We start from the raw sequence: 60,948 nt of genomic DNA, 5'->3' as shown, positions 1-60,948 counted from the left end.
ACCTTTGCTTTAGCTAACTCTAGAGTAAATACCTTCGCCTTAATAGACACTTAGTATACCGTAAAGCTGGCTAACTTTCTAAATGTACCTATTAAAGAACTGCCCAAACCAATTCCTATCCACGGGTATAATAGGTAGATAGAACCACCTATCACAACTATCTTACGGATTTACCTCCGTGTTAATAGACAAAGGTAGTATAACACCCCCTTCCTTATTACGGACCTAGGTAGCTATAATATAATCTTAAGGCGAAAATAGCTAGCCTATTTAGGCTTACAGCTTAACATATAAAGTAGACGGCTTACCTAGCCTAAAACTCTACCCCTAACCCCTTCCTTTATAAAAGAAATCAGCATTATAATAGAAAACCTTATACGGCCCTAAATTAATACTATTTACCGGGCCGATGCTGTGCGTAGGGACTAGGCCTTTAAGAAAGATATATAGCTTAATTCATAATAGATCCGTATACTACGTCGCCCCCAGACTACCTATATCACGCCACCCGCATTAAAGACCTAGGAAGTTAGTAGTGACCTAGAAAAGCCCCCTATAGAGAGCTTAGGCCCTATATAGCTATAAAGAATAGTAAGGGATATTAAACGTTACACTAAACTAATAAATCGGAGGGATAACCTACGGAAGATAAAATAGGAGCTAAGAAAGATTATAAACCCTAAACCGCAAAATATAGTCCGGAAAACGGCTATAAGGAAACCAGCGGACCTCCCACCAGTTAATATCTGCTATATTAATGCCGTAGGATTTTACCAGAACTTAGTTCAGCCTAATACCGTCACCTTTATGACGAGCTTATACAAAATTAATTAAATAATTAAGGAAAAGGGAAATAAGCTTAACGGACAAGAAAGCGAGCTTATAGATAAGAAACTAGTAGAACAAAAGCTACCCTATTAATACCAGAAATTTAAGGACGTATTCTCTAAAGCAGCGTCCAATATACTTCCACCTTACTAACTATATAACTATAAGATTAAGATTAAGCAGGGCAAAAAAAAAACCCTTAGCTTTAGCCCCCTCTATAAGCAGTCTATTACCGAATTACAGGCCATAAAATAGTATCTTATTAATAACCTAAATAAGGGCTTTATTAAGCCTAGCCAAGCCCCTTTTACCTTACCTATTCTCTTTATTAAAAAGCTAAATAGAGGACTCCGCTTCTGTATTAACTACTATAAGCTAAATAATATAACCCGCAAGGATTGCTATCCGCTACCCCTACTTAATAAGACTCTGGCCTAAATAAGTAGAGCTAAGGTCTTTATAAAGCTTAATATCCGCTAGGCCTTCTACCGAATTAGGATAAACCCTAGGTCTAAAGATCTTACTATATTTTAGACCCGTTATAGAACGTATAAATATAAAGTGCTCCCTTTTAGACTAACTAACGGACTAGCTACGTACTAGCGGTACATAAATAATATACTCTTTAACTACCTTAACAATTTCTATACGGCCTATTTAGATAATATTATAATCTACTCTAAGAACGAGCTAGAATATAAAAAGCACGTCTATAAAGTCCTATAACGGCTCCGCAAGGCTAGCCTCTAGGTTAATATTAAGAAGTTAGAGTTTAGTGTTAAGTATATAAAGTACCTAAGTTTTATTATTAGTACGGACGGAATTAAAACTAACTCAGAGAAAATAGCCGTAATTAACTAGTGGGCACCCCCACGGACTATAAAGGGGGTATAATCCTTTTTAGGGTTTTATAACTTCTACTAATGCTTTATTAAGAACTATAGTAGGATTACCTGGCCTCTTAACCGTCTTACTAGAAAAGACTAGCCCTTCTACTTTAACGCTATATATAGGCAGGCCTTTAATAAGCTTAAGAAACGGCTAGTATTGGCTCCCCTACTTACCTATTTTAACCCAGAACGGCCCTTAATACTAAAAACTAATGCCTTAAACGGCGTAATAGCTAGTGTTTTTTCCCAGAAGCAACCGGACGGAGAGTAGCACCCTATTATATACTATTTAAAGACTATAATAGATGCCGAGCTAAATTACCATATCCATGACAAAGAAATGCTAGCTATTATCTCTAGCTTTTAGCACTAGCGTATATAGCTAGAGGGGACCCCTAAGCCAATTAAGGTAGTTTTAGATTATAAGGCCCTAGAATACTTTATAACAACTAAGGCCCTTACGGCCCGGTAAGCACGCTAGGCGGATACCCTATCTTAGTTCAACTTCTTAATTATATATAGACTAGGCGCTACGAACCGTGCGGACGCTCTTATAAGGCGTAAGCAAGACCTAGATAACCAGACGGCTATAAAGATCTTACTACGGACCTAGATGCTACTACAACTAGAATACCTTAACCCCTAAATATAGGCAGAACTAAGTACGGACTCCTTAGGCGCCGAGATATGTCCTATTAACTCCTCCGAACTTAACCTTATTAATAAACTACTATAGGCCAACTAAACAACCCCCTCTCTATAGGAATACCGTAAAAAGGCAAAGAACGTTACTAGCCTATAGTCCCTTAAAAACGGACTACTTAAGCACTAGGAACGGCTAGTAGTAGCTAAGAAATAGAACTTATAGACCTAGCTTATTACCAAAGCTTATGCCTAGGTCTCTACAGCCTACCCTAGAAAAAATAAGACCCGTAAGATTATTGGTAACCGCTACTACTGGCCCAGAATAATTATAGATATTAACCGTTATATACGGAACTGCGACAGCTGCCGTAGATCTACAATTCCATAAGATAAAACCCTAAGACTATTAAAACCTCTCCCGATACCCGACCGCCCCTAGTAGTATATCTCTATAGACTTCTATAAGCTACTAACAGACCGCAACGGATATAATATAGTTATAATTCTAGTTAACCGCTTTAGTAAGCGCCCGTTCTTAATTCCCTATTATAAGAATATTAATACCAAGGAGGCGGCCTAACTGTATATCCACTATATCTACCACATTTATAGACTACCAGATACTATTATATCCGATTACGGCCCGCAATTTATATTAGCCTTTTGGAACAAGTTTACCTAGATCCTAGGTATTAAGCTAAAGCTCTCTATAGTATACTACCCCTAAACAGATAGCTAGACGGAGATTATAAATTAATATTTAGATTAGAGACTTCAGCCTTTTATTAACTACTTCTAAAATAACTAGGGCGAACTACTACCCCTAATAGACTATACCCAGGCGACCCTACCCCATAACTCTACGGGATTTGCACCTATCTAACTAGAAATAGGGTATTTACCCTAAATAAGCTTTAACTGGGATAGACTAGAAGGACTACGGACTATACGCAAGAAACTATCTTATAAGGAAGCCTAATAGTACACCAAGCGCTTAGAGGAAGCCTAGACGGTAGCCTATACAAATTTAGAAAAGGCCCAGAAATCAATAGAATAGTAGGCAAATAAGTATAGGCGCGAACCCGACTTTACCGTAGGCGATATGGTCTAGGTTATAACAAAGAACTAGAAGACAGAACGGCCTAGCTATAAGCTAGACTATTAAATAGCGGGACCGTATAAGGTCCTTAAGAAGATAGGTAACTCGTACAAAGTAAAGCTCCCGGATTTAATTAAGGTTTACCCCGTTTTCTCGCCGGATAAGCTATAGAAAGCTATAAATAACCCATTACCTGGACAAAAGAACGAACCTCCCCTACCGATTTAAGTTAATGGCGACAACGAATGGGAAATTGAAGAAGTACTGGCCTATAAACTAGTAAGGAAAACGCTAAAGTACCACGTTAGTTAGAAAGGCTATAACCTAGATCCTACCTAGTACCCTACATGGAACTTTATTAGCAGTCCCTATAAGCTTTAAGAATTCTATAACCGCTACCCTAATAAACTAGGACCCCTAAAGTACCTAGACGAGTAAATAGAGTGCTAGTATAGCGAAGATAATAAGCTATCGGAAGAATATAAAGATAAGAACGCCCTATAAGTATAATACGGACTATAAAGCCTAAGGGCAGGCTTTTGCGGAGGGGGGGGGGTAATGTTACGGCACTGGTAGAACCTGGCAGAACCTGGTAGAACTTAGCAGAACTTAGTTAGCAGAACTTGGCAGAACTTCGCGGTTACGTGACTAAAAGACCGTATAAAAAGAACCCTACTTCAACTAGCGCTGCTCTTCTTCTCCTTTCCTTTCTCTAGCTTTAGATCCTCGTTTATAAACTACCAATCGTATAGGCTTGCGCGTCCCTCTTGTTACGGCACTGGCAGAACTTGGCAGAACTACGCACCGGCAAGTTGCCACAGATTGCCGCATATTGCGGTCACGTGACGCGAAGATCGTATATAGCTTCGAGCGGCGCTCCCCTTCTTCTCCTTTCCTTTCTTTAGCTTTAGATTCTCGTTTATAGACAATCTAATTATATAGGCTTGCACGTCCCTTATACCGTACTTATACCTTAATTAACTAAGTCGCTAACATTATTTAAAGCTCACTCTACTCTTTTTTCCTAAGAAGGAACTTAAATATATCTACGAGAACATAGAATAGGACCCTAAGGACATTACTAGGACTATAAGGACAGGACCTAAAAGAAAAGAATAGAACCCTAAGGAAAGGACCTACAAGACACGCACAGACTAGAACCCCTAAAGAAATTACCCGAAATTACCTAACACCCCTACTACTATACCACGAACTACAGCTGTAGGTAAAGTAGCTGTAGGACCCTTAAATACTTTAGATAAAGAAATAATTAACGTTTTAACCCCCTAGGCGGAGCTTACGGCTGCTAATACCGAAATTAAATGATTGCGAGAGCTGCTTAAAGCTAGAGATACCCCTATATCTAATAATAAGTCATTATTAGACAACTAAAGACTTACTATAGTCCTTTAGGCCCTATCCTAGCGCCTTAGTGGATCTACTAAGGCCTATACAGCACCGAAGCGGTTAGTAAAGGTTATAGACCCTCTACTACTTACAGACGGAACTGATCCTATATTTAATAATTGGAAGCTCTAATTATAGGATAAGCTTAAAGTTAATGCAGACTACTTCCCTAACGCCTGAGCCAGAATGGCCTATGTCTTCGGCCGTACTGGCGGAGACGCCTAAACGTATTTACGCCCGCGATACACTAAAGACTTAATAGACCCCTTTATCTCTAAAGAAGAAATGATTAAATACTTGTCTTTTATTTATAAGGACCCTTTTAAAGTATAAAACGCCCGCCTTAACTATAAAAGCCTAAATATGAAAATAACGGAGACCTTTTCGGCCTTCTAAACCCGCTTTCTACACCTAGCCGGATAGGCCTAGATCCCCCAGGAAGACCTACTACCAGACCTCTTTAATAAGCTTACCCTAGACCTATAGCGGGCCGTATTACTAGCTTATACTACGGTATAGACGTTAAAGGAACTTACGGACTATTGCCTAGCTATTAACTAAGGCCTCTATTAAATTAAGGCACGCGCTAACTNGCTAAAAACTAGAAACNTTNTAAACNAGGCNNTAAGTACTNTAAGTACGGCCNNTAGTGCCCTGGCANAATTAGTAACTCCTATAGCTAACCTAGCAGCTAGCCGCGCAGCTACCCTTACTGCGGGCCCGGTATACACCTAGCCTATATATAGCAACCCCTATATATAGGCCCTTAGCGATTAAGGAGCTTACTTCTTATATAGTTAAATAGGCTACCCTATAAGGAACTGCCTAATAAAGGTAAGAATAAATAAGGTCCTGTTAATTTAGGAGGATAGTACGGAGCTAGAAAAAGAGGAATTTTAGAGGAAGACTCCTCTCTAGGGTTAAAAGGGATCGATATATTACATATTAATCTAAATTAGCTAGTTAGTAAAAGAAGCTGTACTATCCCTTATACTTTATTTCGCAATAGATATTAAGTTTTAACCTCTACTTTAGCTAACTTAGGAGTAAATACCTTTACCTTAATTAACACAAAGTACGCTGCAAAACTGGCTGACTTTTTAAATATACCCCTTAAAGAACTGCCTAAACTAATCCCTATTCGCGGTTATAACGGACAGATAGGGCCACCTATTATAACTATCTTGCGGATTTACCTCCGCGTTAACGGACGAAGGTAGTATAACGTCCCTTTTCTTATTACGGACTTAGGAAGCTACAATATAATCTTAAAAAGAAAATAGCTAGCCTATTTAGGCTTATAGCTTAAAGTACGGAGTAGACAGCTTATCTAGCCCGAAACTTTACCCCTAACCCCTTCCTTTATAAAAGAAATTAGCATTATAATAGAAAACCTTATACGGCCCTAGATTAATACTATTTACTAGGCCGATGCTATGCGTAGAAACTAGGCCTTTAAGAAGGACGTACAGCTTAACCTATAACGGATCCGTATACTACGCCGCCCCTAGACTACCTATATTACGCCACCCGCACTAAAGACCTAGGAAGTTAGTAGTAACCTAGCTAAGTTCCCTATAGAGAACCCTATAAAGCTATAAAGGAAAGCTAGGGATATTAGACGCTATACTAAACTAATAGATAGGAAGGATAACTTATGGAAAATGGAATGTGAGCTAAGGAAGACTATAAACCCTATACCGTAAACTACGGCCTAACAGACGCTAAAGAAACCCACGGACCTCCCACTAGTTAATGTCTGCTATATTAGCGCTGTAGGATTCTACTAGAACCTGGTTTAGCCTAATACTATTGCCTTTATAACTAGCCTATACAAAATTAACTAAATAATTAAGAAAAAGGAAAGTAAGTATAGCGGATAGGAAAGCGGGCTTATGGATAAAGAACTAGTGGAGCAAAAACTGCCTAATTAACACCGGAAATTTAAGGACGTATTCTCTAAGGCAGCGTCTAATATGCTTTTACCCTACTGACTATATGACTATAAGATTGAGATTAAGCAAGATAAGGGAAGCACCCTTAGCTTTAGCCCTCTCTACCTATAGTCTATTGCCGAATTATAGGCTATAAAGTAGTACTTTATCGACAACTTAAATAAGGGCTTTATTGAGCCTAGCTAAGCCCCTTTTAACTTACCTATTCTCTTTATTAAAAAGCTAAATGGAGGACTGCGCTTCTGTATTAACTACCGTAAGCTAAATAATATAACCTATAAGGACCGCTACCCGCTGCCCTTACTTAATAAAACTTTTACCCAAATAAGTAGAGCTAAGGTTTTTATAAAGCTTAATATCCGCTAGGCCTTTTACTAAATTAGGATAAACCCTAGGTCTAAAAATCTTATTATATTCCGGACCTATTACGGGATGTATAAATATAAGGTACTTCCTTTTAGACTAACTAACGGACTAGCTACGTACCAGCGGTATATAAATAATGTACTTTTTAACTACCTTAATGACTTCTATACAGCCTATCTAGATAATATTATAATCTATTTAGAGAATAAACTGGAACACAAGGAGCACGTCTATAAAGTCCTACAACGGCTTCACGAAGCTGGCCTCTAGGCCGATATTAAGAAGTTAGAATTTAGTGTTAAGCGTATAAAGTACCTAGGTTTTATTATTAGCACAAACGGAATTAAGGCCGACCCAGAAAAAACGACCGTAATTAATTAGTAGACGCCCCCTTAGACCATAAAGGGGGTATAATCGTTTTTAGGTTTCTATAACTTCTACTAACGCTTTATTAAGAACTACAGCAGGATCGCCTAGCCTCTTAACCGCCTTACTAGGAAAGACTAGCCCTTTTACTTTAACGCCATGTGTATATAGGCCTTTAATAAGCTTAAAAAACGGCTAGTGTCGGCCCCCCTACTTACCCACTTTAACCCGGAACGGCCCTTAATGCTAGAAACTAATGCCTTAGATGGCGCGATAGCCGGTGTTTTTTCCTAAAAGCAACCGGACGGAGAATAGTACCCTATCGCATACTATTTAAAGACTATAATAGATGCTAAACTAAACTACCATATCTATAATAAAGAAATGCTGGCTATTATCTCTAGCTTTTAGCACTGGTGTGTATAGCTAGAGGGGACCCCTAAACCTATTAAAGTAGTATTAGATTATAAGGCCCTAGAATACTTTATAANAACTAAGGCCNTTANNGCCNGGNAGGCANNCTAGGCGGANNTCCTATCTTANTTTAACTTCTTAATTATATATAGACTAGGCGCTGCGAACCGTGCGGATGCTTTTACTAGGCGCGAATAAAACCTAGGTAATTATACGGCTGCGAAGATCTTATTATAGACCTAGACGCTACTACGACTAGAGCACCTTAACCCCTAAATATAGGTAGAACTAAGTATAGACCCCTTAGGCGCCGAGATGTATCCTATTAACCCTTTAGGACTTAACTTAATTAACGAATTGCTATAGATAAACCGTACGGCCCCTTCTTTATAGGAGTACCGTGAAAAGGCAAAGAACGTTACCAGCCTATAGTCCCTCGAAAATGGATTACTTAAGTATTAGGAACGGCTAGTAGTGGTAAAGAAACAGAACTTACAGACTTAGCTTATTGCTAAAGCATATACCTAGGTCTCTACGGCCTACCCTAGAAAGAATAAGACCTATAGGATTATTGGCGACTGCTACTACTAGCCTGGAATGGTTATAGATATCGACCGCTATATACAAAACTGCAACGACTGCTATAGGTCTATAATCCCACGAGATAAGACCCTAGGACTATTAAAACCCCTCCTAATACCCGACCGCCCCTAGTAATATATCTCTATAGACTTTTATAAGCTACCTCTAGACCGTAATAGATATAATATGGTTATAATCCTAGTTAACCGCTTTAGTAAGCGCCTATTTTTAATTCCCTGTTATAAGAATATTAATACTAAAGAGGCAGCCTAACTGTATATCTATTACGTTTACTAAATTTATGGACTACTAGACACTATTATATCTAACCGCAGGCCGTAGTTTATATCAGCCTTTTAGAATAAGTTTACCCGGATTCTAGGCATTAAGCTAAAGCTTTCTACGGCATATTACCCCTAGATAGACGGTTAAACGGAGATTATAAATTAATACTTAGATTAGAGACTCTGGCCTTTTATTAACTACTTCTAGGATAACTAAGCTAAACTATTACCCTTAATAAACTACGCCCAAGCAACCCTACCCCACGACTCTACCGGATTTGCCCCTATTTAACTAAAAATGGGTTACCTACTCCGCATAAGCTTTAACTGGGAAAGACTAGAAGGGCCCTAAACTATACGCGAAAAACTATCTTATAAGGAAGCCTAGCAGTACGCTAAGCGCTTAAAAGAAGCCTAGAAAGTAGCCCGTATAAACCTAGAAAAGGCTTAGAAATTAATAGAATAGCAGGCAAATAAGTATAGGCGCGAGCCTAACTTTACTGTAGGCGATATAGTCTAGGTTATAATAAAGAACTAAAAGACAGAACGGCCTAGCCGTAAGCTAGACTATAAAATAATAGGACTGTATAAGATTCTTAATAAAGTAGGTAACTCGTATAAGGTTAAGCTCCTAGACTTAATTAAAGTCTACCCTATTTTCTTACTAGATAAGCTATAGAAAGCTATAAATAACCTACTACCTAGATAAAAGAATAAACCTCCCCTACTAATTTAAGTTAACGACGATAATAAATAGGAAATTAAAGAAATACTGGCCTATAAACTTGTAAAGGGAACGTTAAAGTATTATATTAGTTGGAAAGGATATAACCTGGACCCCACTTAGTACCCTATATAGAACTTTATAGGTAGCCCCTATAAGCTTTAGAAGTTCTATAGCTATTACCCTAATAAACCTAGACCGCTAAAGTACCTAGATAAGTAGATAGAATGCTAGTATAATAAAGACGATAAGCTACTAGAAGAATATAAGGATAAGAACGCCCTAGAAATTTCTTAGTTACGTAAGGTGTTAAGATATTTAGAAACTTTAACCGGCGGTTAAAGTTGTCTAATTAGTTAGATTCTCTTACTAAGACTTTTAGCGGCAAAGCCTAAGGGCAGGCTTTTTTAGAGGGGGGGGTAATGTTACGGCACTAGCAGAACTTGGCAGAACTACGCACCGGTAAGTTGCCACAGATTGCCGCATATTGCGGTCACGTAACGCGAAGATCGTATATAGCTTCGAGCGGCGCTCCCCTTCTTCTCCTTTTCTTTCTTTAGCTTTAGATTCTTGTTTATAGATAATCTAATTATATAGGCTTGCACGTCCCTTATACCGTGCTTATGCCTCGATTAACTAAGTCGCTAACACCTCTTACCGTGCTTGTGCCTTAATTAACTAAGTCACTAACATGGCTAATCCCTTACATTAAGCTTACCTCTATAGATAGAGAACTGCCGTTTATTATTAGTAGAAGGCAGTTTCCAATTTGGTTATACTTTACTATAACTATAAATAAGTCGTAGGGTTAGTCCTTTAACTTTATTAGCGTTAACTTACGTATACCGGTCTTTACCTATAGGCAGCTCTATATTGCCCTATCTTAGGTTACTACCGTAAATAGTATTTTAGTACTACTTCCCCTAAATTAAACTACTATAGACAATATTATATATCCAGAAGTTTTACTTACGTAATAAGGTATATTATTTTTTTAAACAACTACTTCTATAACTGCCCTATAGGGTTAGTAAACTATCTATAAATGCCCCGCAGGGCCTAGTAAACCCTTCTTCCCCTTACCCCCTACCTCCTCCCCTACCCCTTATACTCCTTAACTATATCCGCTAAATAGTGGAGTAGCCCTGTAAACTACTGGCGCTGCTTAAAATAGGGATAGGCGCGGGTAAGCAGGGCCTCCTCTTCCTTATTATCGTTATCGTCATTATTATCGTTATTATCGTTGTTATTATCAGCGGCGGCGGTAGCAGGAGGCGCTAAGGTGCGGGAGGAAGCGCGGCCGTGGCGGACCGGCATAGTAGTAGTGGTAGCGGCAGTGGCTGCGGTGGGGGCAGACGCTATTATCTTTATTAGTTATGCTTTTTACTATTTATATTACTAACTTATAGGCCCAGAAGAAGCACCGCGCCCCTTTGCTGCTATAATAGCAGTTAGTATAGCTACCGCGTAGCTAGCCCGCGACTAATACATACTTTATAAATAGGCCACTACCCTGCGCGTACGACGTATAAGCCTACGGGGCTACTATACCCCGGCTTTACGCTAGGGCTACCTCCGTATTTAGGGCCCTGGCCTTAAGGCGGACCCCCTAATAAACCTTAGGAGCTCTACCTAGGCTAGAAGCCTACTGTAGAGACACGCCCCAGACGCGCGGTAGGGGATGTAGCGCCCGTATTGTGGCCGTATTGGCGGTAGTAGCTTTAGCGGCAGCAGCGAGCGCGGTAGGCAATGGATTCTAGGGTGGGAGGGCGGTAGGTAGCGGGAGGGCGGCGGGCTAATTAATAGCCGTAAAGCCGGCCACGGGGGGAGCGACGGGAGCGGTAGCGGTAGTAGTAGCGGTAGTAGTGGGGGCAGGGAGGGCCCTGGCGGCAGCTATAGCTATAGCAGCTATTTATATATTAGTATCTTCTTAAATTCTTAAATTTTTTTATAGTACTAATACTTACTAGTACGCTTATCTGCTAGGACCGAAGTCCTGCGCGTAGGCACCCTAGCCTATAACGGCAGCGGCACGGACGGCGGCACTAAGAGGCGGCGGCCGGGCGCGGACATAGCGGCGGCAGCGGCGGTAGTGGTAATGGTGGTGGTGGTGGTGGTGGTGGCGGCAGCGGTAGTAGTAGTAGCAGCAGGAGTAAGAGCAGAAGACGCAGCAGTAGCAGCAGCGGCAGTAATGGTGGTGGTAATAGTGCTGTTGCTTAAGGAAGAAGACAATAATAACGACAACGACGACGTAAATAGCTATTGTTAATATACGTCATGTGATTAATTGTATAAATCTATATTACGCGATTATCACGTAAAGGCAGCCTTACGTCACCACTATAATAGTAGGCCAGTAGTAGGGCAGCAGTAGGGCAGTAGTAGGGTAGTAGTAGGGCAGCAGTAGGGCAGTAGGGCAGTAGTAGGGCAGTAGTAGGGCAGTAGTAGGGTAGTAGTAGGGTAGTAGTAGGGCAGTAGCAGGGCAGTAGTAGGGCAGTAGCAGGGTAGTAGCAGGGTAGTAATAGGACTTCGTCCTAAAAGGACTTCGTCCTAAAGGACAAAAGCCCGCCGTAGGCGCGAGAAATAAGTAAACTTTTCCAAGGAACTGAAATTGCCGGCTATAAGTTAGCAATTTCAGAAATTTTCCTTAGAAAATTTGCTTATTTCTCGTCTTATATATACTGAATTACTTTCTAACCTGAGTTTCTAATTGGTCTAGAAAAAAACTGGTCACCTGATGAGGGACGTGCTACCCTATTAATTCGCGACCGAGCGACCTTAATACTTGCACTTGCGATGCACTCCCCAGTATTACCTAGATAAAATTTCTATTGCGATAGGTTTATAGAGCTTGTAAAGCGCTTTAAAATGGTATCACTTTCATTTAAATATACCAAGATTAAGTAATACTATACCGATGTAAAGCTTTAAAGCTCTGCGGAAGAAATTTCACGGGGGGTGCACGGAGCTCTACACGGAGCTTTGTACGAAGCTCTACACAAAGCTCCGTAAAAACTCTGCACGATACTCTGTAAAAGCTCTGTATAAAGCTCTACGTAAAGCCTATCTAGAGCTCTAAAGCTCTACTAACACGCAGCACTAATATACTAGAAAGTCTCTACGGACGCCCCTACGGACGTCTCTACGAACAGCTCTGTATCATCTCTATGACGGCTCTACATCGTCTCTACGTCGGCTCTACTACTGCCTATACAATNGTCNATACAATCGTCCGTACCAACGACTCTGCATCGGCTCTACGAACGGCTCTGCATCGTCTCTACGAACGGCCCTACGAATAGCTCTGCATCGTCTCTACGAACGGCTCTACGACNGCTCCGCAACGGCTCTATGANGGCTCTACGAACGATCCTACGAACGGCTCTACAGCTGCTCCACNAACGGCTCTACGACGGCTCTATAACGGCTCTACGAACAGCTATACGAACAGCTCTACGAACAACTCTACGAACGGCTGTACNATCGCCTATACAAACAGCTCCACGAAACGGCTCTACTATCGCCCATACAATCGTCCGTACGAACGGCTCTCTAACGGCTTAGGGAGAGCCGTGCACGGAGCTCTGTCTAGAAACTGTTACGTGCGTATACTACGCGTATATAACCAACGCGTACACAACCAACGCGTACATAACCACCGCGTATACAACCCTTGCGTATACAACCACTACTCTATGGATCTCCCCCTTAACCGCTTATTTTGTGACCGTTGTCATTGCGCTAGGTCTATTTCTGAATACCCCTTTAATTCTAACGGTCTCTACCTTACTGTATGTATTTACTGCCAGTATAGGCAGAAGGAGAGGAAGGAGAAGAAGTAGGCCCAACAGCCTCCGCAACAGCCTCCGCAGCAGTCTCCGCAACAGCCTCCACAGCAGTCTCCGCAACAGCCTCTACAGCAGTCTCCGCAGCAGTCTCCGCAGCAGTCTCCGCAGCAGCCTCCGCAGCAGTCTCCACAACAGCCTTCGCAACAGCCTCCGTAGCAGTCTCCACGCCACTGCTCTAGTTGTAACCAGCGGCGCCAACCGTTCCAATTTGGTCGGTTTAAAACTTGCGAGATCTGCCGTATAAATAAGAAAGCTCTATACTAAAGGTCTAAGTAGACGCTATAGAATCAGCACCGGCCTCCGTTACGGGATTTAGCATAAACACATTTATAACAATGGGTACAGTAGGCTGGTGAAGAGGAGGTTTATACTACCGTACGGAGATCTAAGGGCTGGGAACCGCTCCTTAAGCGGCAGGCATTAACTATAGATAATTACCTTTAGGAGATTAAGCCACAGGAGCAGTTACGATAAGAGGAGCAGTATAAACAGCGCAAGCAACGTCAGAAGCAGCTCTACTAGCTTCGTCAATAGGGGATATATGAGCACCAGTGGGTATAGGCTATACATTAGGTGCAGAGGTAGGAGCAGCAGCAATAAGAGCAAGAGCGGCGGCAGCAGCGGGAGGAGGAGAAGGAGCTGTAGCAGTAGTAGCAGCAGCAGGATAGCAGCAGGACAGTAGTAGGGTAGTAGTAGGGCAGTAGCAGGACAGTAGCATAGCAGTAGGGCAGCTACTTAGTTTTTTAAAAGGACTTCGTCCCTAAAGCCTAAAAGCCCGCCGCAGGCGCGAGAAATCCGTTAAATTTACCCAAGGAACCAAATTGCTGGCTGTAAGTCAGCAATTTGGAAATTTTCCTTGGAAAATTTAACGGATTTCTCGTCTTATATATACTGAATTACTTTCTAACCTAAGTTTCCAATTGGTCTAAAAAAAAACTGGTCACCTGATGAGGGACGTGCTACCCCATTAATTCGCGACCGAGCGACCTTGATACTTGCACTTGCGATGTACCCCCTAGTATTACCTATATAAAGTTTCTATTGTAATAGATTTATAGAGCTTATAAAACGCTTTAAAATAATACCACTTTCATTTAAATATACTAAGGTTAAGTAATATTATACTAATGTAAAGGTTTGGAGCTCTAGGGTGCACAAAGCTCTGCAAAAGCTCTAACGAAGCTCCGTAAAAACTCTGCACGATACTCCGTAAAAGCTCTACACGAAGCTCTACTTAAAGCCTATCTAGAGCTCTAAAGCTCTACTAACATGCAGCACTAATACTAGGAAATCTTATCTCTACGAATAGCTCTATAACGGCTCTACGACGGCTCTACGACGGCTTTACGACGGCTCTACCATTGCCCATACAGTCGCACGTACAATCGTCCGTACGGACGGCTCTGCATTGTCTCTACGACGGCTCTGCATCTCTACGACGGCTCTGCATCTCTACGACGGCTCTGCATCTCTACGACGGCTCTGCATCTCTACGACGGCTCTGCATCTCTACGACGGCTCTGCATCTCTACGACGGCTCTGCATCTCTACGACGGCTCTGCATCTCTACGACGGCTCTGCATCTCTACGACGGCTCTGCATCTCTACGACGGCTCTGCATCGTCTCTACGACCGGCCCTACGAACGGCTCCGCATCGTCTCTACAAACGACCCTACGAACGGCTCTACGACGACTCTGCATCGTCTCTACGAACGGCCCTGCATCGTCTCTACGAACGACTACGAACAGCTCTACGACGGCCCTATAGCGGCTCTGCAACAGCTCTACGAACGGCTCTACTATGGCCCATACAGTCGCCCATACAATTGTCTGTACGAATGGCTCTGTATCATCTAACGAACGGCTCTACATCGTTTGACGAACGGCTCTACGAACGACCCTATAAACGGCTCTATAACGGCTCTATATTGTCTCTATAACGGCTCTACCATTGCCTATATAGTCGCCCGTACAATCGTCCGTATAAACGACTCTATATTATCTCTACGAACGGCCCTACGAACGGCTCTGTATCGTCTCTACGAACACCCTACAAACGGCTCTACCATCGCCAATATAATCGCCTATGTAATTGTCCGTATAAACGGCTCTCCAACGGCCCAGGGGGAGCCGTGCATGGAGCTCTGTCTAGAAACTATCACGTACGTATATAACTACGCGTACACAACTACCGCGTACACAACCACCGCGTAACCACCGTGTATGCAACCCTTATTACTACCACTACTCTATAGATCTCCCCCTTAACCGCTTATTTTATGACTGTTATCGTTACGCTAGGTCTATTTCTAAATACCCCTTTAATTCTAACGGTCTCCGCCTTACTGCATATATTTACTACCAGTATAGGCAAAAGGAGAGGAAGGAGAAGAAGCAGGCCTAACAGCCTCCGCAACAGCCTCTACAGCAGTCTCCGCAGCAGCCTCCATAACAGCCTCCGCAGCAGTCTCCGCAACAGCCTCCGCAGCAGTCTCCGTAGCAGTCTCCGTAAGAGCCTCTATAAGAGCCTCCGCAGCAGCCTCTGCAGCAGTCTCCGCAATAGTCTTTACGCTACTGCTCTAGTTGTAACCAGCTGCGCCAACCGTTCCAATTTGGTCAGTTTAAAACTTGTAAGATCTGCCTTATAAATAAGAAAGCTCTACGCTAAAGGTCTAAGCAGATACTACTAAATTAGCACCGGCCTCCGCTACGGGAGTTAGCGCATATATATCTATAGCAATGGGTACAGTAGGCTGGCGAAGAGGAGGTTTATACTACTACACGGTTATCTAAGGGCTAGGGACCGCTCGATTGGTTTAAGCGGCGGCCATTAACTATAGATAATTACCTTTAGGAGATTAAGCCACAGGAGCAGCTATAACAAGAGGAGCAGTATAAACAGCGTAAGTAATAACGGGTGCAACGATAGGTGCAGCGGCGGCAGCTTTATAAGCAGTGGGTATATAAGTACCAGCGGGTACAGGCTATTGGCGGGGGCGGGGAACGGGGCAGTAAGAGCAGTACTAGAATTGGCAGTAGTGGTAGCAGTAGCAGCAGTGGCAGTGGCAGTAGTGGCAGTGGTGGCGGTAGTGGTGGTAGTGGTAGCAGTAGCAGTACTGGCAGCGGTAGGGCAGTAGCAGGGCAGCAATAGGGCAGACTGAGTTTACAAAGCCAAAAGCCCGCCGTAGGCGTGAGAATTCCGTTAAATTTACCCAAGGAACCAAATTGCTGGCTGTAAGTCAGCAATTTGGAAATTTTCCTTGGAAAATTTAACGGAATTCTCGTGTATATGTACTAAAAGTGGTAGTTACATTAAGATAAGCTTTTCTATCCTTAATAGATTTCTTTTACTAACTTTAAGCTTTAATAGCCTAGCGACAATCCTTTAATATCTTTAACTACTATATTACCCAGGCTCTCTCCTATTTAAGCGCTAATGCTAAATATCTAGGTTAAATTTAAGATTATATTATAGCCATCTATACCACCTATAACTCTTAGTAAGCTAGCTAGTAACGCTTAATATAAAAATAAGGTTAGTATACTAAGGATAGGGTAAGGGATAGAAGTAATAAGAAGAAGGTTGCCGTTTACTATAGGAAGGAGTTCGCGTATACGCGTTAGGTTTTAAAAAAGCATAATATAATACGTTATTAGTGTTATAGGAGTCACCCGCGTACGTTCGTCCGGTAACACCTACGCACGTACTATCGCAACCCCTATATCTTTAACAACGTTTCCTAACCTGTTCCTGTTCTGTATCGAACGTCTTAAACCATTACGCGTTAATATACTTAGCACGGTCAATAGCTAGCAATTAAGCTTATTTGTAAACTGCTTTATTGACTCTATAAGGGCGTAGAGAGACTTTAGGGAAGATTTAAAGGAATGATATAAATTCTATTTAAATCTAAGGGTATATAGTTCTCGTTAAGAACAAGACGTTGCGTAAAGAAGAGAAGGAAATAATAAGAGAATTATATAATTAAATAGTTAGGGGCTTAGTGGTTAATGCGTGCGTATATATATACGCGGTCTTTAACGGACTTTAGTAAAATTTAATTAATCTAGTAGAATTTGGTTAAAGCGTTAGAATTTATTTGTTAAGTATTTTACTAAGACATTCCTACTATAACTAAGCTAGTCCCGTTATAGTACCCCCCCTTTTAGCCAAAGGTCTAAATAATTTATTTTTAGTTAATACTTATAACTTATTACGTGTTGTATTTTCGCGTTAAGTGGTGGTATAGGATTTTACTAGTTCTAATTGTTAAGTGGGCTAATTAGGATTTCTATACCTAGTATAGAAAATCGCTATTAGCTTAGTTAAGGCGGTGAGCTAAACTAATATCTTCGTAGTAGGTTTTAGTAAGGTAAATCTAACTAATTAAATAACTTTAACCGCTAGTTAAAGTTCCTTAATATCTTATATATTACGTAATTATATTACAAACGTTATAATATATTTTAAGTTCTTTTCAATTTTAAGCTTCCTGCTATTATTTATATTAGGTAGCAGTTGTTTGCCTTTATATTATATCTATCTAGCTAAAGTAGGCCGCAAAGGATAGTCTTCGTGGAATTCTTTTACTAGGGAAGGCGCGTTGGTCTTAATCTGGTTATAGGTTTCCTAAGTATATATTTTATATTCTTCCTACTTAATGTTACAGATGCTTTAAGCACAATGTTACGACTACTTGGAGAGGAGTTGGAAGAAGCTAGTTAGTTAATATAAGCACGGTCTAGGATGGAACCCGTAGAACCATATGACGAGGAATAGTAAGCAGAGTTACGTGATGTGATCTGTATGATCTGTATAATCTGTAAGATCTATTATAGAGTGAATAGAGCAGACAGAGCAGATAGAGTAACAACTTTCTTAGGAGTACGGTTGTGTATTTAAGGACCCTTAGTCCCTACCTAGATAGTTCCTTCCTTGTAGTGATTCTTAGAATATAATTAGAGTTAATCTGTTAGGCAACTACTCCACCAGTTGTTATTACGTTAACCGACTTTTATACTTACATTTCCTACACACCTAGCCCATTAACGAGCCCATCGTAGTTCCTGCTATAAGGTTCCGTTATACAATTACTACCTAGTTACGGTATTAATATAAGAAGTTAAATAACATGCCACCAAAAGCAGCCACTATGATGCCATTGACGGCAGCAACTACTTTAAGGATAGAAGGTGACACTAGTATGGCAGATACTAACTTATAGCAACCTGTGACGATCGGACAGCTATAGGAAATAGTCGACCAGTTAACAGCTAATAATATAGTATTGGAAGAAAGACTTAACGGGATAGGAGCGGTAAAGATCAAGCTACTATTAATTAAGAGATTTATAGGAAAGAGGTTAAAGCTTAAAGGATTCCTTACGCAAATGCACTTTAAGGTCTTATAGGAGGGAGTAAAGTTACCTACACCTGTAGATCGGATAGCCTATACAGGACTATTCTTATTAGGAAAAGCACTTAAGTAGTTTAAACCCTACCTTACGGAAATACAGGTAAACGAAATGACGACCACTAACTAAGACGTGCGATTTATGTTCTTAAGTTAGGAAGGATTCGTAGAACGACTTACGTAGATATTTAGAGACCCGGAAGAAACAACTATAGCGGAAAGAAAACTCCAGAATCTCGTATAACGAACTTTAGTAATTAAGTATACGATATAGTTCCAGACACTAGCAATATAAGTAGAGTGGAATAATAAGGCGCTTATGGCATAGTATAAATAGGGACTTAAGGCTAAAGTCTAGGACGCGATTATCCTAATAGAAGATGCGGACACCCTAAGGGAACTAATAGATTAGGCGATTAAGATTAATAATTAGATCTACTAAAGGGAACAGGCTAAAAAGGGTTAGGATAGAGTTCTATAGTTATATAAGGCGTAGAGTACGCAACGATAAAAGCTAAGTTAGAAACTATAGTATGGCGTAGAGCTAATAGACCTAAGTGGTACCAAAGAAGCCTATAAGAGATAGAGTAAACTATAGAAACCCAGAGGATAAGGATTAGGTAATTAAAGGTCTAAGGAGCAAAGGCTAAATTAGGGATCTTAATAGCAGAAGACATTTAGGCGGACTCTATAACAAGAGAAATGGTTTAAAGAAGGAGCTTGCATAAATTGCGGAAAATAGGGTCATTATATTAGAGACTATAGAAGTGGGCAGAGTTACTATATAGTAAAAGGCATGAAACTAGTAGACGACATACACGTATAAAGGGACGATAATATACTGCAAGGAACAAAAGAATGTTTAATTAAAAGTTTTGCGTTTTATTATAATAACGTATGCCAAATTTATAAAGACGCTAAGTACGGCGTAAGCTATTGGCTATAGGAGCCAGCACCTATAGGATACAGAGGAACTAACGAACCAGTTTACAGATCGGACATTAAGGACAATGAATTCGACTTAGGTAAAATATTCCGTGATAATAAGGCAATAAGGGCCGCTTACTAGGAGCGAGTAGACCTCGGAGATATTATACTAGAGGTAGAGGATAATTCTACTATAGAATAGGGAACATTAGTAGGGATTAAAACCCCACTAGATACGATGTCTATCGCTTTATAAGATGTAAAAGAAGTAGGATAGTAAACTACTTTGGCACTCGATAAAGGTAAAGGGCTAAAGGCTTAAGATTCTTAAAATGAGATAAGAGATAACTAAGATTTTTAAGATAAGATAAGGTAAGCTTAAGGACCTATAATAGACAGAAACTAATAGAGTAGAGTAGTAGCTTAGTTTAAAGATATATAAATAAGCTTAGGATAAGAATTCCTAACGATATAAGATTCTTAAGACGAGATAAGTAAGATCTAGGACTTTTAAGATGAGACGAGGACACTAGTTAAGCCTAATTGGACTAAGGTAGGGGCTAAACTTAAGTTAGAAGCAAGCTCGGGATTAAAGAACCCAAAGGGTTAAGGATTTGGGGTATGAATTAAGATACCTATAGGCAAGAGGCCAGGAGCTTCTTTATAGATTAGAGAATCTACAGTATAAATAGTAACTAGACTAGGAGACGAATATATAGACCTAAAGGATTTACTAGTTAAACAAAGTGTTCGGACTAAAGATTAAAAAATTAATACTAGGATTAAGAAGTAAGACGACTTTAAGGATTAGAGCGTAAGGCGCAAACCAAAAGAAACCATGGAAGAATTTAGGTAAAGAATTATTGCGTGGTAAGAATAGAAACTAAACAGAAGATTTAGTATATTAGGACGTATAAAGGACAGAGCACTAGTACGAAGAATTACTAATAGGCCGAAAGTAGGTATATTAAGGGCTAAGTGGCTTATTAAACTGGAATAAGAAGAGGATTTAGGGATTCCTACTAGGTTTAAAGAACGATATACTAAAGGCTGTTACGATATAGCAATAAAGAGATATTTCCTTATAGACAGACTATATATACTCTAGTAGCTATACTAAAAGTGGTATAGACAAAGGCATAATAATAAGTGGGAAGATTTCTATATGTGGTTAGATAAAAAAGTTATTTAGGACCACCTAATTATAGAGAAGGCCATAACGTATATTAAAGGAGCCTTAATTATAATGTTAAAGGATCTAGAGGAACGTTTAGAGGACTAAAGAAGTAAAAGACGTATTTTAGTACCCGCGAATAAAGTTATAACGTTTAGATCAGCACGATAAAGGTTTAAACTTAGAAATAAAGATAAGCTAAGAGTTAACCTAAAGCACCTAGCACACTATACGTTATTATGGATTGCGTGTGTAGACAATATATATAAAATGCATAAGAATCCGAAAGAAAAGAATTGGAAATACCCTATAAGGATATACTAGATAACGGACGAGCAATAATATAGGAATGCTAAATATATATATAGATGGCATCCAATAGAGACCTAAGAGGAAGGAAGTTTAGTACTTTAACCAGGAAGATTCCTTACGGAAGAATGCTTAGACGGACAATAGTGGTGGGAATGCTTAGAAAATACGTGTCTATAGTATATTAAAGATAAAAAACGAACTAGGCATTGGCTAAAGAGCAAGTTAAGTGCACTAGAATTAAGCAGCTAATAGTTGGGAAAAGTAGAGGCCTATAAGACTAGAGGGAGCCAGTGGTAGAGCCTTAGACCCTTAAAGGAATTTAAGGACAATACTTGAATTTACGGATTAATTAGTAAGATTAGCAGTTTAAAGCGCTAATAGATAGTAGAGCAACGCGAAACCATATCTTACTAGTAGTAGTTAAGAAAATGGGACTACCTTATAGATAAAAGGAGTAACCTTACCTATTAGTTATAATTTTAGGAGATCTAATAACCTATAGAGGAGGGATTATTAATCTTAAAACAGGACCTATTTAGATAACTATTAAAGGAAGACAAATTAAGATATCTTTTGATATCCTACTATTAGGACGGGATGAGGTAGTATTAGGTATACCTTAGTTACAGGAATACAATCTAAAGATTAATTGGATTACAGGTTAGGTCAATATTAGAGATACTTAACGCCGCAAGATATAACAATAAGCTAAGTTAGTATGGTACTAAGTAGGAGCAACCTATAAAGAAATAGAAAAAGAACTAAGCTATGTACTAAAAAGATACTATAAGTACGGTAAGAAACTATAGTTACTAGAAAGTGAAAAGCTGTTAGAATATATAGTATAGGATTATAAAATAGAATTGGAACTAGGAATAAGTTTAAGGTTCTTTCTAATCTATAAGCTTACCGAAAAAGAAGGTAGAGCGTTAAAAGAGTTTGTTTAGGAAAATCTATAAAAGGGATACATTAAACCATCGCAGTTATTAGCGGGTTATCCAGTACTATTTGTACTAAAGAAAAATAGCAAACTAAGGCTGTGTATTAACTATAGATAGTTAAATAGTATTACTAGGAAGGATAGGTATTCTTTATCCTTAATTAGCGAAATCTAAGATAGGATAGGTAATGCGCAAATCTTCATAAAGATAGATCTGAGATGGGCGTACCATTAGATTAGGATTAAGGAAGGTAACGAATAGAAGGCAGCCTTTAGGTTAAAGGAAGGACTATACAAACTATTAGTTATGTAATTCGGGCTTATAAACGCACTAGTAACGTTCTAGAAGCGTATTAACAATATATTAGGAGAACACTTAGATGAATTTGTTATAGTATACCTTAACAATATTATTATCTACTTAATGACTAAGGAAGAACATGGGGAATACGTTAAATGGGTCTTAAAGAGACTATAAGAGGAACAGATACTAGTAGCAATTAAGAAATGCGAGTTCTTTACTAGGAAGACCAATTTTGTTGGATTTATTATTAAACTAGGCCAACTTAGTATAGATCTAAAGAAGATCGAGGCTATAGTAAATTAGCAGGAACTAGAGAACGTTATATAGTTAAGATCGTTTCTAGGATTTTGCAATTACTGTAGAAGGTTTATAGTATAGTGGTTAAAGGATATTAAACCATTTACACGATTAATAAAGAAAGAAGAACTATAGGCATGGGGGGAAGAGTAAAGAGAACTCTTTAAGAAAGTTAAAGAGTTATTTACCTAGGAGCCAGTTCTTAAGATCTATTAACTAGGACTAGAGACGGTTATAGAAATAGATATATTAGACTATATACTAGGGGCGTGCTTTATATAAAGGTATTAAGATGGATAACACCTAGTGGCATACTATAGTCGGAAAATAACACTACTAGAGTTAAACTATAACATCTATAATAAGGAGTTGTTAGGTATAGTTATAGTATTAAAAAAATAGAGAGTATTCTTATAAGGCATAGAGAAACCATTTATAGTTAAAACGGATTATAAAAACCTAATAGGATTCCTAACGATGAAGGAACTTAACTAAAGACAGGTTAGATGGGTAGAGATACTTACGGAATACCATTTTAAGATTTAGTATACTAAAGGCACAGACAATATACGGGCAGATGCTCTAAGCCGTAAAGCTAAACTATAAAATAAGGAAAAGCTATTAGGGGCTTTATTATGAAAAGATATAGACAGATTAATTAGGTACAATTACCTAAAAATTATAGCAACTTAAGAAGATAATAAACTAGAGAAGGTCTATAAGACACCAAAAAGCTTTTAGGCGTAAAGAATTCTAGAAGTATAGCTAGAAGATTTATAAACGGATATATACGAAAATCGAGAAGTAAGGTATATCCTAAGAAGTATAGCAAAGTAGTTTGTGGAGGACTTCTATAAGGGACTAACTTAAGGATATAATGGAGCTACGGGCTTAGTGTCGAGACTCTAGAAGGAGTACATTATTAATAGAATCTAGAGGATAGCTAGAAGGGTTATAAAGGAATATCCGGATTGCTAAAGAAATAAACTAACGAGGTATAAGCCGTATAGAGGGCTATAACCTATTAAAACACCAGAAAGACTATAGGAGGTTATATTATAGGACTTTATTATTAAGTTGCCAAAATTAAAAGATCCTATTACTGGATAAGATTACGATATAATCTTAGTAATAGTAGATAAGCTTACAAAGTGGGGATACTTCATAGCATATACAGAAGAAATCTTAGTAGAAGATGTCGCTAGAATCTACGTTAAAGAAGTATTTATAAGATATGGAGTATTAAGCAAAATTATATCGGATAGAGATCTAAGATTCGTAGTAGCATTTTAAGAAGTGTTCTTAGCGGAGCAAGGAGTTTAAGCAGTAACTTCTACCGCATATTATCTACAGACAGATAGTTAAATAGAAAGATTAAATTAGACGCTAAAGCAGTATCTAAGGCATTATATCAATTATGCATAAAATAATTAGGTATCGCTATTACTAGTTATATAGTTTATATATAATATAACACCTTAAAAAGGAATAGGCATATTACTATTTAAGGCAAATTATAGATATAAGCTAAGAATATCGTTGTTACTACGGCAAGTAAAGAAAATAAGTAGTACAGCTAAAGAAAGAATAAAGACATTAATAAATCTTTATGTAGACCTTATGGAATTAGTAAAGAAAGTATAAGAGAGAATAAAAAAGTACTATAATGCTAAGAGATCTAAGGGACTAGATCTTAAGGAGGGAGATAAAGTATAGCTACTATATAAAAATTTTAAGAGTTAACAACTAAGTAAGAAATTGGACTACGTTAGACTAGGACCTTTTAAAATTACGTAGAGGATTTCACTAGTTACGTTTAAGTTAAACCTACTAGCTAAAATAAAGATCTACCCTATATAGTATATTATAATGCTAGAACTAGTATACGGGAATATTAAGCTACTAGTTTATAAAGCAGACACGTATAGAGGACAGGAAGAAGATAAATAGTAAGTTTTAAAGATTATTAGCTATAAGGACGTTAACAATGAAATATAGTATAAAGTTAAGTGGATAAGCTATACTAAGACTACCTAGGAGCTATTAGAGAATTTAAAGAACGTTATAGGAAAGGTACGGGAGTATTAGAAGAGATTAGGTTAGGCAGCATTAATAAAAAAGGATCGCTAAAGAACGAGTTACCTAAGGGGGACCCAAGAAAAACAGTTGCTGAACTACTTAGATCTATTTCCTTCTCTATTAGAGGAGAATTTATTCTTTTATTACCCAGTTCCTAAAGACCTTATTTTATAAGTTTTCACTCCTTAGAGCGAACCTTCTTACGAACGCGTTAAAGACGCTAAACTTTTATAAAGGTAGACTGCTAAGCCTTAAGGGCATAAGCAGACTCTTTGAATTAACGATAGGCTTCCGCCAACACTACGGCAAGATTACCCTTAAGTTTTTCTGCCTTAAACTAAATATAAAACCCTAAGATAAATTAATTAGGGAACTAAATAACTATTAAAAGTAATAGGTCGCGCATATTTAATATTAAAGATGGAGCGAACGTTATAGGATAACCAAATGTTTGCTTTAGTGCACTCTAAATAAAAGGAAGGTTGCTAGGATAAAGGACTTACCAATATAACGTAAACTAGCCCCTCTTTCGCGCAATAAGAATACGGAGATAGTATTATCTTACTAAGAGATAATATTACAGCAATGGTATAAGACCGACGGGCTATAGAGGAAAAAGAAGGTGCTTTAGGTATTATAAGTAACAATATTAACCAAATTAATTAGATGGATATTATACCTCTAGTAAACAACTTAAAGATGCTAGGAATCTTTAAGGACAAAGATGGAGAGGAGGGAGATAGTGTTATAGACGCTTTAAGCATAATATTACAACTACTTAGAGAGGAGTTAGAAGAAGCTAGTTAGTTAATATAAGTATAGTCTAGGATAAAACCCGTAAAACCATATAATAAGGAATGGTAAGCAGAGTTACGTAATATAATCTGTATAATCTATATAATCTATAAGATCTATTATAGAGTAAATAGAGCAGATAGAGCAGATAGAGTAATAACTTTCTTAGGAGTACGGTTGTGTATTTAAGGACCCTTAATCCCTACCTAGATAGTTCCTTTCTTGTAGTAATTCTTAGAATATAATTAGAGTTAATCTATTAGGCAACCACTCTACTAGTTGTTATTACGTTAACCAACTTTTGTATTTGCATTTCCTACACACCTAGCCCATTAACGAGCCCATTGTAGTTCCTGCTATAAGGTTCCGTTACACTTAATAAGAAGTTTAAATTGTTTAGATTGTATTTTCTATTATATATTATTAATTAAGTTAATAAAGTAAGAACCGTTACCGTTATTAATAATTATAGGAGGTAGCGATAGCACTTTACAAGTTATAGGTTTACCTTTTAAGGGTTATAGTAAGTTTATATAAAACGTTAAATATATTTTTATCTTAGTTAGCAGTTTAAGCTTATAAGCGTTCGGGCTTAGTTTTTTTTTATTTAGTATAGGCCCGTAAACTTCCAGTCTAGTTTCTTTAAGGGTTATTAAGTCTTTAGGTTTTATATATTTAGGTAAACTATATTACCTTCCTTAAAGTCCTACATAGGAGCTTATTTTTTATTTGTATGCTATTCCTATACTATTTAAGCGTACGCTAATTTACTTTATAATAATTCCGTTAACTACTTTATTTAATTAGCAAAGTTATACGCGTTAATAAGTTAAATCCTCTTAATTATAGGTTCTATTATATTAATTTTGGGTTATAATTTAAATTTAAGTTAAGGGTCTTATCTATAGGTTACGTAAAACGGCGTTATGCCTATTAATTTATTTCTTATATTATTCGCAGTAAACTTAGCTAAAGATAGCCACTTTTTCTAGTTATCTTATAGGTAGGAGCAGCATATTTATAAGTATTGTTCTATAATTACGTTTATAATTTTAGCTTAACAGTTTATCTCTAGATAAAATATAGTTAAGAGTTATATTTATATACTTAATTATTTATATAAGGCTTACTAGAAGTCTAAAACAAACTAGCTTCTATAATCGGATATTATTAAATTAGGAAGTCCATATAGCTTAAAGATATGCTTAATAAAATATTCAGCTACTAATATTGTATTAATTAAGTCTATAGGAATTATGTATCGCATTTTTATAAGGCGGTTAATAACTACTATAACATTCGTAAACCTATTACTGTTAGGTAGGTTAACTACAAAGTTAATTAAGATATCTTGCTATCTTTATATTAGAATTGGTAACGGTTAAAGTACTCCTTACTTCTTTATATAAGAGGTCTTCCTATATACGTATATTCTATATACTTAAATATATTTTTATATATAGTTATATATTATAGGCTAGTAATATACTTATTAGATAATCTTATAGGTCTTTATATAGCCTAGATGCCCTACTATAGGGAAATCGTATATAAACTTAAGTATCTTAAATTATAAGGGTTTAGAATTTGGGACTACTATCTTCTATTAATAGTATAACCAATTATTACGGATTTTGCATTTAGTAAGTATAATATCCTTATATTGCCATTTCTCTATTTAAATTGCCTTTATTATATCTGCTATCCAAAGGTCGTTCTTATATTTATGTTCTATTAATTTATTAATTTCTATATCCTACTTATTAATTTCCAAGTTATTCCTATTAAGCTTCACGTCTAGAAATATAGGGCGTAGTTTCTTAAAGCGTTTAGAGGGTAGTAGAATTTATAATTAATTTATAATCCGTTTATTAGAGGCGTTCGCAGATAAGTCCTATAATTTTTATATTAATAAGTTAGGCTTCTAATTAAGTTTACTAAGTCGGTATATAATCTTAAAGTTAAATTATAAGAGGTATTCGGCCTAACGAATTTAGCGCTGTATTAATTGCTTTATAGTTATAAAGTACTGCAGGTTTTTATAGTCCGTTAATACGCATATTAGAAATAATAATCCTTTAAGTTCTAGACGCCATTATTTAAAGTATTTAACAATTATAAGTAGTTTCTTATTATATATCTTATAGTTTAATTTAGTAGGGGTAAGTTTCTGGGAGAGAAAGGCTACTAGGCGCAGCTCGCCGTTCTTATTATATTGCGATAACACTCCTCCTAGTATATAATTAGATAAGTCTATTTTAATAATACAATAAAGGTCCGGATTAAAGTGGGCGAGAATTAAAGCAGTTATAAAATAATATTTTAGGTCGTTAAAAGCTTATTTACATTTAGTAGTCTATTTAAATCTTATATTCTTCCTTATTAAGTTTACTAATAGCTAAATAATTTTTAAGAAGTAATTAATAAATTAACAATAGAAATTTGCGAATTCTAGAAATCTTTAGATGTCTTATATACTACTAGGACTTTCTTAGTTTATAATTTTAGCGATTTTCTTAGGGTCTATTTTAATTCCGTTACGGGATATAATTAGGCCTAAGTACGTAACTTTAGACGCGTAGAACTTGCATTTCTTAATATCGCATCATAAGCCTACGTCTTATAGGCATTTAAGGACTATTTAGACGTGCTTTTAATGCTTAGAAGGTAAAGACAAATAGATTAAGATATTATTAATATACGCGGTAATAAATACATTAAGGAATTCGCGAAGTATATTATTAACGTATTACTAAAACATACTGGGACCATTCTTTATACTAAACGGCATTACTAAGTATTTAAAAAGTCCCTATTATATATAAAAAGCTATATACTTCTTATCTCCTTTATAAACACAAATTTGATTAAAGGTAGTAACTATATTAAGCTTTATAAAGTATTATACTTTTACTAAGTAGTTAAGCATTTCTTAAAGTAGAGGAATTAGATATTAGTTTTAAATCATAATTATATTTAGGGCTTAATAATTAATATAGAACCTTAAGCCTCCTTTAGGTTTCTTAATAAATAGTATAAGTAAGGCGAATAGTAATTAACCAGGGTAAATAAATCCTTTCTTTAGGTGCTCTTTAAGGTATTATTATATTATAAGTAGCTCTTCTTATAATATACCATATAATAGGCCGAACTTTAGCGTTATACAAGGTTTAAGTTCTATTTTAAAATCGTGCTTATCTTAATATAGGGGTAGTTAGTTTGCGAATCGTTTCTTAAATATATTAATTAGATTATAATATTCTTTAAGTATAAGAGGTTAGGGGTTAATATATTGCTTTAGTTCTAACGCCTTCTTAATATTTTCTAGTGTTATAGTAAAGATTATATAGTCTTATTTTCTTGCTAATAAATAAAAGGGTGCGGCTTATATTATATAAATTTTAAGGGGTTTTAATATATTATCTTTACATTCTTTACCGCAATTAGTAGTTATAACTTTATTATATTGGTTTGGGGTTTATAGCAAGGGTAATTTATATTATATTAAATTTAAATAGTTATATACATATTTATAGGGTAAGTGGTATTTTAAGTAATAACTTTAGTAGTAGGTTGTATGAAATTTTAGTGTTTCTTTAACCTAGCTAATTAAAGGGTTATATTGTTTTAGCTATCCGTATCTAAGTATTACCTTATAATACTTTAAAGGTATTATAAATAGGGAAATATATTTAAGGTATTTGCCTATCCGCATCTTTATAAGAGCGTAGTACATTAGTTCGCTGTATATTAAAGGCTTGCTATTAAAGCCTTATAGGCCTTAAGGCTTATTAAGTTTCTTTAAATTTAAGCGTTAAGTTTTCGCGTAGTTTGTATTAATAAAGCCTATACTAGTAGCTCCGCTATCTATAAGGATTTATACTTCCTTTTATTTTCTAAGTATTTAAATTTCGCCAAGTATATTAAGGGAGTTATATTATATATTAGCGCTAAAAAGCCTAGACACTTATACTCTTCTACTTTTTATTCTAAGGCGTAACTTAGCCCTAGGACGATTTATTTTCCGAATTAACTAAAGGTAAGATACTTTATAGCGACTAAGTATAATTTATAGAATAAGTATAATTTATAAAATAAGTATAACTTAAGGATTAAAAGGAGCTACGGTGGACCTTTTTAAAAGGGTAAGTTTGGCAATCCCTTTAAATATATCCCTTTTTTCTATATCTAAAATATTCTTTATTTACGGCTTATATTCTTTATTTATTAGTTCCTAAGGGTATATAGAATTAAGTGGCGTTAAGGTCTATAGGGTTATATATAGGGCTTTTAGGTCTTAGAAACGGATTACGCTTTAAGGTATATACTAGTTTTATAAAGTTTTAAACATAAGGTATAGTTAGCTTTAGGGAATAAGTTTATTTATTATATTAAAGGTCTTTATTAATTTATTAATATATTATGGCAAATTCGAGTAAATCCTTTAGCAGTTCTTTACCTACTAACTATACTCTAATTTTATCTAAAATAGCTTAACGGAGAGTAGTAACTCTAGCGGCTTTATTTTAATCTAGTTTACTAATAAGGCCTAAAAATTCTAAAAAGAAGCTAGTAAAGTCTTGGTTCCGTTATTATAAGTTTTTAAGTTTAATAATAGCTATATATTCGCGGCTGGTATTATTATATATTTATTCTAGTAAAGAGATAAAGACTTTAAAATTAATAAAGGTGCCGTTACAGAAGAATAGGTCTATAGTTTATATAGTGTCTTTACTTAAATAAGACATTCCATAGCTAATCTTGCTAGCTTTAGTAGGGTATTAGTTATAGTTTATTAAAAGTTTAAGACGGAGCTTAGTTATAAAGGGACGTAGGTTATTTTAATTTCTATTAAATATTAGAGGGTTAAGGAGCTTTTTAGATTTTGTAGTAGGTACTGGGTTTATTATAGGTACGGGTTAAGCTGCCGTTACTAGTTTAGGGTTTATATTTAATAGGTCGGGTTTATATATAGTTATTTCAATTTTATTTATAGGTATTGTTATTAGGGTCTCTAACGTAAGTACTTTGGCGTTATAGAGTTTTTTATATATTGCTTTAATTAATTGCTAATACTAAGCTTCTAGTATAGTTCGTTACTAGGCTAAGGCATCTATAAAGGACTATTACATTATAGTTATTTATTCCCTAACTAGGGCTATAATAGTTAACGTGGCAGATTTAAGTTCGTTTGCTATTTTAAGGGTATTAGTATTAATATAACGTAATGTAAGGGCGCGGAGAGACTTTGGGGAAGATTTAAAGAAATAATATAAATTCTATCTAAATCTAAGGGTATATAGTTCTTGCTAAGAACAAGACGTTATATAAAGAAGAGAAGGGAATAACAAGAGAATTATATAATTAAATAGTTAGGGGCTTGGTGGTTAATGCGTGCGTATATACGCACGCGGTCTTTAACAGACTTTAGTAAAATTTAATTAATTTAGCAGAATTTGGTCAAAGCGTCAGAATTTATCTGTCGAGTATTTTACCGAGACATTCCTACTATAACTGGGCTAGTCCCGTTACAGACTCCGTGACAATTAGGTAGGTTACCCTTTAGGTACCTAGTAGATAGGTAACTAATAGTTGCCGTAGTAAGGTCTTAGTGGTTTTAGATTATACTAGCCAGCTAACATCTCTATTATTCTAGGCTTAAGTATATCTTTATTAACTATAAGCTTACGCCATAAGAGCTTTATTAGTATTAGTTTAGACCTAATATTAGTATTAATCGTTTAAGGATCTCTGCCCTAGCTACACCTTATTATCCTACCCCTGTTTTTATACCTACCTATACCCCTACTAAGGGGTCTAAATCCTATTCTCGTTAGCCATTACTTAGTAGCTTAATAGATACTAATCCTACTCGTAAGGATAAGGTATAATAGCTTTTTTAATTAGGTATTTGGGATTTATTTTTATATATAGTAGCAATTAAGAACCTTAATTAAGTGCTTAGAAAGGCCTTATAAGGCTTTTAAAAAGGGCGTAGAAGCCCTAGGAATATAGTTCTAGTAAAATACCCTGTTAATTCTATACTATATATATAAAAAGGCTAAGGACCTGTCCTGCCTTAGGCTGTAGCCTTATCCCTATAGTTTCCGGAGCCTATCTGTTCTATATCTAATTTAACCTATTTCTTACTTTTTAGAGTCTCTTTGCGGCCTACTACAAGCTTTCTTTATAGGTTATAATAATACTATAGTATTAAAGCGCTTTCTATAATTTGTAGATTATAAACCTTAGTCCTAATATTCTTTTAAAATATCTTTATAATAATTAAGGTAATCCTCTAGTTTCTATATAGAATCCTTAGTAGGCTAGCCTAGTTATTTAACTTTATATTAAAGCTTATTCTTAATAAACTTATAGTATAATATAGCTTCAACATTATACCGCTCGCCCACTACCTTAGGGTATTTAATTAGGCCTAGACGGAAGTTCTTTTCTAGCGGTAGTCTATCCTATAGCTCTAGTAGGTTTATATAAAACACTAAATATATATAGGCCATAGATAGGCGTAGTTAGAGACAGTAGGCTAGCTTACTAATTTGTTTTTTAACTTAGAAGGGACCTAGGTATCTTATATTAAGCTTCTTTAATAGTTAACGGGTTTTAATATTTATTAAACGTAATAGAACCTTATTACTTACTCCGAAATACTTATCCTAGTGCTTATAATTATACTAACGTCTCTATTACTCTTAGGCATCTTATAGGCTCTACTTTGCATACTTTTATTACTTCTCCTATTCCTTAAGGTATCCTTATACTCTTTAGTAAACATCCTTAAACTTCCTAGTAGGATTCTATAATTAATTATACAGCCTTAGCTAGTAATTATTAGGTATATTATTAAACCCTAATAATTAAATACTATAGGTAATTTGGATTAGTGTAAACCGATATAATAAATATTACTTTAAATTATAAGCGTACTCTATATATGGAAGTAGCTTATACTGATTATCTTACTAATAGTTTAAATATATTTATAGGTAAGACTCTAGTTCCTAATTCTAGCATTTTATTTATCCGTCTATCTATAAATAAAAAGACGTACTATAATAGTGATTTATCTTTTAATAGAAGTATAGATCTAACTAGTATTAGCTTATAAAGACGCTGCCCCTATTAGTAATAATAGAGTATAGCTAATTTACTTTAAGAGAGCATTTCTTCTTAATTAGGCTGGTAAGCGCTTTTATATTAATTGTCTTACTAACAAGAAGTTATTAAATATACTTTAAAAACCTATTAATAAGTATAAGGACCAAATTGTATATTTATCCTTAGCTATCTTTAGGTAGTAGAAGATCTGTAATAAAGTCTATGGCGTAATATTGCTATAGCTTACTAGTAGGGGGAACTAATTTAAGTAGACCCTATGGCTTGTGCCTTTGGATCTTATATACTTAACGCTTTTTATAATAGCTAATATACTCCTTTACTTACTACTTAAGCTTTCGCCAATAGTATTTACGCTAAAGTAATTCCACTATCTTAGCTTAACTATAGTGGCCGCTTAGAGAATTATTATAATTCTTTATAAGAATCTTCTGTTATAAATTTACTTCTTATAGCACCTAAACCTTACTCCATCTATATAGTAGGCCTATTGGGTCTAGTTCCTAATAGTCGCGCCTAGTAGCTTTCTTTTTGTTATATTTCCGGTCTACTTCCGCATTAAAGATAGTATAAAAAGCATCTATCTATTATACCTTATAGATAAGATCTATTAACCTTTTAAATAGTTTTTAGGTAAAAGCTATTTTATTCTATACTACTCTAAGTATAAGACTAGATAGTACTATAGATCTTATAACCTCTTAATATATATATATTAGGAAGGCCACTATAAAGTTAAAGTTCTTTAGTTATTATAGGGCTCTAAGTTCTAATTGCTCTATAGCTTCGCTGTTAGTATAAGGGGATAGCTTAGCAATTAAAGGTAGTATATTACTAGGTTCTAAGAATATATTAGGGACGTTCTATCTAGGTATATTTAGACCCTTATTAGCTATAGACTGGGTACTAGCTAAAACGTTAATAAAAGCTAATAGGGTTTATACCGCCTAAGACTTAATATATAAAGCTATAGGTACTTAAGCATTCTATACCTAGAGCTTATTCTATAATATAGGGAGTGGAATATTTATTATCTGTTTTCCTTCTCCTATTTTAAAGCCTTTAGTATAGTCTAGCCGTTATAACAGTTTATTAGTAGGGTTGCTTTTCCCTAGCTTATATTTAATCTTTAAATTAGGTTATATAAGCTCCTTTACCTATTTAGCTTATTAAGGTATAAGCTTCTTTATAGTTATAGAGTAGCGTAAATTATAATAATCTAAGAGTATATAAGTAGTATAGTTCGTATATTTAAGGTAGTATTGCTACTATTTAAAGCAGTTAACTATAGCTAGTAGTTCCTTATTATAGGTATAATACCTAACTTTAGGCCGCTAGAATTTTCTACTATAAAATACTACTAGTTTTTAGTGGAGCTAGGTAGTATCTAGATGCCTATTAGGTTATAGTAGGATACTAGTAAAGGTAAAATTTAATATATTAGTGACTATTATTAGTAGCTAATTTAGGTTAAATACCGTAGTAATAAAGCTTTTATAAAGCTTATACGTAGTTCCTAAAGGCCTTTTAACCCTTTTTAGGCTATAACTATAGATTATACTATTTAGTTAATCCCTTTTTAGTTTTCTTTCTTCCTACCTTTAAGCCTTTTACTTTTTAGGCTAGTTCTTAGAAGCTTTTATAATATAGTTAGATAGATATTAGGTAATATCTAAGTAGTTATAAATAAAGAGCCTATAGAAATTGGCAAAGCCTAAAAATATTTAAATATTCTAGTAGCTCTCTAGCTCTAGCCACTCTTAAATTATCTATACCTATACTAGGTCCATAACTACGCTTATAGGTATTATAATATTGTGGAAGGGTACGACCACTCTTAGATAGGAAAGTCATAGTGTCGTCTATCTATCTGTCTGTCTGTCTATCGGTCGGTTGGTCGGTCAGTTAGTCGTAATCAATTAGTAGAAAAGCAGTCAGTAAGAAGAAAGGAAAGAATGTATTCTGGTAGGTCCTGCTAGAGAGAAGGAGAGAAGCCCAAGGCTCGATATATGCAGGAAAATGCCAAGGCACTAAGTAGTGGCCTATTTTACCCCACTATAATATAACTTAAGAACTTAACCTACTTAGTATTAAAGATATACTTTAATGACTTAGCGTAGAGGCCCTAATTATCTAAACATTCCAGCACTTTGCGGATGTATTACTTATACTAATCCTTATCTTCTAAGTAGATTAGAATATTATCTAAATAAATAACGTATATGCGGTTAACTAGTCCCCCTAAGGCTTTATAAATATATAATTAGAATATTATAGGCGTATTAGCTAGCCTAAAAGGCATTACTAGATACTTAAAGTAGCCGTATTAGGTCTTAAAAGCGGTCTTTTACTTATCCCCTTTTTTAACACCGAGCCTATAATAGGCGTTTTATAAATCTAGCTTTGTAAAAATCTTCGCCCTAAATAGTCTATCTAGCATTTTACTAACTAGTAGTAGTGGGTAACAGTTCTTAATTATAATCTTATTAAGGCCATAATAGTCTATATATAGCTTTATAGTTCTATCTAGTTTTAAAATAAAGTGAATTAGATGCCTACTAGTAACTTACTAGGCTAGATCTACCCCTTTTCCAGTAAATTATTAAGGTACTCCTATAAGATCTTAAGCTCTTTATAAAAGAGGTTATAGATAGAAAGGTTCGGCGGTTATTTACCTTCTTTTAGATTAATTATATAATTATATTCCAAGTTCTGTGGTAGGACTTTAGCTTATCTGCCTAAAAATACCCTTAATAAGTCCTTTAGGCCTAATAGAATATTTAATAAATTAGGGTTGTCCTTTAGGCTTATTAGTAATATACACCCTTCTAATTTTTTATTATTCTACTATTTAAAGGCTCCTGTCTTAAAGCGTATCTTAAGATCTACTTTTATAAGCTAAGGGTATCTAAGAATAAGGTTATAACCTATAAAGTTAGTCGCCTAAAAGGGTTATAGGCTAACTACCTTAGTGCGGTTATATATATCGGCCACTAATACTATAAGCTTATAGGTACTGTATAGTTTAATCCAATACTTATTTAGGAAGCCTATAATAGGTTTCCACTACCTTAACAATAGGATAAGTTTATGCTCCTTTACCAAATTATATTATATAAGATTAATTTTAGCGCCGCTATCATATAGTGCTTGGAATTAACACGTCTTACCTATAGGGAGTATTATTTCTAGCTTAATAGTAATATAGAGGGTCTTTTCTTCCGTATATTGCCCTAATTATAGCTAGGAGACGTCCGTAACTAGAGCTTTTCTCTTTTTAGATTATTAGTACTATTATCGCCTAACTTGTTCTTCTAATAAGATTTACCTTTAGGGGAATTTCCTTTTAGCTTCTTAAAGTGTTCCCGTAAGGGTATTAGACGGGTATTAGGTTGGCCTTAGGAGTCTTTCCTATTACTTAGGGCTCCTAACTTTAACCCTTTTAAAGTTCTCCTTAAGAACGGCTTCTTTAAAGCTTAGGTCTGCCCTATGTTACTATTAAAATGCCTACGCTTTTAGTTACCCCTTAGCTTTCTACCGGAAGAGGTTTAGTTCCTTACCGCGTCCTTAGTATTTAGAACTACTCGTTTAAAATCTATATATACGGTAATCCTACGGGCTTTATTTTATTATAAATTGCTAGCTTAATTTTAGCCTAGATAAATCCGATCTTCTTTTTCTTATAGACCCTACCGTCCTTGTTTTTAAAGGGCTTTAGATCTATCTATTAAGTATAAGTTTTTACAAAGTATATAAACTGGCGGAAGTCCTAATAGTCCAGCTGCGCACCATTCTAGAATTGTTCTATATTATTATATTATATAATATATAGATCTTAGGTCTAACCCTTTAGAAAGGTCTACAAATATAGCCATATAGTAATTTGCTCTTTATTAAGTTAATTAAGCGTAATCTGGTTTAGTAATTAGTCTTTAATCTTACTAATAATCCAGCATATACGCTCTCTGGTATTATCTTATATTATTAGCATTTTAAAGAAGTTATCTACCTTATAAACCTAATTATCTAAATACTAGGCGTTAGGTCTATAACGGAGTTCTAGACTACTAAAGGCCTTAGTCAGTTAGTTTATATCCTTTTTCTTTTTATTGCGTAGGTGCCTCTCTAAGTCTTCTATACCTCCTTAAGTAGATTTTAAGTAACCCCTAAAAAGCCCTTAGCCTTAACTAAATTATAAAACAATTTACCTAGCTTAGATTAAACCCTACTAGATATAGATTTGCCCTTAAAGAGTTCTAATATATTTATTAGTGGCTTCTTCCCATATAGCTTCTAAGAGCCTTATAATAGCTTCCCAATATCTATCTTAAAGAAGATTAGTGTGGGGCTCTTAACCTTCTAAACTTAGGCCTAGGGAAGCTCCTACTATAGAGGTAGTATTAGTACTAGCAGCTAGTACGGGTTTCCTAATAAGCCTTAGGTCTTAAGTTAGTATTTAGGTTTAATTCCCTAAGGGGGTAGGCCTACTTGGCTTATAAGCAGTCTATATACTATTACTATACTAATTATAGGCCGGTAGTCTTCTGGAAGGGTTCTAGTTGGGTCCCTAGTTAAATATATTAGTATATTCCTCTAGTATTTCTAGCTTAGGGGAAGATCTTAAAGTTACCTCTAGAGCTTAATCTTCTAATTAGCCTAGGTAGGGCTAGAGGGGTTCTAGTTACTTTTTAGTAGTATTATAACCGTTATAGACGGTGTTTATATTTTTCTTAGCGGTAACTATAGGTATATTAAAGTCTTTAAGCTCCTAGCGTATTTAGGTATTAGGGCTTATTTAGCTATCTTACCTAAAGGTTTATATTATCGTAATCTCTTACTATTAAAGGGACTATCCTACCTTTGCGCGACGGCTTTTTATAAGGTGTCTATAGAGTTTCCATTTAGGTTATTACGAGATTTTTTAAGATAGTGGATATAAATAAAAATATAAATAAATAATCTGGTCCTTAAGCCGACTGCCCTTTTAAAAAGGAGTATGAAGGATTTAAATATAAGGGGACTTATAGATAGGGGGCTATAAGGCACAATTATAGGAATAGAATAGATTGGTAAGAGAGACAAATCCTTAAGGAGGTAATGCCTTTGAGATTGTGGAGACTATATACTATAGGTGTATGCCTTTAGCACGTAACTGGCGACTATCTGAGGGGCATCTAGGGGTTGTCCTAAGGGCAACCTAAGGTATCCGCAAGAATATCCCTTATACCTATATTACTAATATATTACTTCTATATTTACCCTTAGACTATTAGGTAAAGTTAAGAAGACTTATCTCTTAAGATTTAGTATATATACTTTTAAATCTAGTGGTCCTATACTATATAGTTAGCATAGCTCTACTACTTAGTAAATAGGAGGGATACTTTATAATAGTACATATAGCCATATTATAACTATTAAGAACGTTTATAACGTTATTCTTTAATACCCTAACATTATTTAGATATAATTTAACCTATTTACATCCTTAACTAACGTCTTAGTTACCTCCCTTAGCGGTATAATTAGTTCTTATAAAGAAGTCATAGCCTAATAGTTTATAGTTATATTTTCTTTTAAGTTACTACAGAGTTATATTAGTAAGGTCGCGGCTATATACTAAAAGGGTATTAGGAGGCAAATTATAAAAATACCTTGCCTCCCTTCTATTAACCTTTATCTAGCTTTAGACTTTTACTTAACATTTTATTTGGATTTACTTTTTTCTTAGTATTAATTTATTATACCTCTTTAACCCTCTATTAATCACTCTTCTAAGCCTATTTTTTAGTGTATTCTAGCCCTACTATTATATATAGAATTTTAGCCTCTACTAACCTATAACTAGTACTAGTCCTACCTAAATAACTTTATCTATACCTCCTCTAGGGATTAACGTAGTCTATAGGCTAGTGGCCTACGCGGGTAAGTGGCCCACGCGGGTAAGTATAAAGGCTTAGTTAATAGAATAAGAATCTATTAGTAGCCAGTAAACTAGAATTCTAAGACAAGGACTAGAAGAAGGTCGAGGAAAGGGCACGTCTATATACGTGGCGCTAAGGCTCGGCCGAGCCCCTAACTAGGGTCTGTAACAGTGCCGTAACAGTAAGTAGGCCACCTTAAAAACTAGAAAATTTATACCTTAATATCTTAACCGCTTTATAATAAATTCTAATAATTTAGATTTGGACGTTTATATATACTTTGCAGCTTCTATTAAAGTTATATTGTAAATAGTTTAGTAGTTTTTAAGATATTAAATTTTGGGGGCCAAAATAAGACTAAATTAATATATCTTAAAAACCACTAAACCATTTACTATATTAAAATTTTTATAGTAATAGCTAAAGTACTTATTTTATTATAGATTTTTTTAAAAGTTTTCTTTTTTTATAAAGCTATATAGCTACTTATTAATAGTAAATTATAGGCCGTCGAAAACGGATTCTGCACCTGTACGTAGTGACGGCTACAAACCTAGGTCTTTAAAGTTCAGACCTAGAGCCAACGCAGAGACGTTGCACAGCGCGTGTAAGTAGGACCTGGTGGTTATGTGCGTTATAGGGCGTAGTGAAAAGTTTTTATATGGGATAGTAAGATCTCGAAAACTACTACTAACGGTACCCCTTTATAATATAGCCACTAGTTCTCCTACTAAGCACCTATATAATCTAACGTAGATAAATAGCTTTTAAAAGCATCCCCTAGCCCCTAATAGAAAGTATTAACGACCTTATATTAACGGATAAACGAGCGTATAAGTAAATATACGGCCCCTCCTAACCCCTAGGGCAGTCGCCCGCGGAGCATGCGGTTACTCGCCGTTTTTAACTACCAAATACTACCTAGCAGCTTAGATTGCGACCCACGGTTTTCCCTATCTCCTTTTAACGAAGTGGTAACCCTTAGAGAGGGCCTAGCTAAGGCCTAGGTATAAAAGATACCTAAATACAATATAATATCCCACTCGCTTATTAGTATTACGGTAGTTAAAACGGATGAATCCCCCTTACGCCTTTAATGGCTCTAGGGGGGGGGAGGTAAGGCGTATATAGTAGTGGTCTACATAAGAGATAGTATATAAGGGATGGGCAAGATATGGGATATAAAGAGATAATAAGATATAGCAATTGATTAGTAAGGCCTAGCTAGGACGTAGTGAACCCTAGCTTTAATAAGCTAGAGAAGGAAGTAATAGTTCCTAAGGAGTTTAAAATATCTAAGGAGGAGGACATGCAGTAGGCCTATAGGGCCGCTGCTACGTGCAAACATAGCAAATTGGGGTTTTTTTATCCTACTAAGGCTGCTTATAGGGTTTTTCCTCCCCTAACTGCAGGGTTTTCTTTATATAAATTATAAGTTTTCCCCCCTATGACGGAGTAGTCTGCGTGGGCTAAGATAGGATCCGTATCAGACGTTAATTAAAGAACTACTACTAATAGTAAATTATAATAATATAAATATATATATATATATTTAAAATTTTATAATAATAGCCCTAGGGTTTACCATTTTATAAAGGTTAAAAATTCGCGATTTTGTATAGGAAAAGGGTATGCGAGAGGTGGTACTGTGCGCGAGGTGGCACGGACTTCTACCTCGTACTTAGGCTCCTCCTTTCCCTTAAGGATTCGTCTGATTATATAATATACCCTATTGTTCTATGAATTAGACTCCCTACCTATATCCTTACCTTATATAAATAGAGGTTTAAAAAGACTTTAAATATTAAATATTATAGCTACTAATTGCTTATTATAAAGAAGTACAGTTTTTATACTAATATTAAATTTACACAGTTTAACAGTGACGTAAGGTTATTTTGTATATCTTTTACTTTAGAGAAGGCCCGTATATTATCGAGGAATTAAGTCGCGGGTAATGGGGTAGCTAAGGAGCGATTAATGAAATTTTTTATAGAAATAAAATTCGTCGCGAAGTTTACAGTTTGATGCTTGAAGCCCCGCGCTAAGTCTAATCGGGCGATCTCTTAGGAAAATCAACACTATAAGGGGCTCACGAGAGCCCTCCAAAATGCCTTGCATTTGATTGCGAAATATTATTCGACCACCAAATATACACTTATCAGGTGGATCATTTGGCGACGTCGAGTAGGCATCGCAGGCGCAATTCAGGGACGCTATGGGCCTCATGCGACAACCATTTACCAATAACATCTAAAGGTGAAATAAAAATTAAGCGTAAGGCGCAACTATTTTAAACAGCTTCGGCTTCGCGATTGGCGGTATAGATGCAGCGTTGGCAAGCCTTAACTAGGCTGTATCACCTTACAATTAGCCTGATCTTTAAAAGATCTATTCCGGAATGAAGCGGCCAAAAGCGATACACGATTTGTTCCCCCCTGAGGACGATCTGTTCCGGGATGAGGCAGAAATATTCCGGAACGGGCTGTGTTATTGGAGAGAATAGATTCTTCATGTTGTGGCACAAAACAACCTATTGGCTCACCAGCGTTTGCCATCACAGATCATGCTTCCACTCCTTCCCGCTTTAACATTTTACTTGCGTCTTTCGATTCCATTCAATTCACGGTTTTTTATCGCAAGAAGACTGATGGTTCTTTCAATTTCATTAACTGGCTACTTCAATCTCCACCCCTTAAATTCCTCACTTCATAAAAGGTTTAGACCCAGAAGCCACCTAATGGATGTTTCGTGTAACTACCCTTCAACGGCAGTCAACAAGCCCGACTTGATATCATAAACGAAACCAACGGATCGCTCACCCAGCTCTTTACTGATGAGAGGGGATTTCTTGAGGATTGTGAGGTCGTCTTTCACGCTTTGCTCAATACTAGACAGTGGTTAGCCACGATAAGTGAAAACCATCGCGGGAAAGGACAGAAGTTCGGTATTATACGTACTTAGTAATCGCGCCGAAAGACATCGTATCAACATCCTCGTTGCTTGGGAAGCGCTTTTTCAATCCGTCACGAATGAGAGAGTCATTGAAGTGACTAGCACCACAATCTAAGTTTGATTAGTATCAGGTGCTGGCGATTATAGGAATGCAGCATACCCGTGTGATGGACCACCATGATGTCGGAAAGGCCGATAAAGACATCCAGTGCGGCAATGTCATTCAGAATCGGGGCGATATGTCCGCATACGTTTCGTATAACAAGGGCATCTGGTAGATTTGATTAGTCCTCATAACGCCGTCGTTCGACATGATAAATTCGAAACGCCTCCCTTCGACACTCACCACCTGGGTTCAACCCTAGAAACCTATCTGGATTAGAGCGCGGATCGATACAAGTTACTATATACGTGTTAGGGCTGACAGAGACCCACCAGAGGGACGGAATATTTCATACCAATTGCAATTTTGGCAGGGCTCTTCCCCGCATCACTCATTTCAGAGAAGGTTGGGAATGGTTCGTGAGTAGCGGCTAGCTGCCTTTTCCAAATGTTAATCAACTGTTTTCTTCTGGTAGAGGGACCTTCACGGTTGGAGTACCTGTTGCGCTCGAGAAGTTCTGCAACGGTAGGAGACATTCTAGTTAGAGGTGCTGGGAGACAAAGGCGAGACAAAAATAATAATTTCCTTTACGATTTGGGGAAGATCAAGTGGACAAAATTGCTGAATGTCGGGTGATGTTGAGCTTGCTGATCTGAAGTATGAGGAGAATTCTGATCTCTTTTATACTTGAAGAAAGTCCCTATGGCCCACAGCGCTCTTTCGCCCCATGTCATATCAATAGTGTGATACATTAGAATGAAAAAGCATGTTCAAGCCTACGCCGGGGGACCAATATCCCAAAAAGGCATTGAGTGGATGTGAAACGTATAATTATTCGACCCGGGAGGAATGCGGAGATTTTGTGATGTCAATTTTGTAGAAGGACCAAGATGGAATGGCACCCCACAGCCACTGACCGGGGTACTGATTTGCCGATACGGTATAGTGTAGGTTAGAGAACATTCCATGTGTCGTCGCATTGGGGTGGCTGAAGGCGGTATACGCTGAGGTAATACTGCAGTAAGAGCTGCGGCGTGTATATGTAATCAAACCCTGTAGTCGAAACTTCCGTTACGGTGGGAGAGAGCGGAATGCTGAGGTTGGGGCTTCTAACCCTTTTAGGAAAAGAGTACCCCGGTCTTTCGATTACGAAAGCAGCATGCCATCAAACCAGTCGCTGCTTGTTCTTCTCCCTTCATCTTCATCGCCTGCTTTACTCTCTGATTTGCACTACTGTAATTCTACCATGGCCACAGGGTTTGAATTTGTAATTCACCCATCAGATGGGAATGCAGGCACAAGCAAAGCCGATAAGATTCGGATTCGGAGACAAGCAATGAAGGCAGTTGGAATCTCTCGGCGGCAACGTGGAAATTACGGCCAATACAACCTACGACAATACCCCGTCTATATAGGCAGCCAGCAGCAAACGATAGGCACATATAATGACCCCCCCAAAGCCGTCCAGGAGATTGCATGGACCAATGCAATTCCAGCGCAACCATCCAGCAAAGGATTTGAGTTGATGAAGATAGAATATGGCGTAGACATATTAGATCTATCTGGACTGATAACAATCCATGTGGGTCGAGCCGCCGCCCGAATTCTATCCTCTGATCGTGCCCTTTTGGTTCGCTTGCTACGATGCAAGCAGCAGTGGTCCTATCTGTCCTATCTCCCCAGCCGATATGGTTACAACGCTTGTCTAGATGACGCCATGCGCTGTGTCACAGCTAAGATGAGGCAAATAATCTTCTCCGCCGACCAGCAGCCTAGTTCTATCGTGCTGTCGCTCTACGGGAAGGCCCTCAAAAGTCTGCAAGCGGCAGTCAACGATCCTGTCTCGTGTTTAGAGCCGAACGTCCTGTGTGCAACTGAGATCCTGGCTCTCTTCGAGGTACGTTAAGTGTAGGCCGTCGTTGAATCCGAGCTAATTGGTTATCGTTGCAGCTTCTCAGCTTTTCCGGGGGCGATACGTGGAAACACCATATGGCGGGTGCAGCGCGACTGATAGAGCTACGAGGCTCCCAGAATTATAATACTGATTTCGACCAGGCCCTGTTCATGGCTCTCGCGGGTCTAATGGTAAGCATCGCTTTTGGACACTCAGTGGTCGCGGAGCAAAGATCCCAAATCAATTCAATCGACCAAACAACTAACACACTCCCAGCTGACCGAAGCCATCCTGAACAATGAGCGATGTTTCCTCGAACGCGACGAATGGCAAGCAGTCCTGCAGTCCATGATTGTGCCCGATAGCACATTCACAGACCGAAGCCCCATTGTTATATCTCTATGGAGCCGTGTCGTCCACGGCGCTGGCCTCTTCAAAGACGTAACGTCTATAATCTACGGCCGAGAAGAGCATTCCCAAGCCCGTATTGAAAATCTCATTCGCGGCGGTCTTCACGCTCGGGAAAGTGTCATTAGATGGCGGCGCGATTTCGATAATGTGCCCGAAACCACAACCCAAGACCAATACAACAAGCGGTACCAGATTCTTGGAGTTTGTCTCTCTTGCCTCGCCTTGCTGAATCGCCTCATTGGAGCCATTGATCCATCACGGCGAACGGACTTTGAAGATGAATCACAGGCATTAGCGAGGGAGGTCGCAAGGATGAAGAATGAAGCGTCATTCAAAAGCCCCGTGGCAGGGTTTTTCCTGTCGCAAAAGATGAGCATTGCCCAGTCCATCCTAGATTCTGCCAGGACTTGGAAAGACGATAAGCAATACGAGCCTAAGGAGAGCCACATGCAGGGGAATCTGATTGAGAAATGGAGATTTGAACATTGGTGCGTGGTTCTAGGTCGAGCAACTTGTTGCACTAAGACCGTGCATTGAGCAAACGTGCATATGTTAATTATTTCTTTGGTTTCGATATTGACGGCGTATCCGAACCTCAGCTATTTGTCACAGTCAGCTATTCCTTTCTCAAACCAAACATCGTAGCTAGCAAATGTCATGAAACATTTATCGTAGCAGCTCTTTCGGCCGCCCCCTTTAGAAAACTCATCCCAGAACCCCCGAATTCCTCAGTCCACCTCCAAAATTACCCACCATCCGGCCATGCCGTAACACCAATCCCGTATTTAGGGGTTGTGCTCCAACGTATAGTTCTCTTATTTCATGAAGATCGGTATACAGCCTAGAGTCCCTCGCGGCATGATTATTCTTCATTTAAAGTCGCCAACTCCTTAGCGCTTCTTCACATCTTTCGAGTTCCGTCACAAAAATAATTTCAGTTCTCTTCACAATCTCGCCATCATTGTTTATGCAGAATGGCCTCTTGACTCTGCGTATCCCCAACAGGCGGGCCGACACGGTGGAGCGAGCGATCACGCATCTCCTCTAGCCTATGAATCGCTTCCGCTAAAGTTCTCATAGCCGCTCCTGCCACGAACTATGTAGGCCTTGGAAGCGTCGCTAGACAAGAAATTGAAGCGTCGCAACACTCTCTCTAGCTTGAATAATAGGAGCAGTAGTTGGAAAGTTAGTAGATTTTAGCAGATTTTTTTCAAGTAAATACTAGTATTATTAGTTATCTATATAGTTATACGTAACTAACTACCTGTTTCAAGCAGTAGCTAAAGTTAATTTATATATCGCCTATATTTCTTATCCTTTACTAAAATAGCCCTCTTACTATTCTCTTTAGTTCTATTACGCATTTTTTAAACTACCTATCCCCCTTGTCTAGGTGATATCTTAGGACTTTACTAAAGATAACCTATGCTTTAACAATAATAAAACCTCTAATAATTGCCTATTTTATAGCGGCCGCGGCGTTAAATAAGGATTTAAGCCAGGAGTTAGGCAATAATAATAGTAATTATAATAACATGAATTAGAACTGCGAGGTAATATGCTCCGCACTACACAAGCCACACAAACCTGTAAAAAGTAAGCGAGTAGCTAGCAAGATGCCGGGCACGGCTGTGCAGAACAATATATATTAGCGAGGTAACTCTATTACCTAATAAGAACTAATTTAAGGCCCCCTAAATCCTATATATAGAGCTTAAAGAATACTAAGCTTTATTTAATAATATTAAATAGAATACGAACCCTTAGAACCGGATATATATAGACTAAAACCTCTAAAAGAACTTACTAGAAATTACCTAATACCCCTATTACTATACTAAGGAATACAATAGCCGGCAAAGCAGCTATAAGACCCTCGAATACCTCTAATAGTAAAATAATTACTATCTTAACCCCCTAGGCGGAGCTCGTAGTAGCTAATACCAAAATTAAAAGGCTATAAGAATTGCTTAAAATTAGAGACACCCTTATATCTAGCGGTAACCTATTAAATAGACTTGCTATAGTCCTTAAGGCCTATCCTAGCACCTTTATAGATTGTCTAAGGCCTATATAGTACTGTTATAGTTAGTAAAGATTATAGACCCCCTACTACTTATAGATAAAACAGACTCTATATTTAATAACTAGAAGCTTTAATTACAGGATAAGCTTAAAGTTAATACTAATTACTTCCCTACGCCCTGGGCTAGAATAGCCTATATCTTTAGTCGTACTAGCGGAAACGCTTTCTATAATATACTAGAGATTTAATAAACCCCTTTATTCCTAAAGAAGAAATAGTTAATTACTTATCTTTTATTTATAAGGACCCCTTTAAGGTATAGAACGCTCGCCTTAATTATAAAAGCCTAAATATAAAGATAACGGAGACCTTTTTAGCCTTTTTAACCCGCTTTTTATGCTTAGCAGGTTAAGCCTAAATCTCCTAAGAAGACCTACTACTAAACATCTTTAATTAGCTTACCCTAGACCTATAGTGGGCTATATTACTAGTTTTTACTACTATATAGATATTAAAGGACCTTATAGACTAATATTTAGTTATTAACTAAGGCCTATATTAAATTAAGGTATATGCTAATTAGTTAAAAACTAAAACCCTTTTAACCTAGCTCGTAAGCACTATAAGGATAGCCTATAATACTAGCTATATAGCCTATAATTAACCTAGTGGCTAGCTACGCAGCTACTATTACCGCTGCCCTAATATATACTTGCCCTATATATAAAAGCCCCTATATATAAGCCCTTAGTAATTAAAGAGCTTACTTCTTATATAGTTAGAAAGGTAATATTATAAAGGACTACCTAATAGCGGCAAAGACGAATAAGGTCCTATTAATCTAAAAGGATAGTATAAAGTTAAAAAAAAGAGGAACCCTACGGGAAAATACCTCTCTAGAGTTAAAAGAAATTAATATATTATATATTAATTTAGGCTAGCTAGTTAGTAGAAAAGGCTACACTATCCTTTATACTTTATTCTATAATAGGTATTAAGTTATAACTTCCACTTTAGCTAACTTAGGAGCAAATACCTTTATTTTAATTAGTACTAAGTATATTATAAAGCTAGCAAACTTTTTAAGCACGTCTTTAGAAGAACTGCCTAAACTAATTCCTATTTATAGGTATAATGAATAGGTAGGGTAATCTATTATAACTATCTTATAGATCCACCTCTGTATTACTAGATGTAAATAATATAATATCCCCTTCCTTATTATGGACTTAGAAACTATAATCTAATTTTAAGGAGGAAATAGCTAGCCTACTTAGGCTTATAGCTTAATATACGGAATAGATAACTTATTTAGCCCAAAACTATACCCCTAATACCTTCCTTTATAAAAGAAATTAGTATTATAATAGAAAACCCTGTACGGCCGTAGATAAACACTATTTACTAGGCTAATACTATGCGTAAAGGCCGGGATTTTAAGGACGCATAGCATAATCCGTAGCGGATTTATATAATACGCCAACCCTAGACTACCTATATTATACTACCTATACTAAAGTTAAAGAAGTTAGTAAAAAGCTAGCTAAGCTCCCTATAGGGAACTTGGGCCCTATATAGCCACAAGGAATAGAAAGAAATATTAAATACTATATAGAACTAATATATTAAAAAGATAACTTATAAAAAATAGAACGCGAGCTAAAAAATATTATAAGCCCTAGACTATAAAATATAGCCTAGTAAACGGCTGTAAAAAAACCCTATAGACTTTTTACTAATTAATATTTACGGGATTAGCGCTATAGGATTTTACTAGAACTTAGTTCAGCTTAATACTATTCCTTTTATAACTAGCTTATATAAAATTAATTAGATAATTAATGATAAAGAAACTTAAGCCTGTAATCAGCTTAGTGGAAAGAAGGTAAGCTTATAGATAAAGAGTTGATAAAATAAAAACTGCCTTATTAATACTAGAAATTTAAAAATATATTCTTTAGGGCGGTATCTAATATACTCCCGCCTTACTAACTATATACTAGGCTCCTAGAAGAGAGATATTAGTAAATAAAAGGATAGGAATAGACGTTAGAATTCGTTTTTCTTTTCTACTATTTTCTTATTCCCTAGTAGTTGCTTATATCTTAGTATTTTACTAAGGAACTATAAACGCCTGGTTTAGGGGTTTATAAACTACTAGGATATAGTTACTAGTACATATTAAGCTGCCTTAAGGGTTTTGTATATATAGGACTATAGCATTATAGCCTAGAGGCTGCATGCGCAGTATTATACATAGTATAATACAACAGATATATAAAATAAAATAAAAAGTAGAGCTAAGTTTTTTGTAAGGCTTAATATCCGTTAAGCCTTTTATTAAATTAGGATAGACCTTAGATTAGTAAATTTTACTATATTTTGGACCTATTACGGATTATATAAATATATAATACTTTTTTTTGACTAACGGTATATAAATTATATACTTTTTAACTACCTTAATAAATTTTATACGGCCTATTTAAATAATATTATAATCTACTTTAAGAATAAGTTAGAATATAAGGAGCACGTCTATAAAGTCCTATAACGGCTCTATAAGACTAGTCTCTAGGCCAATATTAGGAAATTAGAATTTAGTATTAAGCATATAAAGTGTTAACGACTTAGTTAATCGAGGCATAAGCACGACAAGAGGGACGCGCAAGCCTATACAATTAGATTGTCTATAAACGAGAATCTAAAGCTAGAAAAAGAAAAGGGGAAGAAGAGTAGCACTGCTCGAGGTTTTATAAGACCTTTGCGTTACGTAACCACAAGGTTCTACTAAGTTCTGCTATTTTCTACTAGTGCCGTAATATTACCCCCTCCCCTCCTTTAGTAAAGCCTGCCCTTAGGCTTTATATAATAAAGCCTTATAGGAAATACTATAGTAGACTTATTAATGGGCTAGGTATATAGGTAAGGAGAAGTTAACTATATAATAATAACTAGTGGAGTGATTGCCTAATAGATTAACTCTAATTATATTCTAAGATTTACTATAAAGAAGAGAACTATCTAGGTAGGGACTATGGTCCTTTAAATATATAATACTGCGCCTAAGAAATATACTAAGTATATCCTATATTCCTATATTTCTATATTCCTACATTCTAAACCTATAATATAATTAACTATATAACTTAGCTATCCCTTATCCTATAGTTTAACTAGTGCTGGTACCTCTTATACTTCCACTACTAGTCCGTTTATATCTCTTCTTAATAGTGCTACTACTGCTAATATAAAGTCTATAATACTATCCCCCTCCTTTTTATCTTTATCTTTAAAGATATCTCTTATCTCTAAGTTGTCTATTAGAGATATAGTATCCCCGTTTTTAATTTAATAACCTTTATTATTCCTAATGCCTTTTATTAGATCCTCTATATCTAATTATTATAACTAGCTAGTAACTATAATTCTTTTACTTAGTAAAGTTATACCGTCCTATTCTCGTTATATAAAGAATAAGTTAGTATATATTATAACTACAGCTCTATTTAGTTACTACCCTTTTTTATACGCTAAGTATACGCAAGCAAACATATAATTGTTTTATAATATTTAATCTATCTCTAACGCCAAATATATATATTTTATAATTCTTTATAACCATTTAGTTTTTTATTTAATTTATTTTAGGATCTTATATTTAATCTACTACGTCCTATCTTAAGGATAAACTAGCCTAAGCCCTCACTAAGATATAAAAACTTTAAGATAATAGAGAAAGGATCTGTGCTAAAGAGTAGCGCGTATTTAACGCCTAACTTACTACTTATACTTATCTACTTCGTCTTAAAAAGGGTTATAAGAAGGTACGCTCTAAAAAGCTAAAGCTTATTAAGTAAAGTCTCTATAAGCTTAAGGCAGAGGAGGCTAAAAAGAATTCCAATTAAGTTAAGGCAGAAATAGTTCGTACGCTAGTAGTAGATCCCTTTAACGATCTGGCTTGTCTATTACCTTTAACTAAACCCTTTATTTTTAGCTTCTTCTTAATATTACCCAACCCGTTCTCTTCTAATACTCCTATAACTTTGCTATAGAATTCTTTAAGTTCTATAGTGGCTTCTAGGTAGTCTTATTATAGCCTATTTACTTAACTTTACACTATATATTATTATTAATATCCTTATAGTTAACAATCTTTAAAACTTACCATTTATCTTTTTCCAATTTTTTATACGTGTCTACTTTATAAACTAGTAGCTCTATATCTCTATACGCTAGCTTTAGTATCGTAATATACTATATAGGGTAAATTTTTATCTTCTTTAGTAAGTTAAGTCTATACGTAACTTCTAAAATCTTTATTATAATTTTAAATAGTCCTAGTCTAACATAATCTAACTTCTTACTTAGTTGTTAACTTGTAAAATTTTTATATAATAGCTATACTTTATCCCCCTCCTTTAGATCTAGTCCCTTAGATCTCTTAGCGTTATAGTACCTTTTTATCTTTTTTTATACTATCTTTATTATAAAATAGAGGTCTTTATAAAGATTTATTAGAGTCTCTATTCTCTACTTTACTATTCCACTTATTTTCTTCGCTTATTATAGTAATAACAATATTTTAGGCTTATATCTATAATTTGCCTAAAATAGTAACATTTCCATACCTTCCTATAGCGTTATATTATATATAAACTATATAACTAGTAATAACAATACCTAATTATTCTATGCGTAATTAATATAATGTCTTAGATACTACTCTAGTATCCAATTTAATCTTTCTATCTATCCTCCGTCTATAAATAATACGCTATAAATATTACTACGCAAACTCCTTATTTCGCTAAAAATACCTCCTAAAATACTGCTATAAATCTTAGATCTTTATCTAATATAATCTTACTTAGTACTCTATATCTAGTAAATACTTCTTTAATATAGATTTTAGCGACATTTTTCGCTAAGATTTCTTTTATATATACTATAAAATAGCCTTACTTAATTAACTTATCTACTATTATAAGGATTACGTTATATTCTTATCCGGTGATAGGATCTCTTAACTTTAGTAACTTTATAATAAAGTCCTATAATATAGTTTCCTATAGACGTTCTAGTATTTTAATAGGTTATAGCTCTCTATATAGCTTATACCTTATTAGTTTATTCCTTTAGCAATCTAAATATTCCTTTATAATTTTTCTTACTAGTTCCTAGATTCCGTTAATAATATACTCCTCTTGAAGTCTTAATACTAAGCCTATAGCTCCATTATATCCCTATATTATTCCCCTATAGAAATCCTTAATAAATTCTTTTATAATACCCTTTAGCACGTATATTGCTTCTTAATTCTCATACTACTCTAAGTCTAGGTCTTTAGATTACGCCTTTTAAATTCTTTTAGTCTAATCGCTTTCTAATAGCTTATATTCTTAGGTTGCTGCAATCTTAGGGTAATTATATTTAATTAATCCATTACTATCTTTACGTAGTATTACCCCTAATAGTTTCCTATTATTCTATAGTTTAGCTTTTTTACTTAGCGCGTTAGCTCTTATATTTTCTGTTTCTTTTATATACTAAATTTTAAAATAGTATTCTATAAGTAGCTGTCACGGCACTGACCTAACGCATACTGTTTTATACTGTCTCGTACTGTCTTATACTATTTCCTACTGTTGGCTAGCCCACCACTAGCGCCTTAGCGGCTGGCCTTACTATTTATATACGATACCCCCTTTTACCTTCTTCTCCTCTTTATATCATAACGTAGTTATTTAGTCTACTTTATTACAGCACTATAACAGTTTTTAGTATCCCTAATTGCGCCCCGTTATAACCTTTGTTTTTTTTGTCTATTATTCCTGTTTTCCTAGTGTAATTACAACCTGGCGTAACCGATAACACTATACTATAAGTCCTAGATAACCCCAGCACAGTTATAAACAATCTTAGTACTATAGCCAGCCTTATAGACTTTAATTATCTTATACAGATCCCTTAAAATAGGTAACTATAATATAGATAATGCCCCGTTAGCGAATATATGTAAAGCACTCGCCTGCATTTTTAATACCTCCTATACCCACATTGCCTAGGCAATTAGGAGTAGCCTAGAGTACCCTAAGGACCTTAACGTAGCAGGAACCTTCCAGCACCTCTCTATATATACAACTTTCCTAACTAGTATTAAGAGTGGTCTCTAAGCCGTTTATAATAAAGGCCGAACTATAAAGTCCTAACTTAAAGAAGCTTAGCACAGAATTAACTCCCTTAAGACGCTTAAACTACGTATATAATAATACAAATAGTAAGCCTTTATAAATACTTAGACTATACAAAGTCTAAGCCTTTAGATTACCACACTTACCTAAACTATTGCCGACAAGAATACCGCTACTAGCTCTCCTTTTCTAACTAAGCCCTATAGAAAAAAGTATAAAGTAAAAGATCTAACCCTATTTAATAAAAAGGGATCACCGACTAAAAAGTAAGAAAAATTTAAAATATGGGAAATAAAGATCTAAGGCGTTTTCTAGAGGGATATAAAGTACTTTAAGACCCTAATAGACGAAGTCCTCTATATATCAGACATGCTAATAGATAAGGCTTATAACTATATTAAGCATAGCCTTAATATACTACGTATATACCTAAACAACTTAAGTAAATAGACCTTCTCTAACTAAGAGTCTATGTTTGTATATATAAGGAAGCACTATAAGACTATAGATATAACCTAAGCAGCTAAAAATAAGCTAGATACCTTAAGCTAAGGTAAGCGTAACTACTAGTCCTAAAAAGTAGAGCTTAATAAGTTAATAATTCAAGTAAACAAAACTAAGGAATAAAAAGTAGATCTACTTAAGAAGAATATTTCCCCTAAGATAAAGGACCTGGCCTTTACCCTTAGCCGTAAAATCGGCGATACTAACTATAAAGGCTAGAGCAAGTAAATAGATATATTTGCTTATAACCTATAGAATTATACCCATTACACTAAGCTAAATACCACTAAGCTAAGTACCGCCGGCGGCTATTAACCTATACTACTGTAGAATAACCTAATAAACCTTAACGCCGTTAAGTTCGGCAGCGGTAGTAATAGTCTCCCTAATAATATCTAAAGATATTATATAGATAACAGACTTTATAGAGCGTGTGGTTAACCTAGCTACTAAAAAGATGCTTATAACCCCTAAAAGAACCTAAATCCCCTTCTAATGCTACCGCGCCAACCCCCTCCTAGCTGCGGCGGATTCTTTAATAGAAGGGATAGCAATTAAGGCGGTAACTATGGACGAGGATATAGGTTTGGATATAAAGACCTACCCCTATAATTTCCTTCCCTAATACAGCCTTAGCTAATAGTCCCGTACGCAAACTATAGATAAGTGCTTTATACCACTACTAATTATAAAACTAGCTATATTATTGGTAAAATACCCTTAAGTATATATATACCGTCAGAGACCGATATATTAGGATATACTGGCTATAACCATAGCCACTAGCCAAGCCCTACAATTTAGCTATTAAAAGGCTAACCCTTGGACTAAGTTACCTTTAAGGGTTAGAACTATACGGGGAGGAGGATAAAAGGATTAGATCTATACTACTAGATTAGTTAAACCTTATTTTAAGCTAGCTACTACTTAACCTTAAAATAGTAAATAGTAATAGGAATGCTATCCTTATTTAGACCTACCTCTCCTTACTATATAACCTACTCCTATAAGTTCTTATTAAAACAGTAAGCCTTATTAATACTAGTAGTATAGCACCAGTGTTTATAGATAAAGACTTATTTATAAAAAAGCACAATATTATAATAAAAAGACTCTTAGTCCTAAAACCACTTCGCCTTACTAATAAACTCCTATCCGGGTTTATTACCTACTACTTTATAGTAATAATAACAATTGGCCACTATATAGAATCTATACTCTTCTACATTATAAAGTTATTACCCTCTATACTAGTAATTCTTGGAATACCCTAGCTTAAAAAGCATAACCTAAGGGTAGACTTCCCCGCCCTAGAGCTTAAGTTTAACCCCAATTACCATGCTTATAACTGTCTTTTATAGCATATTCCTAACTATAACTAAGTAGCACCATATAGACGCATTATATAGCCAATACTTAAATACTATTAGCTAATAGTAGAAGAGGTGCCTAATACTAGTAAGCTAATATACGTAGTAAACTAAGTAGAGATTCTAGAAGACTAGACCACTACCCTATTCCCTAAAAAATAAACACCACTAGAACTATAAGTTCCCTATATACACCCGCTTAACTTAGGTTAGCTAATAAGACACCTAACCCTAAGTTATTTACTATATATATATGCGACCATATATATAATAGCTAAGGGCGTTATAGCTAAGACTGAAACCAGAGTAATTAAGACCTCCCCCCTATAATGCCTAACCTTATATCCGTCTCCCGCGCGTACCATATAGGGCCACCGCCTTATTTCCGCCCCTCTAGGCCGTTTAAGCTATACTAGCTTAGCCATAGCACTAAAAAACTAACACGCCCTAACCTAGACGACATTAGATATACTTATACCGTTAATTTCGCCTAGTTCTATAAATAAAAAGATATAAAGGTAATAAGGATCTATATAGCAGAGCTAGTAGAACTAGTTAAATAAAAAGAGTATTAATAGCTACTTAAGGAGCTGCCTATAGGCCTAATAAAAGTACTAAACCTATTAGAAAGGTCTTTCCGCTAGCTAGTAGAAGGCGACTATATAATAAATAAAGCCCATAAAGCGCTACCCCCTTATTTTTATAACTTCCTTAAAACAAACCTAAATATAAAGTCTAAGTTTCTACGCTAAAAGATAGTTAATACTAATGTTAAGAAATTTCTAAAAGGTAAACCAGGATTAACCCGTAAAGACATTTTATAATACTTACTAAAAGAGTTTCATAAATATATTAAACACTTCCTCCCTAAAAATGTAGATAAGCTACCCCCTTACTAACTATAGGACCATAAAATTAAGATTATACCTAGAAAGCAGGCCCCATATTATAAAAATAGACTATTCTTACCTACTAAACTTAGTTATATAAAGAAGTAAATTAACAAGATGCTAGATAAGGGTTTTATCTATAAATTAACCTTACTAGCTACTGTACTACTCCTCCTTACTATAAAACCTGGCGGCGGTATATAAATTTACTATAACTACCGAGGCCTAAATATAGTTATTATTAAGAATTGGTATCTATTACCACTAGTCTATAAGACACTTAACGCACTCTATAGTACTAAGTACTTTACTAAGCTTAATATAATTATTACGTTTAACCAGATCCGGATCGCAAAAGGCCATAAGTAGCTTATAGCATTTATCACCCGGTTTAGGCTTTATAAAATATTAATTATACTATTTAGTCTCTATAACGCACCCACTATATTTTAAAACTATATTAACTATATTCTATATAACGCCCTTAATGACTACTACACTGCGTATCTTAATAATATCCTTATCTTCTTAAAAACACGCGCTAAATACACGAAATATATAAATAAAATCATCCAGAGACTTAGTAATGCTAGACTCTAAATTAATATTAATAAGTCTAAGTTTTATACTACTAAAATAAAATATTTAGGCTTAATTATCTTAACTAACGGCATAACTATAGACCCTAAGAAGGTGTAGGCCTTATAGGAATAGAAGGACCCGACATTAGTTAAGGAACTATAGTAATTTCTTAGCTTCGCGAACTTCTACTAACGATTTATTTAAGGCTACTCTAAAATAGTTAAGCCCATAACTAGGCTACTAAAGAAGAGCATTAGCTAGTTATAGGGCCCTAACTAAACATAGGCGTTCTAAACCCTAAAAATAGCGTTTACTACAGCACCGGTCCTAGCGGATTATAACTATATAAAGAAGACTATAGTAGAAACAGACGCCTTAAACTAGGCTTTAGGTAGAGTGCTCTATTAAGCTAATAAAAGTAATAAGCTTAAGCTAGTCGCATTTTTCTTTGCTAAGCACTTAGCCCCTAAATTTAACTATAAAATATATAATAAGGAGCTCCTAGTAATTGTTAAGATACTAAAAAAATAGCGCCCCAAACTATAAGGAACTAAGCAGCTATTTAAAATTATTATAGACTATAAGAACCTTTAGACCTTTATAATAATAAAATAATTAAACTAGTGCCAAGTTCGCCAAGCTAAGTTTCTTTCCCAATTTAACTTTGTTATTACCTATAGGCCTAGCACTAAAGCTACAATTCTAGTCGCTTTTAGCCGCCTCCTAGGCGTTATACCTGCTAATACTAATAATAAACGTCTATAACACTAAGACCGTATTATCTTACCACTAAAGAAAGTCAACCCTACTATCCTAGAAGAGCTACTAAGCAAATCCCAAAACTAGAGCATTAAAGACTTTATTACAGTAATAGACCCAGAGCCTAAGAAAAAACCACTTAAAGAGCTTATTAAGAATGCCTATATAGAGAATAAACTTGCTAGGAATATATTAGCCGCGCTATATAAACAGGAAGACTATAAAGTACGCCGTTAGCCCAAGTAGATTAGGAAGCTACTCCGCTATAATAAATCTAAATATTTAATTATTAACGGCCTAATCTACTATAGAAATTAAGTATTCGTCCCTAATTCACCTAAACTCCAACTAGAAGTTATACACTATATATATAGTTTGGGCCCTACAGGTTACCTAAGCCACATTAAAACACTAAACCTCCTTAATTAAACGTATTAGTAGTTAGGTATTTTATAGTTTATAGCTACCTTTATAAGAGACTACGCTCTTTACTTTTGTATAAAGACCCTACGCTTAGTACCGCCTAGTTTTCTAAAACTACTAAAACTACTAGTCCGCCTATAAACCGATATCTCTATTAACCACATTATTAACCTACCTAAGTGCCTTTATAACGGCAAAACATATAGATATATCTTTATTATTGTTAACCGCCTAATAAAGATAAAACACTTTATTCCTATTACTAGCCTAGATACTAAAGAGCTTATTAAAACATTTATTTATACTATTTATAAGTTATATAGCGCTCTAAATACCATCGTTTTTAATAGAGGCTCTTTATTTATTTTTAACTTTTAGCGTTGCCTAAATTAGCGCCTAAAGGCAACCCTAAGCCCTAGCTCTATATAGTACCCTAAAATAGATAATTAAACTAAGATTATTAATATAGCAATAAATAAGTACCTACGCGCCTTTATAAGCTTCACTTAAGACAACTAGGTAGATTAGCTCCCCCTTACTAAGTTTGCTATAAATAACTAGGTTAATAAAACTATAAAAATCTTACCATTTTTTGCTAACTATAGCTATAACCCACATCTAGGTATTAAACCAGTAGGCCCCTAGCTATTAGCCCTATCTATATATATAAAGAAGGAGTACTTATAAGCTAATACTATTACTAACCGCTTTAAGCGCATCTTAACCTAGCTTAAAGCCCTAGCTTATATCTCCTAGCAACACTATAAAGACAACACTAATATAAAATAAGACAAAGGTATAATATTTAAAAAGGATAATATAGTTATAGTTAGCCTTAAAAATATAAAGACTAACTAGCCTAAAAAGAAGTAGAATAATAACTAGGATGGACCCTAGCCTGTTATAACTACCTATAAAGGAGCAGTTATAGTTAACCTCCTAGACCATATCTATGTTAATAAGTCTTTCTACACTTTAAAAGTCCGCCTTTAGTTCCTTAAAGAGATCTCTAGTTAAGTATATATTAATAAAGAGGAACGTTATAATATTATAGGCAGGATGGCAAAAAGGGATAATAACGGCAATATTACGGATAAGTGGGAATTTAAAAAGATTCTTAATATATATAATAAACAAATAGATAAATACGGCTTAATATATTATATTAAGTGGAAGTATTATAATAAGAAAACCTAGGAACCTAAGAAATCCCTAAAAGGGTGTAAGCGCGTACTACTAAAGTTGTATAAATAATACCCTAAGAAGCTAGGACCCCTAGACTGGGCATAAAATAAAAAAGGGTTATACTAAAACTATAGCCGACTATAAAGATAATTTATAGTAGTTAAGATCTTATAGAACTTTAACCGCCAGTTAAAGTTATCTAATTAGTTGGTTTTTTTTGCCAAGAAGCGCTATATAGTGGCGGTATAGAGTTTCACCAACTTTATTCATTAAACTAACTAATTAGGATTTTCTATACCCGGCATAGAAAATCGCTATTAGCTTAGTTAAGAGCGGTAAGCGGAAGTAATATTTGTGCAGTAAAAATAAGTTACTTATTTAGTTTAGGGACCAAACCTTCTAGGGAGGGGAGTACTGTTATAGCACTAACCTAACATATACTGTTTTATACTGTCTTATACTATTTCCTACTATTAGCTGGCCCACTACTAGCGCCTTAGCGGCTGGCCTTACTATTTATATACAATACCCCCTTTTACCTTCTTCTCCTCTTTATACTACAACGTAGTTATTTAGTCTACTTTATTGCAGTACCGTAATAGTAGCTTTACCCATCTAACCTATTTCTAGTTAAGTTCTTTTGTTATTAGGAACCCCGTTAGGTTTTTATAATCCGTTTTAGCTATAAATAGTTTCTCTATACCTTATAAGAATACTTTCTATTTTTTAAGTACTATAACTATACTTAACAACTCTTTATTATAGATGTTATAGTTTAACTCTAGTAGTATTATTTTTCGACTATAGTACGCCACTAGATGCTATATACCCTTATGCTTCTATAGTAAATATACTCCTAGTATAAAGTCTAATATATCTATCTCTATAATTATTTCTAACCCTAATTAATAGATTTTAAAGATTGGCTCCTAGGTAAATTTTATCTTTAGTTTTTAAAATAGCTTTTTTTACTTATTTCCCTATACCTATAGTTCCTCCTTCTTTATTAATCTCGTAAATAGCTTAATACTTATTAACTACTATGCTATAAATCTTCTATAGTAGTTATAAACCCCTAAAAACAACCTTAACTATATTACGTTCTCTAGTTCTTACCAACTTACTATAGCTTTAATTTTCTTTAGGTCCATACTAATATAACCTAATTTAATAATAAATTTAATAAAATTAGTTTTTCTAGTAAAGAACTTATATTTTTTAATTACTACTAGCATCTATTCTTCCTATAGTCTCTTTAAGACCCATTTAACGTATTCTCTGTACTCTTCCTTAGTTATTAAGTAGATAATAATATTATTAAGGTGTTCTTCCAACGTACTATTAATTCGCTTTTAAAACGTCGCTGGTATATTTATAAGTCTAAATTATATAACTAATGGTTTATATAGTCTTTCCTTTAACCTAAAGGCTGCTTTTTATTTATTGCCTTCCTTAATTCTAATTTAGTAATATACTTACCTTAGATCTATCTTTATAAAGATTTACGCGTTGCCTATTTAATCTTAGATTTCGCTAATTAAGGGTAAAGGATACCTATCCTTCCTAGTAATGCTATTTAACTATTTATAGTTAATACATAGCCTAAGCTTTCTATTCTTCTTTAGTACGAATAGTACTAAATAACTTATTAATAACTGCGATAATCTAATATATCCTTTACGTAAGTTTTCCTAGAAAAACTCCTTAAGTGCTTATAACTCTTCTTTAGTTAGCTTATAGATTGGAAAGAACCTTAAACTTATTCCTAGTTCTAATTCTATCTTATAGTTCTATACTATATATTCTAATAGCTTTTTACTTTCTAGGCTCTATAGCCCTTTACTATATTTATGGTATCTCTTTAGTATATAGGATAACCCTTTCTTAGTTTCCTTATATATCGCTCTAACTTAGTACTATACTATCTTAGTTTGTTATTACGTCTTGCGTTATTATATATTTCTAATATTGACTTAACATATAACCTAATTAATCTTTAGATTATATTCTTATAACTAAGGCATTCTTAATACTGCCTTTGTCACAGCGACGGGTCAATTAAGGCACGAGCGCCGTAATTAACGTATGCAAGCCTGTACAATTGGGTTGTCTATTAACGAGGATATCAAGATGAGGAGCAGAAGAAGGTCGTGGAAAGGACACGTCTATATACATGGAGCCAAGACGTAAGCGAACCCCCCTGACTAGGCCCTATCCAGGTTACGCGCGTCAGTGCCGTAACAGCCTTATCCCTTCCTAATAATAGGATATTAAAAGATATCTCGATTCGTCTTCCTTTAATAGTTATTTAAATAGGTCCTATTTTAAGATTAATAATGCCTCCTCTATAGGCTATCGGATCTCCTAAAATTATAACTAATAGATAAGGGTACTCCCTTTATCTGTAAGGTAGTTCCATCCTTTTTACTACTACTAGTAAGATATAGTTTCTTATTACTTTACTATTTATTAGTGCTTTAAACTGTTAATCTTGCCAATTAACTTATAAATTTAGGTATTATCCTTAAATTCCTTTAAGGGTTTAAGGCTTTACTACTAGTTCCTTCTAGTTTTATAGGCCTCTACTTTTCCTAACTATTAGCTACTTAATCCTATTATACTTAGCTTATTCTCTAGCTAATATCTAGTTTACTTTTTATCTTTAATATATTATAGATATATATTCTCTAGGCATTCCTACTACTATTATTTATCTAAGTATTCTTCTATAAGGAATCTCTCTAGTTAAAGTATTAAGTCTCCTAACTCTTAAACTTCTATTAAATGCCATCTATATATATATTTAGCATTCCTATACTATTACCTTTTTTAGCGCTTAATATATACTTAGAAGGTACTTTTAATTCTTTTCTTTTAGGTTCTTGTATATATTATATATATTATCTATATATGCAATCTACACCAATATATAATACGCTAGGTG

At 35.5% G+C, this 60,948-nt stretch overlaps 3 protein-coding genes across 3 annotated transcripts; 2 read left to right on the top strand and 1 right to left on the bottom strand.

Moving 5' to 3' along the window:
- Positions 1–12,703: 12,703 nt before the first annotated feature.
- K441DRAFT_660500 (uncharacterized protein) lies at positions 12,704–13,665 on the top strand (the record flags this gene model as incomplete). The annotated part of the gene is made up of 3 exons (XM_067648709.1): positions 12,704–12,736; positions 13,061–13,162; positions 13,375–13,665. Coding segments are annotated over 2 exons (315 nt in total), but the record flags the coding sequence as incomplete, so codon positions are not given.
- Positions 13,666–41,382: 27,717 nt separating this feature from the next.
- On the bottom strand, positions 41,383–42,302 carry K441DRAFT_611738 (carbonic anhydrase; the record flags this gene model as incomplete). Its single annotated transcript, XM_067645587.1, has 6 exons — positions 41,383–41,598; positions 41,669–41,774; positions 41,824–41,934; positions 42,010–42,066; positions 42,122–42,204; positions 42,265–42,302. 6 exons carry the CDS (start codon positions 42,300–42,302, stop codon positions 41,466–41,468), a joined length of 528 nt encoding a protein of 175 aa, XP_067503694.1. The 3' UTR covers positions 41,383–41,465.
- Positions 42,303–42,977: 675 nt separating this feature from the next.
- Positions 42,978–44,730, top strand: K441DRAFT_611737 (uncharacterized protein). The gene is made up of 3 exons (XM_067645586.1): positions 42,978–43,663; positions 43,717–43,851; positions 43,937–44,730. The coding sequence occupies exons 1-3, from the start codon at positions 43,013–43,015 to the stop codon at positions 44,606–44,608; spliced, it is 1,458 nt and encodes a 485-aa protein (XP_067503693.1). The 5' UTR covers positions 42,978–43,012; the 3' UTR covers positions 44,609–44,730.
- The last annotated feature ends 16,218 nt before the right edge of the window (positions 44,731–60,948 follow it).

Source organism: Cenococcum geophilum (genome assembly GCF_001692895.1).
Source record: "Cenococcum geophilum 1.58 unplaced genomic scaffold K441scaffold_23, whole genome shotgun sequence".
NCBI lineage: Eukaryota > Fungi > Ascomycota > Dothideomycetes > Gloniales > Gloniaceae > Cenococcum > Cenococcum geophilum.
Note: the sequence above shows the minus strand (reverse complement) of the source record. Positions and strands in the feature narration are given on the sequence as shown.

What these genes read in the sequence shown, in the direction of transcription:
- K441DRAFT_611737 (XM_067645586.1), top strand. Translation starts at nt 43,013, where the DNA reads ATGGCCACAGGGTTTGAATTTGTAATTCACCCATCAGATGGGAATGCA. An exon ending in AGATCCTGGCTCTCTTCGAG is followed by an intron (nt 43,664 to 43,716) that starts GTACGTTAAGTG and finishes TTATCGTTGCAG; the next exon opens with CTTCTCAGCTTTTCCGGGGG. An exon ending in TGGCTCTCGCGGGTCTAATG is followed by an intron (nt 43,852 to 43,936) that starts GTAAGCATCGCT and finishes ACACACTCCCAG; the next exon opens with CTGACCGAAGCCATCCTGAA.